Genomic DNA, 72,089 nt, shown 5'->3' with positions numbered 1-72,089 from the left:
TGCCATAATAGAGAGACTTCATTTTAGGAAGAATACTTCAAGGAGTGTCTTCTTTTGTAAAATTTTCAGTTATTTTCTTTTCCAAAGGTAAATGTGACAATCCATCAGCATTTCCATAATTAGTCATCCTCTTGAATTTGACCGTGTTGTTGTTCCCTCCAAGAAATAGCCCACCTCCACATTTGTGCTGCTGCTGTTAGTGGAATGTTCTTCTGTGGATTAAGAATGGGCACGAGTGGTTGATGATCAGTAAAGAGGGTAAATTCTCTCCCATACAAGTACTATTTGAGATGTTTTACACCCCAAACTACATCCGGACCCTCTCTGTCAATCTGTGCATAATTTTTCTCTACAGCAGTAAGGGAATTATGGGGCATTCACTTCCGTCACTCATAACATGTGACGTGACTGCACCTGTACCATAAGGCAAGGTCTCACAGGCAAGCTTCACTGGACAATGAGGAGCATAATGTGTGAGTACAGTGTCTGATGTCACCATTTCTTTTACCTTTTTCTAAGCCACCTCACATTGCTTTATCCATTGCCATTTTTCTCAATCAGTAGTAATGAGTTCAAGGGTGAGAGCACAGTAGCCATGTTCGGCAGGATCTTGTTATAGTAGTTGACAAATCCTAAAAAGGACCACAGCAGTGACACTTCCTTTGGTTTTGGGGCATCTACCACTGCTTGGATTTTCTCAGCACACCAGTGTAATGGTGTGACCACAGTAAGTGATGCTTTGTTTAAATAACTCACACTTGTCTCATTATGCTGTGAACCCATAATCTTCTAATCCTTTTAGCAATGTCTTGAGATTTTGGAGGAGTTCCCTATCATCCCTACTGATAACCATGATGTTATCCAGATAACACTGAGTGCTTGGACAACCTTGCAGCTTTCTACCAGGAACAGGTACAGATGCTACTCCGAAAACAAACCTATTGTAGTGATAAAGCCTTTGTGAGTGTTTATGATGAAAAACACTTTGACTCTTCTTCGTCTCCATCTGTAGGTAGGCCTCAGCTAATTCTACTTTGCTGAAGAGAATCTTCCAGAAAGGTTTGCAAAGATGTCCTCTATCCTGGGCAGAGGGTATTGATCTACTTTCAGTACTGGGGTGATGGTGACCTTAAAAGCACCACAGATCCTGGCAGACCCATTCTTCACGGCCACTGAGACCACTGTATTGCCCATGGGCTCCACTCAACCTCAGAAAAAATCCCTTCAGCCTCCAAGCGATCTGGCTCACCGGTTACGTTATCACAGATGGTATAAGGAACTGTACGGGCTTTGTAAAACTTGGGTGTGGCATTTTCATTTAACACTATTTTCCCCTTGATATGCTTGAGCGTTCCAGTGCCATCCTTGAACACTGCTGTGGCATCATCCAGTGCCTTTCTTAATTTGCTTTCAGTTGACTCTGTTGCAGGGGATGTGACAAGCAAATGGTGCATGAACGTCCAATCCAGTTGTACTTGTCTCAGCCACTCACATCCCCACAATGCTGGCCCTCCTATTTTTACCATATATCAGCCCATTGTGGCTTGTTGCTTGCTGTATTTCACTGTTACAAGTTTTATTTTCACAGGAGTTATCTTTTTCCACTTTCAGTTCTTAGTTGGCTATCTGCAGGCTTTAGTTCAGTATCTTTGAAATGCTATTCACACTCATTTTGCCTATGTCTAAATGCTGCAATTTTGTTTATGCTCATTTTCCTTCCTGACTGCCGCTCAATTGTGTCTCCGTATGCCTTTTTGAAAAACAGCAATCTGAACTGCTGTCTTAAATGTGAGTTGTGCTTCAGTTAGGAGCTGCTTTTGAATGCTTTCTTGTAATATTTCACAAACTAAATTATTTCTCAGTGCATCATGAAACTCATCACTGAACTGACAGTGCTCAGATAATTCTTTTCAATTCAGCCTCATATGCTGAAATGGACATCCCTTCCTTTTGATGCCACTTACGCAACCAAAAGCATTCTGCTATCAACAATTCTAAATATTCCTGTGTTATATTCACAATATCAGCAAAGCTCATTTGAAGAAGTTAAAACTCTAAGCAAACTGTATGCTTTTCCACCCAATGCACTTGGCAAAACTGGCACTCGCCAGTTCCATTTGCTTTAAAATACTGCTCAATTTGTTCAGTATACACCAACCAGTTGTCCTTGTACAATTGAATGTGTTTATCATTCTAACGTAGCCAGCCATTTCTGCTTTTTTTAATATATGATTATTATTACCTGGTACTCACGATTATGAGTGCATAAATTCATCCAACTTTTGCCTTTTTTAACTTGACTGCCTCTGTTCCTTCCCAAAGAAACATGTCACTGCTTTTTCCCCACTGTTTCTCACTGAGTTCTTTTTAATTATAACATCTTGCTGCACTTCAACATTTAGGTGGTCATCTCAAATTTGTTTAAAACTTCCTCATCACAACTGTTATATTTTGTTGCTCCAAAACATAAAACTAATTAAAGGAGTAATGCGTACTCTAGTTTCATTTTTAACTTTAGTGAGGTATATACTTAAGTCGTAGTGGTGAACTGACTTATGTCATTCATGTACTTTTGCATATAACCTGAAATAAATTACTTAAACAACAATGAATGCCTAATCAAACAATATATTTACAATGTTACTCAAATATTACTGAAATATTAAATACACAACACTGATGTATCATCATCTTCCATCAGCTCTACCATTGTGGTCTTGGATGGACTGCTCTTTGTCCAGAACCTGCCCCTTGACATTACCACCATGGGTGACCCTAACATGAGCAAAGCGCCAGATGCTGAAACTCCAAACAGCATCACTCTTGGCATCTCAGTGTAACGCCCTGGGAAAGGTTTCACTGCTAATGTAATCGTTTCTCTGTAGCCACAGTGTTTGGGTTATGACTAGAGATAACAGGGTCTTTGGAATGTGTGCCATCAAATGAGGGGATGTGTTGTTTCTTTCTTGTGTGTCTGAGAGGAGGTAGTTGCAGTCTTTTGTCGGCGAGAGATGAAGGGAGAAGACACGAGAGCAGCGAACTGGTAGACTGCAGGACGGAGTGGACTGGAAGTGCAGGTTCGGGAGTCAACGACAGTGGGAGGAAATCGATGGGGAATTCAGGGATATCTACATTGAGGGCTGGTGCAGGAAAGCAACATCCATCATCAAGGACCTCCACCATCCAGGCCATGCCCTCTTCTCACTGCTGAAGGTACAGGAGCCTCAGGACCCACATCACCAGGTTTAGGAAAAGTTATTACCCCTCAACCATCAGACTCTTGAACCAGAGGCAATAACTTCACTCACCCCATCACACAGCTGTTCCCACTGAACTGGACTCAATTTCAAGGACTCTTTATCACATGTTCTCAAAATTTATTGCTTATTTATTATCTTTTTCTCTTTCTGTTTGCATTTGAAAAGTTGGTTGTTTTTGTCTGCCCAGTTGGGTGCGGTCTTCCATTAATTTTATCATGCTTCTTGTATTTACTGTGATTGCCCAGAAGAAAATGAATCTCAAAGTTGTATATGGTGACATATATGTACTTGGATAATAAAATTACTTTGAATTTTAAACTTTGAAATAAAATGAGCTTCTCTTTACTTGAATATACTCTCGATTATTAAGATGTGTCCAAAAGGATTTATCCTTGGTCCTTTTCTGTTTCTCAGTTTTCTTAATACTGTTCTAGTTTACCATGCCCAGCACAGAGCACCACCTCTCTTAGCTTACAGCTACCTCCAAAGTCCTGCAGCTGAATACTGGAAATGGTGAATCGAATGCTTCCACCACGGGTTTCCCCTGCAAGCATCTGAACCAGGCTGTTTGCCACTGACCTTGACCTCTTGACCTAAGCTTTGAAACACATATTCACACTTTCAGTAAAACCACCACCTCCTTCCTCCTCATTAAAACCATCTTCCTCTAGACCTGATTACTCAAATGCGCAATCAGACATCCTCGCTTATTCTATGCTCCATTAACTTGAGCTTATGAAAAATCCCGCTGTGTGTCTTCTAATTCATAACAAGTTCTGTTCTCCATCATCCAAGAGTCGTAGAAAAGTACTGCATAGAAACAGGCCCTTTGGCCCTTCTAGTCCATGCTGAAACAATTTTAACAGCCTACTCCCATCAGTCTGCACTGGGACCATACCCCTCCATATCCCTACTATCCATGTGCCAATCCAAACTTCCCTTAAATGTTGAAACTGAGCTCGCATGCACCGCTTGTGCTAGCAGCCCATTCCACACTCTCATGACACTCTGAGGGAAGAGGTTTTCCCTCATGTGCCCCTTAAACATCTCAACTTTCACCCTTAAACCATGACCTCTGGTTGTAGTCCCACCCAACTACAGTGGAAAAAGCCTGCTTGCATTTACCCTGTCTAAACCCCACATAATTTTGTATACCTCAACAAAATTTCCTCTCAATCTTCTATGTTCTAAACTTTTCAATATTTCCTTATCAATATTTTCAATTTTTCCTTATTCGATAACCTTTTCAATATTTCCTTATAACTTAGGAGCTCCAAATCGGGTAATATCCTTGTAAATTTTCTCTGCACACTTTCAAACTTAGTTACCTCTTTCCTGAATGTAGGTGATCAAACCTGCACACAATACTCCAAATTAGTCCTCACCAACGTCTTATAAATCTTCAACATAACATCCCATCTGCTGTACTCAATACATTGATTTATGAAGGCCAAGTTATTTCTGTAAGAAATAAACTGCTGGGTAAACAATGCATAGTCTTTAAATTATCACCCTTATTTTCAAATCCATCCTAAATCTCTCACTTCCCCTCTAATTACTCAGGCCTGAAAACCCTCCAGTATTTTCTCTGACACTTCTCCACTTTTATATTGGTCATCCTGAAATTTAAAGACTCTTCCATTGACTAAATTAACACTGAACTATTTTCTCCTCTTTATCAGAATAAGATCATAAGATACAGGAGCAGAATGAAGCCATTCTGCTCATTGAGTCTACTCTGTCATTCAATCAAGACTGTTCGTTTTTTAATCCAATTCTCCCATCTTCTCCCAATAAACATTACCAATCAAAAACATATCAATCTCTGCCCTAAGTGTACCGATTGACTTGGTTTCTACAGCCATCTATGGCAATAAATTCCACAGATCCATTACCCCCTATCTGAAGATGTTCCTCCTCATCTCAGTTTTAAGAGGGCATTCCTTTATTCTCAATCCAGTAGGTTTCAATGGGATCCAGCCACATGCTCTGAACTCAATCAAGTATAGGCCCAGAGGCATCAAATGCTCCTCATGTGCTAAGCCTTTCATTGCTAAGGTCATTCCTTTGAATCTTCTCTGGGCCTTCTCCTTGCATGTCAGGATATTCCTTAAGTATATACCTATTACAGACAGACAGACAGACATACTTTATTGATCCCGAGGGAAATTGGGTTTCGTTACAGCCGCACCAAGAATAGTGAAGAAATATAGCAATATAAAACCATAAATAATTAAATAATGATAAGATAATCATGCCAAGTGGAAATAAGTCCAGGACCAGCCTATTGGCTCAGGGTGTCTGACACTCCGAGGGAGGAATTGTAAAGTTTAGTGGCCACAGGTTGGAATGACTTCCTATGACGCTCAGTGTTGCATCTCGGTGGAATGAGTCTCTGGCTGAATGTACTCTTGTGCCTAACCAGTACATTATGGAGTGGATGGGAGTCATTGTCCAAGATGGCATGCAACTCGGACAGCATCCAGGTTTGATCCGTGTGTTTGATCACCTGCCCAATTACCTGTATGAACACCCTACATGTAATCCCTGGAAAGGGTTATCTGTGACCTTTCAGGATAAAATTGAAAACTAGAATGACGAAGGGTTGAAATGTATTCATACACAGGCACACCACTGGTGGAAACCTTCATTGTTTAATGGAAGCCAAAGATCCCCCACTGTCTTCACATTGCTCCGGTTGGGCAGAGGGTATAAAAAACTGAAGTGCCACATCCTCAGGCTCAGGAACAGCTGCTTTTCTTCACCCATCACTTTGTTGAGGAATCAACCTGCGCAATTGTAAGCCTACCTCAGCTACTGCAGAACAGAACAGAAAGCATCGTTGTTTGTGTGGAGTTCTTCATGGAATCGATTGTGTTTATTTGTATTTGTTCTGAATGCCCATAAGAAAATTAAATTCAGGGTAGTATATACTGACATATATGTGCCTTGATAATAAAGTTGCTTTGAACTTTGAACATTAATGACCACCTCTTACACTACCATGGATTTTTCTCTGACTTAGAGTTTTGCATTAATGCCTTGATTTACACATTTTTTCACTGTCTTCTGTACTTTATTTTAAATTTACTGTATGTTTCTATGTGTCTGCGATGCTACTTCAGCAAATTTTTCACTGTAACTGTACCTCACCATATTTCCGCACATGACGATAGACTCGATTTGATTTGACTTGACATTGCTCACGATTGCTGCCCACAGTCACGTGCCATCTCAGTCTTCCAAGACGTAATTGTCTGGGCAATCTCCATGTGATGATCTGCACTATCCAAGGGCCCTGCGAAGGCAGTTTGGAACACAGACATAATATTCACAAAAGGCTGTTAAATCTTATAGATGATTTGGATGCAAATGTTCAAGGTGTGGCTAGTAAATTTGCAGATGATACTAAAATAGCCAGTGTTGTAAACAGCAGAGGAGGTTATGAAAAATTACAGGGGCAACTAGATCAGCTAGAACCCTGGGCTAATTGGCAATGGCTTTCAACCCAGATGAATGTAAGGTATTGTACTTTGGGAGATTAAACCAGGGTAGGACATGTACAAGAAATGGTAGAGCCCTGCAAGGTGTTATGGAACAGAGGGGCCCAGCAATGCAAGTACATTATTGAAAGCAGAGTCTCACGGAGAGAGGGCGATGAAGAAGAGTTTGGCACACTGGCCTCCATCAGTCAGAGAACTGAATATAAGAGCGGGGAAGCTATGTTGCATTTACAGTGCCTATAAAATGTATTCACCCCACTTGGAAGTTTTCATGTTTTATTGTCTTACAACATTGAATCACAATGGATTTAATTCATTTTTTTTTAACACCGATTAACAGAAAAAGACTCTTTTGTGTCAAAGTGGAAACAGATCCCTACAAAGTGATTTAAATTAATTACAAATATAAAGCACAAATCATCACTGGTGCAGCCAATTGGATTTAGAAGTCACATAATTAGTCAAATAGAGATCACTGTGTGTGGTCCAGGTAATTCAATTGATTGCAGTAAAAATACACCTGTATCTGGAAGGTGAGAGAGTATCCTGGCAAAGACTACACTATGAAGACCAAAGAACACTCCAATCAACTCCACCAAAAGGTTATTGAAAAGCATGTCAGCTGTAGATACAAGAAAATTTCCAAGTCGCTGAATATCTTTTAGAGTACAGTTAAGTTGATCATCAAGAAATAGAAAGAATATGGCACAGCTGTCAATCCTCAAAGAGCAGGCAGTCCTCAAAAACTGAATGACTGTGCAAGAAGAGGACTAGTGAGGGAGGCCACAAGGAAACTTTTGACAACTCTGGAGGAATTACAAGCTTCAGTAGCTGAGATGGGAGAAACTGCATATACAACAATTGTTGCCCGGGTGCTTCACCAGTCATAGCTTTCTGGGAGAGTGGCAAAGAGAAATCCACTGTTGAGAAAAAAAAACTCACATGGAATCTCAGCTAGAGTTTGCCGGAAGGCATGTGAGAGACTCTGATGTCAGCAGGAAGAAGGTTCTGTGGCCTGATGAAACCAAAATTGAGCTTTTTGGTCATCAGACTGAGCGCTATGTTTGGGGTAAACCAAACTCTACACATAATTTAAAACACACCATCCCTACCATAAAGGATGGTGGTGGGGGCATTGTGCTGTGGAGATGCTTTACTGCAGCAGGCCCTGGGAGGCTTTTGAAGGTAGAGGGTAAAATGAATGCAGCAAAATACAGGGAAATCCCAAGTGAAAACCTGATTTAGTCTACAGGAGAACTGTGACTTGGGAAAAAATCTGTTTTCCAGCAAGACAATGACCCCAAGCATAAAGCTAAAGCTACACAGGAATGGTTTTAAAACAATCATGTTATATATTTTAAAAAATAAATCAAATAGTACAAAAAGAGAGCAAAAATGGTGATGCAGTGCTCATGGTTCATTGTCCATTCAGAAGTCTGATGGCTGAGACGTAGAAGCTGTTCCTGAGATGTTGAGTCACAAACAAGAGAAAATCTGTGGATGCTGAAAATCCAAATGACAGACACAGAATGCTAGAGGAACTCACCAGGTAAGGCAGCATCTGTGGAAAAGAGTAAATAGTTGATGTTTCAGGCTGAAGCCATTCATCAGGACTGGAGAAAACAGGTGAAGTCAGCTTATGAAGGTGGGGAAGAGTGGAGGAAGAACTACAAGGTAGTAGGTGATAGTTGAAAGCAGGAGAGGGGGAGGGGTGAAGTGATGAGCTGACAAGTTGATTGGTGCAAGAGCTAAAGGACTGGGGAAAGGGGAATCTGATAAGAAAGGACAGAAGGCTGTGGAAGAAAAGGAAGGGGAGGAGCACCAGAGGGGATGTGATGGACAAGTAAGGAGATCTACGTCGACAACTGGATTGGTGCTGCTTCCTGCACCCATGCAGAGCTCATCGACTTCAACTTTGCCTCCTACTTCCACCCTGCCCTCAAATTTACTTGGTCCATTTCCAACACCTCCCTCCCCTTCCTTGATCTCTCTATCTCTGGAGACAGCTTATCCACTGATTTCTTTTGTAAACCCACTGATTCTATAGCTACCTGGACTGTAGCTTTTACCATTGTGTTGCTTGTAAAAATGCCATCCCATTCTCTCAATTCTTCCGTCTCCACCACATCTGCTCTCAGGATGAGGCCTTCCATTCTAGAACTAAGGAGATGTTGTTCCCCTTCTTCAAAGAAAGGAGCTTCCCTCCCTCTGCCATTAACATTCCCCCCATCTGCATCTCTCCCATTTTGCACACGTCTGGTTCCACCCCATCCCCATGTAATCCCACCAGGAATAGAGTTCCTCTTGTACTCACCGACCACCCCACCAGCCTCCGCAACCAGCACATAATTCTCTGTAACTTCCACGAACAGGATCCTACCACCAAGGGCATCTTTCCCTCCCCCCGCTTTCTGCTTTCCACAGGGATCACTCCCTAAGCAGCTCCCTTGTTCATTTGTCCCTCCCCACTCATCTCCCTCCTGACTCATCCTTGCAAGTGGAACAAGTGCTACATCTGTCCCTACACCTCCTCCCTCACTACCATTCAGGGCCCCAATCTGTCCTTCCAAGTAAGGCAACACTTCACCTGTGAGGCTGTTGGGGTCATTTACTGCATCCTTTATATCGGTGGCACCCAACGTAGATTGGAAGACTGCTTTGCCGAGCACCAGAAAAAACAGGATTTCCCAGTGGCCATCCATTTTAATTCTACTTCCCATTCCCATTCCAACATGTCAGTCCATGGCCTCCTCTACTGCTGCAATGAGCCCACAGTCAGGTTGGAGGAGCAGCAGCTCATATTCTATCTGAGTAGCCTCCAACCTGATGGAAGGAACATCAATTTCTTGAACTTCTAATAATGCACCCCCCCCCCCCACCACCACCACAATTCCCCATTCCCATTTCTCTCTCATCTTATCTCCTAACCTGCCCAACACCTCCTTCTGGTGTTTCACCCCCTTCCCTTTCTTCCATTGCCTTCTGTCCTCTCCTATCAGATTTTCCCCTTCCCCAGCCCTGTGTCTCTTTCAGCAATCAACTTCCCAGCTTTTTATTTCATCCCTACCCCTCTCCCGGCTTCAACTATCACCTACCATCTTGTATTTCTTCCTTCCCACCCCCAACCTTCCTCTGACTTCTCATCTTTTTGCTCCAGTCCTGATGAAGGGTCTCCGCCCAAAACATCGACTTTTTACTCATTTCCATAGATGCTGCCCGGCCTGCTGAGTTCCTCCAGTGTTTTGTGTGTTTCCTAAAATGTTCAAAGTGTGACTTCAGGCTCTTCTCTAATAGTAATAAAAAGAGAGCATGCCCTAGGTGATCAGGGTTCTTAATGATGGATACCACATTTTTGAAGGATCACCTTTTAAAGATGTCCTCATTGCTGGAGAGGATAGTGCCCATGATGGAGCTGACTGAGCTTTCAACCTTCAGTAGCTTTTTCTGATCTTGTGCAATAGCCCGACCATAGCAGACGTGATGCAACCAGTTAAAAGGCTTTCAAATTCTTGGAAGGATGCAATAAGAGAGACAGGTTGTACACCAGAGGTGACAGAAAATTCTGCTTACCATTGACGGATATTTTTTGTTTTCTTTTGACTTTGGCATATTTTTATTGTAACAGATCGAGGTGACAGGACAGAGTAAGTTTAACCAGTTAAACCACCGGGTGACGTGTGAGCCCATTGAGCCCTGTGGTTTGTATTTTCAGAGCATTTCTGGCTCTTGTCATGTATGTAGTTATTGGTTCTGCTAAAACTTGAGAAAACCACATCGAAAGAATTCGCATTTCCGGCAGATGCAGTATCTGTCACCGCTAACATTGCAGGTACCACAGCTGGGCTTTTGAAACAGCTGTTCTGGGAACTAAGCCTGGTTGAAAAACTCCCCAGCCAAACTCCAAACCCCTTTGCAGGCATGAATACCCTGACCGTAATTCAGTTCTCTACAGCACCACATTCCTCAGAATCTCAGCTCCTTAACCGTATGTGCAGATTACATTGAAATCTCGATATGGTTGGTATCCCATTTACGGGCAGTGATTATATCAGAACACAAAATGATTTTTTTAACTTTGCTGTGGAATGTCCCAAGCCCGGCTGTGAAAGGAGGAGGGCTAGCAAACCTATCCAGTAAGAAAACCCAGAGCTACTGAAATGCCAATAGAAGCTCCAAAGACCTCATTCATGAGAGAAAACGATCTTCGCCTAGATCCTGGGATTCACCCGTATTCCTTCCTTCCCTTCATATTAATGAAACCCCACCAAACTGCCTGCTTCCACTCATTATGATCATCATTATGTACCATGTCATATGATGTGGACAGTCATGGTCTATGACCCTGATTGTTCTTGGCAATTTTTTCTACACAAGTGGTTTTCCATTGCCGCCTCCTTAGCAGTGTCTATAAATCGGGTCATCCCAGCCATTATGAACACTGTTCAGAGATTGTCTGCCTGGCGTCAGTGGTTGCATAACCAGGACTTGTGCTATGCACCTGCTGCTCATATGACCATCCACCACCTGCTCCCACGGCTTCTCATGACCCTGATCAAAGGTGGGATGGGGAGGAGGCTAAGCAGGTACTACACCTTGCCCAAGGGTGACCTGCAGGCTAACAGAGACAAATCCTTTTGTGGTGAACTAGATATACCTGTCTGACTGCTCCTGTGGCTCCTCCCAAGACCCTGCTGACTACCCCTGTGGCTCCTCCCACAGACCCCTGTATAAAGGCGACTGTGGCCTGCTGCTCTCCCTCATTTTCCCCAGGATGTAGTGTTGTCCTTCAGTCAATAAAAGCCGATATCTCACTTCCTAAGTCTCGGCGTGAGTTATTGATGGTGCATCACCTTTGATGGAGATAAATCTCTACCCTGTCCACCCCACTTCCACTACTCCCCATATAAACCCATTCTAGGCATCTATTATTCTCTACGTGAAAAAAAATACTTGCCCTTAAGATCACCTCTCTAACTTTACAAGCAAGCCCTCTAATGTTACACATTGCTACTCTGCAGAAAAGATTCTGACTATACACACTATCTATATCTCTCATAGTTTTATAAAGCTCTATCAGATCTACCCTCAGCCTTCAATACTCCAGGGAGAACAACCCAAGTTTGTCCAACGTTTCCTTATTGCTCATTTACTCTAAATCAAGTAGCATCCTGATAAAACTCTTCTGCTTCCTTTCCACAGCCTCCTTTCCCTTCCTATAATGGGGAGACAAGTACAGTGCACAGTACTCGAAGTATAGCCTGACCAAAGTTTTAAATATTCAGTGTCTACTATGTTAGGTACAGGAGTGGAACCCAGTGGGGTCTTCTGCTGCTGTAGCCCATCCACTTCAAGGCTCAAAGTGTTGTGCTTTCAGAGATGCTCTTTTGTACACCACTGTTGCAATGTTTGGTAATTTCAGTTACTGTTGCCTTCCCGTCAGCTTGAAACAGTCTGGCCATTGTCCTTTGATCTCTCATTAGCAAGTCATGTTCGCCCACAGACCAGCTGCTCGCTGGATATTTTTGTTCATCATGCCATTCTTTGTAAAATTTAGAGACTGCTGGGCGTGAAATTGCCAGATCAGCAGTTTCTGAGATACTCAAGCCACCCAACCTGGCACCAATAATCATTCCACAATTAAAGTCATTTAGATCACATTTCTTCCCCATTCCGATGTCTGGTCTGACAACTGAATCTCTTGACCATATCTGCATGCTTTTTTACTGCCGCCACTTGATTGGCTGATTTAGATATTTGCATTAACAAGCAGATGTACAGATATAACTAATAAAGTGGCCACTGAGTGTAGAGCTGCAGCATGATTTCCTTTGTACTTAAATTGTTTTTGTAAATCTATTTTAAAAAAACTGGAAGCAATCCACTGTCATATTGATGTTACATGAAGATGGGAGTTTCTGTCATTTTAAATGACTACACAATGGGCGGTTAATATATTTGATCTACTGCCTAGATACAGCAATGATATCAGAATAAAAATCAAAATCAAAGCACTGCAGATACGGGAATTTTGAAATAAAACTGTAACCAGCATTGGGGCTGGTTTCCAACCTTCTTCACCCCATCCTCCCTCCTACCTTTTATCTGCCTCTCATTATTAAGGCAGATACAAAGTACGGTGGTTGTTGGAAGTATGAAATGAAAGTCCTTTATTGTTCCAAACCTTTATGAGCTCCCCTCTCTAACTCTAAACTCTTCTCAGCTGAGGTCTCAGCTTGTGTCTCTACTTCAGTGAATTTCATCGTAGTTTCCAGCTCCCCTCCTGCCAGCTTCAGCACGCATGGTGGCTTTTTACTCCTTTCTCCAGAAATGCTGCCCAGTCTGCTGAGCCTTTCTAGCATTATGCATTTGTGTTCCTGTACTTCAAAAGTTTACTTAATATCGTTCATGAAATCTGTCTACACTTCTCAGAGCCTTGGAGAAGCAGCCAGCCTGATCAAAGACTCCTCCCGCAGCAGGGGTTCTCTCTTCTCTCATCACACCTTCCATTAGGGAGACGTTATTAGAGATTGGGAGCATGCTCCACCATGCTCAATCACACTGTTATCAGACTCGCGAACAATCCACTTGTCTGATAAGATGGACTCTTCACCTCGTGATCTACCTCGTTATGATCTTGCACTTTATTGTTTACCTACCTTATCCTGGCCTTGTACCTTATTGTCTGCTTGCACTCTACTTTCTCTATAACTGTAACACTTAATTCTGTATCTGTTATTGTTTTTTCCTTGTACAACCTCAATGGACTGATCTGATGAAATGATTTGTACAGAAGTCAAGGTTTTCATTGTATCACAGTACATGTGACAATAATAAACTAATTTACTAATTTAATTTATTTTTATCACTATGCATATAATATACTTAACTCTATGGAATTTTAAGCCAAGAAATAAACATTTTAATCAGCTCACCGCCTGTGAAAAATTTTAAAAGCATATATCTTTATAAGTTGCGACTAGCAATTATTAACTTTTTTGGCATACAGTCAATAGACAAAGTCAGTTAGAAAAATTACTATCAATGTCTGTTAAGCAGTAGTTCTTCTTCACTCACATCTATGGATTTACCAACCTATGTACTAGCTGTTATTTAAAGGCTGAAATGCTCACCAGAATTAGAATCAGGCTTGTAATAATTGACTTCTTGTAATTCGTTGTTTTGTAGCAACAGTATAGTGCAAGATATAAAAAAATTACTTTGTTGAAAAAATAAATAAATAGCCAAAAAGACAAATAATGAGGTAGTGTTCATAGGTTTATGGACTGTTTAGAAATCTGATGGTGGAAGGGAAGAAATTGTTCTCAAAACACTAAATATGGGTATTCAGGCTCCTTTACCTCCTCCTTGATGGTAGCAATGAGAAGAGGGTCCTTAATGATAGATGCTACCTTCTTGAGGAACTATCTCCTGAAGATGTCCTCAGTGGAGGAGAGGGTTGTGCCCGTGATGGAGCTGGTTGAGTCTACGAACCAGTGCAGCCTCATACAATCCTGTGCATTGGAGCGTCCATACCCAGCTGTGCCGCAGTCGGTCAGAATGCCCTCCACCATACAGTCATAGAAATTTGCAATTTAGCCTGTATTCTTTGGCATTGCTAGAGTCTGTGAATTCTTAGGATTTTAAATAGAGGTTCGCGTCTACATTGACTGATTTCTCATGAAGATCAGGGGCACTGCATCCTAGCCTGAGAGTCTTTGCAGTCCACTGCTGATATTCCCCATCTCAGAGCCTGCTGCCCATTACTGCTCTTCCAGGGTCAATTAAACTCCATAATTAAGGAGAGGGGGTATTTTCTTCTTTCCCTTCCGCCTACACGAGTAAGTAAAGTGGATCCAGGCGCAATAGCACAGTTTTAGACTCGCCGTCTCACAACTGCCATCACATGGGCTTGATCCTGATCTCCGGTGTTGACTGTGTGGAGTTTGTTCACTCTCCCTATGACAATGTGGGTTTCCTCTGGTCAAACTGGCTTCCTCTCGTCAAACTGGCTTCCTCTCCTGATACAAAGTCATGCAGGTTGATGGGTTATTTGGCAGCTGTAAGTTGCATCTTGTGTGTGGATGAACGTAGAATCTAGGTAGTGTTGAAACATAGAACAGTACAGCCCCTTCAGTCTACAATGTTGAGCTGACCTTTTAACCTGTCTACCCCTTTCCTTCCCCCATAGTGCTCCACTTTTCTTCCATCCATGCGCCTATCTAAAAGTGTCTTAAATGTTCCAGAAGTATCTGCCTCTGGCAGTACGCTCCACACACCTACCACTCACTACTCTCTGTGTAAAAAAACAAACAAGCCTACCTCTGACTTACCCCCTATCCTTTCCTCCCAAAATCTTAAAGTTTTGCCCTCTCATATTAGCCACTTCCTTCCTGAGAAGAAGACACTGACTGTCCACTCGATCTATGCCTCATCATCTTTTACATCTTTATTAAGTCACCTCTCTTCCTCTTTCTCTCCAAAGAGAAAAGCTCTAGTCCTTTCAACCTGTTCTTATAGATAATTTAGGGATCATCCTGGTCAGTCTCCTTCGCATCATCTCTAAAGCTTCCACATCCTTCCTATAATGAGGCAACAAGAAATGAGCACGATACTCTGCCTGTCATTTGACCAGGGTTTTATAGAGTTGCAGCATTACTGTGCGGCTTTTGAATCTAATCCTCAGACTAATAGAGGCCAACGCACCATATACCTTTATAGAGTCAGAGAGTCATAGATCACTACAGTACAGAAATAGAGCCTTCAGCCTATCTACTCTGTGGCAGACTTATTCTGCCTAGTTCCATCAAATGCAGCCAAAACATAGTCCTCCATACACCTCTCATCCATGTACCTATTCAAACTGTACCCCATGTGTACCCCACATCCTCCACGTCAACTGGCAATTTGTTCCATGCTCTCACCACCCTAGGAGTAGAGAAGCTTCCCGTCATGTTCCCTTTAAACGTGTCACCTTTTATCCTTAACCCATGACCTCTAGTTCCAGTCTCAATATTTTGATGGAAAGATGGAGAGATCAGGTTACATTGCAAATTGGTGGGAGAATGGATTTGCTCTGTGAGCTGGCAGAGACCTAAGGGGCTGAACAGACCTTTTTCCATTGGTGGAGTTTTTCAATGGGTACAGCAGGCTATAGATCAGGTTCTGTTATGGCCTGAACAATGAGAATCAGAGTTTAATCTGGGCATGTGTGAGGAGTTCCATTTTGGCAGATTAAATGTAAGGTGAAAGTACACAGTTAATGGCAGGACCCTTCAAGGCACTAATATAGAGAGGGGACTTGGGGTCCAAGCCCACAGCTCCCTGAAAGTGGCAACACAAGTAGATAAGGGTGGTAAAGAAGATGCATGGCATACTTGCTTTTCAGTCAGGACTTTGAGTATAAGAGTCATAAATTATCTGCAGCTGTAAAAAACTTTGGAGTAATTTTGCACTTCACGTCACCCCATTACAGGAAGGATGTGGAGGATTAGCCAATTTAATCCTCACCTAATTATGGGACAATTTACAATGACCAAATAACCTACCAACTGGTACGTCTTTGGACCGTGGGAGGAAACAAGAGCACCCACAGAAAACCCATACAGTCACAGAGAGAATGAGAAAACTTCTCACAGGCAGCGGCGGGAATTGAACCCTGGCCCCTTGTACTATAAAGTGTTGTGCTAACCACTACACTACCCTGCAGACCTGTTAGAAGTTCACAAAATTCTGGTTGTTTAGCGTATGCGAGAGTTATGATTAGTGTCCTGACGGATAAAGGCAAGCTTGACCAATAGCTTCTTCACCACCTCTTTACTTGTGTTGCTTCATTGATCGTGGCATCAATGTTGTTGGACCAGTGCAGTATATGGCAGGTGATGTTCACAGCTAGGAAATTGAAGCTCTCAACCTCAGCACTGTTGATGTAGACAGGAGCATGTACATCTGCCTCCTTCCCTTTCTGAAGTAGGGCCAAAAATGGAGGGACAAAGAAGTCTTAGAAGGCTGTAGAACCGAAGGACCTCATGGAATAATGGTGGAAAGAAAATAATTCCAAAATGAAAAGCTATTGCTTTGAGGTGAGATGGGAAAGGTTTAAAATGGGCCTGAGAGGCTTCATCACCTAGGAGGTAGTATATATATATAGAATAAGCTTTCTGAAGAATCTCTAGGGACAACTACAAAAGCAACAACTAAAAGACACTTGGGAGAAATAAATGACTTGGAACAGTTTAGAAAGGATATGGGTCAAACACAGCAAAATGGGACTCACTTTGATGGACACCATGACTGTCATGGCTGAATTGGGCCACAGGCCTTGCTTCTGTGGTATAGTATTGTATGGTTCTAATTTTAAAACTGAGGTGATGTTTCATTATGTTTGAATTACATGGTTGGGAGCATGTGTATATTTCCTATTCCTTGATCTCCATATAGCAGCCCACCAAAGATTTCAGGTATTTATGAAGGGCTTGAAAAGGTAAAGGCAAGCAGGCTTTTTCCACTGAGATTGAGTGAGACTAGAACAAGAGGTCATAGGTTATGGATGAAAGTTGAAATATTGAAGAATAACATGAGAGATAACTTCTTACAGAATGTGGTGAGAATATGGAATGAACTGCCAGTGGAAATGATTGGTTCAATTTCAAAATTTAAGAGAAACTTGGATAGGCACATAGATGGGAAGTGTATAAGAGCTATGGTCTAGGTGCAGGTCAATGGGACGAGGCAGATTAATCATTTGGCAGGGACTAGATGGACCAAAGAGCCTCTTTCTATGCTATAGCTCTCTATGACTCTATTAGGAGACCTGGATGATTATTGTTTACTAATTCCAAGATAAGAAAGAGGGATACTTGGAGTCACCTAACTCAATCACAGTTAGGGTCGCTACTTCAGCTTTTACCAACGAAGTCAATGAGGGAAATTTAGAGGCAACACGAGTGAATCTGCAGATGCTGGAAATAAATAAAAAACACAAAATGCTGGCAGAACTCAGCAGGCCAGACAGCATCTATGGAAGGAGGTAATAACGACGTTTCGGCCCGAAACGTTTCTGCCAGCATTTTGTGTTTTTTAGGGAAATTTAGTAACTGTTTTACCAAATAGGTCAAGGGCTATTCTTTTGTCTCAAAAGTGTGCAGCTAGAAAGGGGTGGAAGATTGCTAGCCACTTGACAGTGTTTGGAGTTGGATGTAATGTGAACCCTCATCTTGCTGATAATATGAACTTGGTGACCTGCTTAAATCTTTGTTGAAAACACTCGAGAGTTTGTTATCAATTGACCCAATTGTTAAACTTAAATCAAACAGAAGTTGGAGGTGAAACCTTTGTGCTGAATTATCAGATTAGCTTAATCAGTACTTGCAAAGAGATAGGGACATCTAAATTTATCTCCCAATCTCACCTTCTCATGGGTTTTAATGAGTCTTACAGGGCTGAACAATTATTTAAAAAAAAACCAGAGGAACAAGTACAGAATATTTCAGGAAATCAGCAGATCAGGCAGTATCTATGTAAAAGAATGAAGAATTGAAGTTTCAGGCTGAAACCCTTCATCAGGAGTCATGAAGGGACCTGGTGAAGTGTTATGCCCAAACAGTTGTCTCTTCATTCCTCTCCATAGACACTGCCTATCCTCCTGATTTCCTTCAGCACTCTGTTATTTGAAAAGAAACTTCAATCAGTTAATTGAGACAGAATGAGATTTATACCACTGACATATTTTGGGAAATTTGTGGAGGTAAGACTAGAACTCAAATGCAACAGTAAAGCTAAATCAGCAAAATGGAGAGTGGGTTATTGTAAAAATAAATATTGAATATCCTATTGGATTCATCAGGTATTTTTTAACTAAATGAATGGAATTGGAATAATATTTGCTCAGGTCCATGGAAAGGACTGGTTCAGAGGGATGGGCCATATGCAGGTAAATGAATCTGTGGTGAGGAAGGCAAATGCAATGTAAGCATTTATTTGAAGAAGGCTAAAATATAAAAGTAAGGATGTGATGTTGAGACTTTATAAAGCACTGGGGAGGCCTAACTTGAAGTATTGTCAGAAGCTTTGGGCCCTCATCTAAAGGATGTGCTGACATTAAGATGGTTGAAAGGAGGTTCGCAAAAATTATTCTGGGATTGAAAGGGTTGTCATATGAGGAATGCTTATTGGCTCTGGGCTTGTATTCACTGGAATTCAGAAGAATGAGGGTGACCTCATTGAAACTGATTGAATGATGAAAGGCTTTGATTGAGTGGATATGGAGAGGATGTTTCCTATGATGGTAGAGGCTAAGACCAGAGGACATAGCCTCGTAATAGAGGGGCATCCTTTTAGAATGGAGATGAGGAGGAATTTCTTTAACTAAAGAGTGATGAATCTGTGGAATTCTTTGCCACAGGCATCTGTGGAGGCCAAGTCTTCATGTATATTTAAGTCAGAGTTTAATAGATTCTTGATTGGTCAGGGCATGAAGTGATACAGGAAGAAGGCAGGCGACTGGGGCTGAGAGGATCTACCTAGTCCCATGACTTCACGTAACCCTGATCAAAGGGGCTGAGCAAGTGCTACACTTTGCCCAAGGGTGACTTGCAGGCTTCCAGAGAGAAGGAGCACCTTACACCTCCTTTGGTAGAGACGAATCTCCACCTCACAACCTGATGTTGGAGAAGCAACTTCATAAATGGGTGGTGAGTTGGTGACTGGGGTTTCAAGGATCAAGCTATGGAAAGATCAGAAAGACGGGTGGGAACTATAGAGTATTGGATACTCAGAGTCTCAGGAGACCAGAGGTACAGGGTAGTCAGTATAGATTTGAGGGAAAGAAATGGGTGTTTAAAGGTAAGTGAGGAACTCATCTTAGAGCTGTTGCAATCCAGTTTGCATTATTAAAGTAATGTCAACCTGGGAGCGCTCAATATGTATCACTCCTGGGCTAATTCTGTGCCTGATGGTATTGGAATGCACAGATGACTCACACCCTGGTCAATTGCCTATACAATTTCTAGAATGTCACAAAACTGGCTGGGATTCACTTTGGATCAAGTGTATTTTCACTCGGAGAAATAATAGTGCAGTTGGATTTCTTGGTGTATATATTTTTTGTTGTGTTGAATATCTTTTTCATACTGTCAATGAGGAATTGCATTTGCCTAGACAATAACAAATACAATTTTGAGATCGATCAGCTTTATTCACCACATGTAGATCAAAAGGTACAATGAAAGTCGTCATTAACGTCAAATCAAGTCAGTGAGGATTGTGCTGGGCAAGTGTCACCGTGCTCACATGCCCACAACTCACTAGCAGTAACTCTTACAGCACATCTTTGGAATGTGGGTGCAAATCGGACCTCAGAGAGGAAACCCGCATGCTCACAGAGAGAAGGTACAAACTCCTTACAGTGGCATGAATTGAACCCTGATCTTACAGTGGTGCTGTAAAGTGCTGCACTGACTGCTACACTGCTCACCCGCTACCACAGCCACGTATCCTTCCTGGGAGCTTGGCTGCACCATCATCTTGTTCTGCCTGGCTTCCAGATCTGTTTTCAGGTCTCTTAGCTTGGACCCACTGAGGATCCTAGGTACCTGTGTTCTATTGACTGCTTCTCCTATTGCTTCAAGTTGAGATCACCATCAAGGTGGAGGAGCCACACACTATATTCCATCTAGGCTGTCTCTATGCTGATGGCATGTATATTGATTACACCTTCTAGTATAAAAATTCTCCACCCTCCCTCCTTTTCCTCTATTACCCACTCTGACCTTTTTATCTCCTATCACTCCCCCCACCCAGGTCTCCTCCTCCAACCCTTTCTCCTATGGTCCACTCTCCTCTCCTATCAGATTCCTCCTATTCCAGTCCTTGACCTTTCCCACCAACCCGGCTTCACCTATCACCTTCCAGCGATCTTCATTCCCCTCCCCCCCCACCCACCTTTTTATTCTGGCATCTTCTTCCTTCCTTCTCAGTCCCAAAGAAGGGTCTCGGCCTGAAATGTCAACTGTTTATTCATTTCTATAGATGCTGCCTGACCTGTTGAGTTTCTCCAGCATTTTGTGTGTGTTTCCTTGGATGAAACCTGCTTTTATAGTTTATTCAGTGTCATAAGAGAAAAAGAGGATTGTTAGAAGAACTTGGGCACAGAATTGGAGATCAGAGGGGCAACACAAAGTTGAGAAAATGAAGGATTTAGACCATTGCATTTTGAACTATGTGATGTAGCAAAGCTTTGATCCAACCCTGGTGCCGTTGTGTTATTTCAAAAGAAGCGATTGACTGTGAAGTCAGTTTTCAATATGTCAGTCATTTCTCAATCATCTTCATAAACCAGTTGAGAAAAATCACAGCAGTCTGGATAATAGTCATCAATTTGTTGAGTGCATTTGCAACGTCTAAAGAGTTGGCCTCACTTAGTTTCAAAGTGACTCATTCTGGAGTTCCCCTTTGTGGAGAACACTGAAGGAAGCCACAGATAAGAATATATGGGGTCAGGTACGAATTGTTGCAAACCTATTACATCTTGCCTTCCACAAATTATACATCAGATTTAAGACTGTCATTAAAAGATTATTTTTATTTGTCATGTGTGCATCAAAACATTAGTGAAATAAGTCTGCAGGATTGAGGGTCCATGGCCAAGAACTGGAGGCCCAGCGGTGGCCTATCTTGTCGTTGGAGGCCTGAGTGTATGTGAGGGGATAAGAGGCTGGGAAAGGGGCCCATTTTGCTGTTATTACTGTTTGTTGCTCTGCTGAACCCTGTAAACATACTATGTCCACACTTCTCCATGGATTGTCACCTTGTCGTGGCGGAGAAGCTTGTGTGGTCCTGAGATCCCGAGAGCAATGCCGTCTGGAGCTATGCTCCTGGTAGGGTCACCCATGGCGGTAAGGTCAAGGGTGATGTCCCTGACAAAGAACAATCCAACCAAGACCTCAACGGTGGAACAGGCGGACTAAGTTCCTTCAAACTCGACTGTGAAGGCGGATGAAGTCTGCAACAAATCCATCAGCTCCCAATCGTCGTGGTTTCCATGCGATTGGAATCAGTTGGTTGATTTGTGAAGTATCATGTGCATCTTGGAGTGCAACATCAAGTACACGTTAAATAAATACACGCACAGGCATCTTTGCTCTGTGATCAACGGAACGAAGACCATCATCCTCGACCTCGAGGGATAGCCACGACAACGACGAGTATGTCCACAACACAGAATATGTGGCAACACTTGCAGGCACTTGTGCTGCTCTAGATCGCCAGTGACTACAGAATCCCTTATGTTACAATGTCCTGTATTCTGTTATTGATTGTTTCTAGTCCTATCTTGATGTATTCATGTACAGAATGATGTCTGTGGAAACAAAAGCTCTTCACAGCATCTCAGAACATGTGACAATCATAAATTAATTGCCAATCACAAACAAGAGAAAATCTGCAGATGCTGGAAATCCAAACAACACACACAAGTTGCTGGAGGGACTTAGCAGACCAGGCAGCATCTACAGAAATGAGCAAGCAGTCGAAGTTTCAGACCAAGACCCTTCATCAGATCTCCAGCATTTTGTGTGTTTTACTAATCACATTACTAACAACTATCCCTGGATATACTTAAGACTAATTTAAGTAAGACACATGTACCACATAAGAAAAAAGATGGTTGTGCCATTCCAATTTATCTTTGTTTATTTAATTTCATTGTCTCTAGAACTTCCTGCAGCCCTATGAATGTCGAAGGAATGGCTTGAGATTTGAGAGCCAAAATCCAATCAAATAGAAGAAGTAAACTTATGAGTATGTGAGAAAGAAGCTGTCTAATGTAATAATCCCAGAGTAAAATACACTTGGAAGTAATTTCTCCATGCTGAAGTTTTATTCAAATGCACAATCGGAAGTGTATGATTACACTCACTATAGACAGAAGTCAAGCATCACAATATTTCAATGAAATTGAAAGAGTGAAGAGAAAAATTCCAAGGATTTTGCCTAGACTTAAGAATCTGAGTTATAGAGGAAGGACAAATAGGTTAGTACTTCATTCCCTGGAGCATGGGAGATTGAGGAGAGATTAGATGGAGGTATACAGAATTGTAAGGAAAATAGACAGGTAAAAAAGATCTAGTGCTTTCCTGCCGCATAGAATAAACTCTTCTCGGGCTACCAGCCGGGTACAGGTGTCGATTTTAACCAACTTTTCAATGACTAACCCTGCCATCTTCATCACAAATGATGCCCAGGCGCTTCTAGTCTGGTGGTATATATGCCCCCTTCATCCGTCCCTCCTGATTGGTTAGTCCTCAACCAATTAGGTTTCCGCTGTCCTAACTTGTTTACAATCAAATTTCCGTTCTTACTTAAAGCAAGACCTTCACCTTTGTTAAAATTCGTTTTCTCTAGTTTTATTTCAATGGCTTCCTTCACCAGGCAGTCCCAAAAGCCACTGGTGAGGCACAATAGTTTTGTGCCGTCAAAGTCAATCCTCCTCCACTGCGAATGCAATGTTTTGCTCACACCAGTTTCCCCGGGTAACCCAAACAGATATATCTCCTATGCTCCTTGATGCGGGTTCCCACCATGCACTGGCTGGCCAATGTATGCTGATCTGCATTCACAGGGAATCCTGTAAACACCAGTCATCCTGAGTCCCAGGTCATCTTTGACCTGCATCCGCTGAGATTTGAGTGTCGTTACGGGTTTGTGGATGGTATTCATCCAGTATTTCTTGAGGGTCCTGGCAATCCTTCCTTAATGGTTAATTTTAATGTGCTGTCCCTGTTCACAAGACTTCCCATTAAGGACAATTTGGTCCTTTTGTTATGGTTTGATAAGGGTACCATTGATCTTTTTGAACACACCCTTACATAAACCTCCTCTGTAAAAGGAACTACTATAAACAAATGGACAGAGTCGCCATAGGATCGCATTTGTCACTGGCTATTGACATATGGAGGACTTTGAGGAGAGGGCGCTGAGCGCATCGCCCTTACACCCCAAATGCTTCTTCAGATACATCGATGACACCTTCGTAGAGTAGACTCATGGACTCCAGGACTCCAACATTTCCATGACCTTCTGAACAGCATACGTCCAAGTATTCAATTTACAATGGAGATGGAGAAGAATGGTTGCCTCCTGCTCCTGGACATTCTAATACAACAGAAACTGGACGGTAGCCTCGGGCATAGCGTCTATCAGAAACTCATGCACAAGGACTTGTACCTCAATAATAAGAGTTACCATCACACTCTCGATGTAGAACGGTCTTTTCTATTTTGATTAACCCTTCAAAACTATTTCAGAACTGGATAGTCTCCATGAGGAAATAAGATACTTGATGTTCCTACAGAATGGCTGCAAGGCAAAGGAAATTAATCGAGCTCTTAAAAGGACCGACGGGAAAACTAGAAAACCTAACAACGAGGAGAAACCAGTCACTAGCACCTGTCTACGTACACAAAATGCTGGAGGAGCTCAGCAGGCCAGGCAGCATCTATGGAAAAGAGTAAACAGTCAACATTTTGAGCCAAAACCCTTCATCAGGAATGATGAAGGCCTCAGCCCGAAATGTCAACTGCTTACTCTTTTCCATAGATGCTGCCTGGCCTGCTGAGCTCCTCCAGTATTCTGTGTGTGCTGCTCGGATTTCCAGAATCTGCAGAACTTCCCTTGTTTGTGATTTGGCTACCGCCTGTCTTCCCTATATTTCCACTGTTTCTGGAAGGATCGTCAGGGTCCTCATGATTAATGCCATCCGCAAGCCCGTAGGGAAGCTCAAATCACAGCTTATGTGAGTCAAAGATGATCTGGGACTCAGGACAGCTGGTATTAACAGGAATCCCTGTGAATGCGGATCAACGTATATCGAACAGATGGAGTGCGCGGTGGAAACCCGCATCAAGCAGCATAGACAATATATCCGTTTGGCTTACCTGGAGAAATCAGCGACAACAGGTCATTGCATTCGCAACGGCCGTAGGATTGACTTCGACGGCACAAAGCCATTGAGCCACACCAATAGCTTTGAGATCACCTGGTGAAGGAAGCCTTTGAAATAAAACTAGAGAAAAAAGAATATTAACAAAGGTAAAGGTCTCACTCTAAGTAAGAACTGGAATTTGATTGTAAACAAGATAGGACAGTGGAAACCTGATTGGTTGAGGACTAACCAATCAGGAGAGACAAACAACGGAACCAGATGTGCCTAGGCATCATCCCTGATGAAGATAGCAGTTTGTCATCAAAACGTCAATTAAATTGACACCTGAAATAGGCAGAATAACATTTTGGCACAGACTAGATGGGCTGAAAAGCTTGTTTCAGTCCTGCAGTGCTCTCTGACTTTATGAGTGACCTCATCAAATATGTAAGAAAGAAACAATCTGATTTAATAATTATAGAGTTGAACACATTTGGAAATAATTTCTCAATGCAGAAATTTTACCCAAATGCACGATTGGAAGTGTATGGTTGTGCTCACTATAGACACAAAGTCAACAATAAAATCTATCAATATATGTAGTTAACAGATTTTAAACATCAATGAATCCTTCGTGCCTGCCACCTTCACCATAATGGTTAAAACCCCTTGACAAGACTACATTTCTTCCCCTACCATCATCCCCTCCTTCGAAAGCTCCACCATAATGTTCTTCAGCTGAGTAATATCCAGGGAAAATCAAAATGGAAATAGGAAAGTACCAGAGATATGGAACGGGAGGCAGGAGATTATCCTGAAGAATTTCCCTCCAAACTCCTGAAATAATGCTCAAAATGTATCTGTGAGGTCTCCCCTTCCACATAGTGCAACCTTGGCCCAAACTAAAGAAAGTCACACTGATCAACATTTTTGATCTTTGACAACAGAATGCCAACACTATGAAGAAATCTACATCACTATTTTTTTTGCACTGTTTGCATCAAGGTCTCCTAAGTCATAAATTGCATGAAGTCACCACAAAATAAATTATCCTCTACTATCAATGTGAAAGGAACATCAGAGTGAATCTCTTTATTTGCCACTTCATGCACAAATCATTATTGTACTCAAAGTAAAGGGAGTGCTCCGTTGATTTAACAGCACCAGACAGAGTGTCACACATGAGAGATGTCGAATGTCTTCATCTTTCTGAACAGCAATGTCACAACCACTCAAAGAAAGGCTTGCTTAAGCTTTAATGTCAGAAGCAAGTCTCGTCGATTAAAGGAGTTCTCATGGATTAGACACCACAATGCCTTCTACTGAACTGTTTCCTTTACAGTTTTTCAAAAAGAAAGCTTACATATTAAAGACATTTTGTTTTATAAAACTTATTATTGTAGGGAACTAAGGCTCAAATGTAAGTCAACTTGCATTGATTAGATAGGCCAAAGGGCCTGTTTCTGTGCTGTAGTGCTCTATGACTATGGAAGTAAGGGATTTAAAGTAATTAAAATTGGTACATATAAATTATTGAACTGACAGCCAACAATTTCCAAGTGCCTTAATGTCTCTGTCTCAGGTTTTAAAGCAGGAATCTGGAGTTACAGGGGATGCAGGAAATAAATTGCTGGAGGACCTCAGCAGATTGAGTAGCATGTGAGGTTGTGGGGGGGGTGGCAGGGAGAGGTGTGGAGATGGAATAGTCAACAGTCTGGGTGGAGACCCTGCATTGAGAAGGGTGAAGAAGGAAAGATAGTTCCAGAAGTTGACAAGGATGAGACCGGAAGAGAAATGGATGTTCAGAGCCGTCAGCCTGAGTTTGAACAGACATCCTCTCCCTCGCATTAGCTGCTGTCGGAGGAAAGTGAAGGAATCTTGGATTCCACATTGCAAGGAACGATTAGCGAGACTGTGGACACATTTGAGGGGACTTTGAGGTTCAAGCTGCACATGTTCCTGGATTCCGGTTTCTCTTTCTTTTGCTGCTTTTTGAGTGGTTTGATCAGTCTGGAGTGCCTCAGCGAAGCTCTGTGGCCTGCAGTGTGCTAGCAGTGCACTGCTCAACGAAATGCCACTGGGCCCCGGGTTTGACGCTCGATATTCTATGTGTTGTCCGCTTGCTCATTGCCATTTGTACAATTAGTTCTTTTCTCGTGCACTGGATGCTTGATGTTTCCTTGATCAGGTTCCATGGTGCTCCAGTGTTTCTTTGATTCCTCTCCGCATGGAGGAGGACAAATCGCAGAGCTGTGTTCTGTATACATACTTTGCCCTTGTAAATGTCCTCCCCATCTTTTGAGTCTTTACAACAAGGAGAAGGGAAGGGAAGAAACAGGTGCCAGTAGGTGCTAGGTGGACCAATGTGATGAGGGTGAGTGCCAGATGACAGGCAGAGGGAACCTGTTGGGGGTAGGGTAATGGTGGATTTGGGGGACAGACACAACACGACAGGTGGAAGCTGACAAAAGGAAAAACAAGGCTGATGAACCCCAGCAGAAGGAGGAGAGGGTAATCAGGAAAGGATACAAAGACCACCAGTGTTGGAATCTGTTATAGAGTGGCATGCAAAAGTTTGGACATTCCTGGTCAAAATTTCTGTTACTGTGAATAGTTAAGTGAATAGAAGATGAGCTGATCTCCAAAAGTCATAAAGTTAAAGAAGAAACATTCTTTTCAACATTTTAAGCAAGATTAGTGTATTATTTTTGTTTTGTACAATTTTAGAGTGCAAGAAGGAAAGGCGCACCATGCAAAAGTTTGGGAACCCCATGAGATTTGAGCTCTCAGATGTCTTTTACCAAGATCTCAGACCTTAATTATCTTGTTAGAGCTATGGCTTGTTCATAGTCATCGTTAGGGAAGGCCAGGTGATGCAAATTTCAAAGCTTTATAAATATCCTGACTACTCACACCTTGTCCCAACAATCAGCAGCCATGGACTCCTCTAAGCATCTGTCTAGCACTCTGAAAATTAAAATGAATGATACTCACAAAGCAGGAGAAAGCTAGCAAAGCTAGGAGAAAGATAGCAAAGTGTTTTCAGGTAGCCGTTTCCTCAGTTCGTAATGTAATTAAGAAATGGCAGTTAACAGAAGTGGTGGAAGTCAAGTTCAGGTCCAGAAGTCAAAGAAAACTTTCCAAGAGAACTGCTCATAGGATTGCTAGAAAGGCAAATCAAAACCCCTGTTTTATTGCAAAAGACCTTCAGGAAGATTTAGCAGACTCTGGAGTGGTGATGCACTGTTCTACTGTATAGCGACACCTGCACAAATATGACCTTCATAGAAGAGTCATCAGAAGGAAATCGTTCCTGCATTCTTGCCACAAAATTCAGCATCAGAAGTTTGCAAAGGAACATCTAAGCAAGCTTGATGCATTTTAGAAACAAGTCCTGTGGACTGATGAAATTAAAATAGAGCTTTTTGGTTGCAATGAGCAAAGGTATGCTTGGAGAAAAAGGGGTGCAGAATTTCATGAAAAGAACACCTCTCCAACTGTTAAGCACGGGGGTGGATTGATCATGCTTTGGGTTTGTGTTGCAGTCAGTGGCACGGGGAACATTTCACTGGTAGAGGGAAGAATGAATTCAATTAAATACCAGCAAATTCTGGAAGCAAACATCACACCGTCTGTAAAAAAGCTGAAGATGAAAAGAGGTGGCTTCTACAACAGAATAATGATCATAAACTCACCTCAAAATTCGCCTCAAGACGCACAAGCTGAAGGTTTTGCCATGGCCCTCACAGTCCCCCGACCTAAACATCATCGAAAATCTGTGGATAGACCTCAAAAGGGCAGTGCATGCAAGACAGCCCAAGAATCTCATAGAACTAGAAACCTTTTGCAAAGAAGAATAGGCAAAAATCCCCCAAACAAGAATTGAAAGACTCTAAGCTGGCTACAGAAAGCATTTACAAGCTGTGATACTTGCCAAAGGGGGTGTTATTAAGTACTGACCATGCAGAGTGCCCAAACTTTTGCTTTGGAACCGTTTCCTTTTTTGTTATTTTGAAACTCTAAAAGATGGAAATAAAAAAGTAATCTTGCTTAAATTATTAAAGAAATATATCATCTTTAACTTTATGCCTTTTGGCAATCAGGTCATCTTTTACTCGCTTAGCTATTCACAGTAAAATAAATTTTGATCAAGGTGCCCAAACTTTTGCATACCACTGTATAAGGAAGGCAGGAACCATTAATTGAGTGATACATTAAAGGGCAGATGGAACCAAATGGGGAGTTCAGGGCATCCAATAGATCACAGGGGATGCATTGGGTTTTTATCTTCCATAATTCCTAGATTCTTGCAGTATTAAGGAATGGGAAGGAAGAAAACATTCAAAGAATGGAGAGAAAAAAAGAGGCAGACCAGCTGCTTTGACAACAGAGATAGCTAAAATACAAGATAGCATAGCTGAAAGTGTGGTAGAAGGCATTGCAGAATCACAACATGATTAAGCAGACCTAAAACGTTTTTAAGAAAAGGAAATCGTTAAGGTTCTATTAAGGATTTCTGAGTGTGTAGGATAACAAAAGACCAAGGAGATGTAGCCTATTAATTCAGATAGAGGATTAGCTAATGGGTATGAGATAGAGAGAGGAAATGAATCAGTCATTAGCAGGCAAGGAGGGTGTAACTGTTGTGTTGTCATGAGGATCAGTGCTAAAGCATCAGCCTCTTACAATCTCTAACACAAATGTGAGCAAATCTGCAGATACTGTAAATCCAAAGCAACCCATACAAAATGCTGGAGGAACTCAGCAGGTCAGGCAGCATCCATGGAAAAGAATAGGTAGTCGACGTTTTGTGCTGAGCCCCTTCTTCAGGGCTGAGAAGGAAGAGTGACGATGCCAGAATATAAAGGTGGAGGTGGGGGAAGGAAGCTAGCTGGAAGGTTATAGGTGAAGCCAATAGGTGGGAAAGGTCAAGGCTGGAGAAGAAGGAATCTGATAGGAGTGGAGAGTGGACTATAGGAGAAAGAGAAGGAGGAAGGGACCCAAGCGGAAGCCACAGGCATCTGAGAAGAGGAAAAAAGGTCAAAGGTAAATCAATATTCATGCCATCAAGTTGGAGGCAATGTAAACAGAATATAAGGTGTTGATCCTCCACTCCGAGAGTAGCCTCAGCTTGGCACAAGAGGAGGTCATAGACCAGTGCATGTCAGAAGAGGAATGGGAATTAAGATATTTGGCCAACGGGAAGTCCCTCTTGTAGCAGATGGTGCGGAGGCACACGTCAAAGTGGTCCCCATTTTATGTCAGGTCTCACCAGACACACCAGATGACACCAGCAGATTCTTACTGTACTATCTCTATGTGTTGATGTAAACAATAAAAAGGCTGAGTGGGATATGCTCACATTCATTGAAGATTCAATGTCAGGTGTGAAAACACCCTGCCAGGAAATTCACCAGCGATAGGTCATGATGAACACAATTGTGTGCTGACAGTATTTTCTAATAATTTCCTGAATTTTGGGCCACTGAAGTCAACAAAACTGGGTTTCAGAAAAGCAGCAGAACTCACAGCCACTTCTATATGACATGTCTGGGGATGAATTTCGAGGAAACAAACTGATTCATTGAGTGGGTGAGATGGTGATGCATCAAATATGTGAGGAAGTGTTAAATAATTCAATGTTGTAAAAAATATGTAGTGCTGAACACCTTTGAAAGATGAAGGCAGAGGAAATCACATGTCCTTGCATGCAAATCAAGGACAGTCAGCTTGCATGTTCAGCAAGAAACTAAAAAGACAAATGGTATTTTTGCACGGATGCTCTAAGAATAAGGAAGTCTATGTACAAAATGCAGGGCTTTACGAGTGTACACCTACAGTGTAAACTTTTGCTCTTACTTGCCCTTGGAGGAGTGCAATAAAGATTCAATGGATTGATCCTGGGATTAGCGGACTCACCTGATCAGAAATTTGAATAGAATATACCTTTATTCTCTGGACTTTGGAAAAGTGTATGTAATCCAGTTGTCTGATGGACACCGTAAAGCCAATTATATGGCCTGATGGGTCTAACACCAAGGAGTTTTCTAAGGATAATGGGTCCGCCTTAGAGGAATGAGATGAAAAATTGCTTCCTCCAAAAGGTTGTCAGTCTTTTGAAATCTCTACCCTGAATACACTGTTGAATCACTGAGTATACTCAAAATTCAGTTTATGTATTTACAAACATCACAGGAATGAAGTGAAAAGGGGATCAGATAAGAGAATAGAAATGTTGTAAATTTGGACATGATGCTACAAAATGTTCATTCATGCATGATTTCACCATATGATTGCCTTAACGAGTAAATTTGTCTGTGATTGAACCTATCATCTGTAACACAAGGTGCAGCAGAGCACCATCTAATGCAATAAAACACTTGTTAGAGTCACTCCAGCAATACTTTGCCAACCTGAACGATGAGTGAAGCAAGGCTATAAATTCAGGCCAGAAACGGATGGAAGCATTTTCTTGGAAGACATTGGAAAGTCTGTTCTATGGCGGTGAGGGACAGAGAGGAAGGAAGAAGATTTTTGAGTTCATCAAAATATTAAGGGAAGGGTTCACTGTGGCTTGGGAAGTACAGGGGCCATTGGAAATATGTAAGATTAAAGTCTCACACTTTAGTTCTTTTGTCAAAGTATGACAGTGAGGAACATAACAGCATAACACCACTACCACCTCCCCACAGCCTCAAATTCACAGCTGCAGTAATCAACCAAATCTAGGTCAAAACGTGAAATAACAATTTTCTAAATTATCCTGTCAGTCTACAATTTTTGAATGTTCGAAGTTTAAAGTTCAATGGAACTTTATTATCAAAGTCAATATAGGTCACCTGAGATTCATTTTCTTGTAGGCATTTACAGTAGACATGATGCTTGAGAGGCAGTAATAGGGGGGCAACAAAGTGGCAAGTGAACTTGATATGTATTTGGCATTAGTCTTCACCAGCAGTATGCCAGAAATGTGGCGGTTTCAGGAGGCAGAAGTGAGTGTAGTCGCTATTATTAAATAAATGGTGCTTGGGGAGCTGAAAGGTTTGAAGGGACTGTAAATAAGTTAACCGGGTCAGATGAAATGCACCCCAAGGATCTAAAAGAGGAGCTGAAGAGATTAAGGAGGCATTAGTAATGATATTTCAAGAATCTCTAGATTCTAGAATGTTTCCGGAGGACCGGAAAATTGCAAATGTCACTCCACTCTTTCAGAAGAGATGGAGGCAGAAGAATGGAACTTATAGGCCAGTTCAGGGGACCTCAGTGGCTGGGAAGATGTTGGAGACCATTATTAAGGATGAGGTTTCTGAGTACTTGGATAAAGTAGGCCTAAGTTAGCATGGTTTCTTAAGAGAAAATCTTGCCTGACAAATCTGTCGGAATTCGTTTAGCAAATAACAGGCAGGATAGACAAAGGAGAGTCAGTGGATGTTGATTACTTGAATTTTCAGAAGGTTTTTGACAATGTACCACACACGTGGTTACTAAACAAGGTAAGAATCAATAGTATGAAAGGAAAGATACTAGAATTCACAACGAGTGGGAGTAAAGGGGGTGTAGTTTGGTTAGCTGCCAGTGACTAGTGGTATTCCGCAGGGGTTGGTATTGGGACCGCTTCTTTTCACATTATATGTCAGCAATTTGGATGACAAAATTGATGGCTTTGTGGCTCAGTTTGCAGACAATACAAACACAAGTGGAGGGGTTGGTAGTGTTGCGAACACAGAGAGTATGCAGACGGACTTGGACAAATTAGGATAGTGGGCAAAGGAGCAGCAGATGGAATATACTCTGGCGAAATATGGTCATGCAATTTGGTAGAAGAAATAAAGGTCTATAACTTTTCCTCTGCAAACAGGGAAAAAATTCAAAGATCAGAAATATATCATACTTATTAACCATTTACTAACCCATTTATCTTTGGAAGGCGCAAGGAAACTGGAGCACACAGAAAAGGCCACACTGTTACAAAGAGAGCATACAAGCTCCTTGCAGACACAGACAGGAACTGCTGCCACTGCAAAGCATTGTACTACCCATTATATCACTGTACCAAACAATGTTGCAAGATTTATCTTACAGACTGATCGTGAGAAAGCTAGTCATAATTGTCACCGTAGTGGGAACTATAGTCAGAATTTTAGAAAGGGTGTGTTTCCACTGAAGAAAATGTTGAGGAGATTCTTTGGGATGTTTCAGTTATGAGGGAGACTAGAATGGTGATGAAAGCCAAAGATCACAAGATCAGGGAATCTAGGTTGGTAAGAAACGAAAATTTGTCAAGGATCAGCAATTGGGATTGAAGGAGCCTCATGGGAAAATTAAAGAATGTAGGAAATTACATGAGAAAGAAACTAGGAGGACAAAAAAGAGGCTATCAAATATCTTTGGCAGGTCATAGAATTCCAAAACTTACTTTATATATCAGAAGCATGATGGAGGCAGGGTTTAAGGGTCGGCACAACATTGTGGGCCAAATGGCCTGTACTGTGCTGTATTGTTCTTTGTTCTTTCTTTGTACATTGGGTCCCTAGTAAAAGAGTGTCGTCTCTTTGTAGAGTTAAGAGTAAAGAACTCTAGGCCATGGACTAAATTTATTTATTTGTTTATTTAGAGCTACAACATGGAAAAGGCACTTCTGGCCAAGCAAGCCCCACTACCCAGCAGTCCGCCTATTGAACCAACCCCAGCCTAACCATGGGACAAGAAGACCACAACCCCATCGTGGTTTGGAGGCTTGTATGCCTCAATGACAACCAGAGCAATGTTGGCTGGAGTCAGGGCTTTATGCTTTGTGTCGTGGTAGGGTAATCCATGCCAAACAGGTCAAAGGGCAGAGGACAGACTAAGAGTGGTTTACTGGTCCTCCAGGTTCATGGGTTCAGCTCAGGGCTAACAACCCTGACTGATAAATCAAAACTGTTACAGAAATAGCAATGAAGAAGGACATCTGAGTGTGAAGGTTTTCCTGAGTCTCAATGTGGAACTTGCATGATGGGCAATCATGAAAACCAGGCTACTGCCACAGTGAAGGAAGTCCTGAATGGCCTTCAGAAGTGGAGGACCTTCATTGCTGCTCTAAACTCCAGTGGTGTAATGGGCAGTAGGGAATCATGGAACAAATTACAATGACCAATTAACCTACTAAACAGTATGTCTTTGTGGGGAGAAACCAGAGCACGTGCTCACGAGAAGGACATACAAACTTCTTACAGAGGGTGTCAGAATGGAACTCTGAACTCTGAGGCCCTGAGCTGTAATTGTGTCACACTAGCTGTTACACTACTATGGCAACCCCAAATAATAATGCTATCAAAGAGCAGGTGTAGGCAAGTTCAGGTAAATGGCCTTGATCTCTGCTGTTGAGAAGATTGCCAAAAGATATGATCAGATATAGATCAGTTACAAAATCGAGTGTAGAAATGGCAGATGGAGTTTAATCTGGCCAGATGTTGCATTTTGCGATATCAACTGTAAAGGAACAGTATGACCATAAGACAAAAGAGCTGAACTAGGCCATTCGGCCCATGAACTTTTCTCTGCCACTCCATCATGGCTGAAAAATTATCTCTTGCAACCTCATTCTCCTGCTTTCTCCCCATAATCTATAATCTGGTGTCTAATCAAGAACCTATCAACCTCCGCTTTAAATATACTAAATGATTTGACCTCCACGGCAATCCATGCCAATGAATTCCACAGATTTATCACCCCCGGCTGAAGAAATTCCTCCTCATCTCCATTCTAAATGGACGTCCCTCTATTCTGAGGCTGTGACCTCTGGCCCTAGACTCACCCACTATCTTCTCCACATCCACTCACTCTGGGCCTTTCAATATTCAATGGGTTTCAATGAGATTCCCCGCCCCCCCCCCCCCATTCTTCTAAACTCCAGAGAACACAGGCACAAAATTATCAAACCCACCTCAAACTTTAACCCTTTCATTCCTGGAATCATTCTCGTGCACTTCCTCTGGAGCTTGTCCAGCAGCTTTTAACAGTACTGTTAAAGGCCTCCATTACTGTGACTCCAAGTCGTAGGTTCCTGAAAGTGAGTACACAGGTCGATTAGGTGTTAAAGAAGACGCAAGATGTTCTTGCCTTTATTAGTTGAGGTATTTACTATAAGAGTCAGGTTATGTTGAGCTTCATAAAACTCTAGTTAGGCTGTATTTGGCCTATTGCATTCATTTCTGGTCACTTATTCTAGGAAGAATGTATAGGTTTAGGACAGGGCACAAAAGAGGTTTATCAGGATGCTGCCTGGATTATAGGACAAGTGCTGTAAGGAGAGGTCGGACAAACTTTGGTTGTTTTGTCTGGAGACAGGAGACCTGATAGACATTTATGAGATAATAAGAGGTATAGCTAATGTGGTGTGTGCCTGGAATGTGCTGCCAGGGATGGTGGTGGAGGCAAACACAAAACAGTTATGCAAGAGGCTCTTAGATGTATGACTGTGCAGGGAATGGAGGGATATGGATCTTGTGTAGCTAGAAAGGATTAGTTTAGCTTAGTATTTCATTATTGGTTTAATTAGTTCGGCACTATATTGTAGGTCAAAGGACCTATTCCTGTGCTGTACTGTTCTATGTTATGTTCCACATCTTTTAATCATTCATATAGAGATATATAATAATCACACTATAACACAAAATGTCACAAGCCCTCAATGATCCATGTATTCTTCAAATACTTACCAAAGGGGAATTTTTGGCACTCTCACCCCTGAGTTTATTAAGTTGTGAGTTCAAATCCCACTCCAGTGATTTGATTTTAAAGTCTAAGCTGACATTCTAGTGGAGCAGTGAAGAAGTGCTGTATTGATGAAGTTGATGCATTTCTAAATGAGACATTACTTGAAGTTCCCGTCTGCTCTCTCAAGTAGATTGTAAAAAAAAATCCTCAACAATATTTCAAGGAAAGGAAGGACGTTATCCTTCTTTAAGCCCTCACTCAACCACAATAAAATGAACAAGTCACTATCAGATCATAACTTGAAATCGTACACATTGTCCACCGTACTTCCGACAGTACATTGGTTACACTTCGAAAACAATATCAATAGTTGTAATAATCCTTTGTGATATCCTGGAAGGGATATGAAACATGCCACATAAATGCATCTCTTTGCTTCCTGAATAATTATGAACATCAGTAATTGTGCTATAAATGATTTGTCCCCTTCTTTATAGGGGCACTGAGGGCATTTAGCCAACGATTGCCTACCTAGTTTAAAAGAACAAACTTTGTGATGGCCTTTTGAGAGGTTAGCTTCATTCATCTCTACACTGAACTGATTGCACAACCTATAAACTCACTTTCAAGGACTCCACAATTCAAGTGCTCAGTATCATTTAATTACTGTTTTAAGTATTTTCACAGTTTTTCTTCTTTTGCGCATTGATTGTCAGTTTTTCCACATATTTTTTCTTCGATTCTGTTGTATTTCTTTGTTCTACTGTGAATATTTGCCAAAAAAAAAGGAATCTCTGGGTAGTATATAGCGACACGTACAATACTATGCAAAAGTCTTAGGCACATATAAGACTTTTGCACAGCACTGTAGTACTTTCATGTATTGCACTGTACTGTTGCCACAAAAAAAAAACAAATTTCATGACATGTGGGAGTGATGATAGATCTGATTCTAATATGGGTCTCTATTGTGGGCTGAGTGGAAGGGGACTGGTGAGGGGAATCATAGTTGGGAAGAGGGGAAGGAAGAGAGGAGGGAGCAGGAAGCAGCATAGAAACATTCTTTAATTATCAATAAACTAGTTGTTCAGAATCAAATGACCTTGCCTGACGTTTCAGAGCTGGGCGTGTCTTCACCTGCACCAGCCCCGGCCCCTGACACTCCTTCTCTGCCACCTGTCCCACACCCCCCCTACAGCTCCCCACTCTCACCATTCCCAACATCCTTTGCCCCCACCAGATTTACAAACTCGTTTTCCACTTCACTTCGACAAGTACAGTAGTGTGCAAAAGTCTTAGGCACTCTAGCTACCTATATGTGTCTAAGACTATTGCATAGTACTGTATGTACTTTGACAATACATTTTCTTTGAACATTGAACTTTTTGAAATCTTTAAGTCAATGTGGTTAGAATATTTCCACTTGGAAGGAACCCAAAGGGATACTTATTAATAAATTGTGTGGGAGAAATGAGGAGAAAACTGAATGGCTTGAAGGAAGAATTTGTTTTTTTGGGAAGTGTGAAAGTAGATGAATGGATGAAAGAGAAGAGAGCAGAAAGAAATGATGAAAATTTGAGGTGAGGCTTACAACGCGAAAGAATATCAGTTGTAGGCTGTGTGTTGTGATCCCTGTATTTTATGTAAATATCTGCATGCAACCAGACTGCTGTATCTAGAAACTGAGACCACTTTATTAGCTACACCTGTACTCCTGCTCATTAATGCAATATCTAATCAGCCAATCATGTGGCAGCAACTCAATGCATAAAAGCACGCATACATGGTCAAGAGGTTCAATTATTGTTCAGGTCAAACCTCAGAATGGGGAAGAAATGTGATCTAAGAGACTTTGACTTTGACTGTTGTTGCCAGACGATTGATCTCCTGGGGTTTTCATGCACAACCATCTTCAGAGGTTACAGAGATTGGCGCGGAGCACACAAAACGTCCAGTGAGCGGCAGTTCTGTGAGTGAAAATGCCTTGTTAATGAGGGATGTCAGAGGAGAATGGCCAGACTGGTTTGAGCTAACAGTAACTTACATAACCACGTGTTACAACAGTGCTGAACAGAAAAGCGTCTTTCAATTCACAACATGTCTACACTTGAAGCTGATGGGCTACAGCTGAAGAAGACCACAAATATTCACTCAGTGGCCACTTTATTAAGTACAGGAGATACCTAATAAAGTGGCAGATTTGAGACTAATCCAGAATTTTAATGGTATGTACAATTAGTGCCAAACTCAGCTGTAGAAGAATTTCCTTCCGCCCTTCTTTTCTTTGTTGATTAGAATCTGATGAAAAGAATAATGATTACCAGCAAGACACATCTGTATTCAGGACTGACGCCAAGATGTGGATGAGATTAATATTTCCATGTCTCAAAATGACTATGAGGTATGGATCAACCAATAACCAACAATCTCTGCTGATGGCTTCACATTTAGTCAACTTTTCCAGTGATGGCCTATCAGTGAGTGAACCTCAATCCTCTGTCAGGCTATCCTCTGTATTGCAGAGACAATAACAAGAAACGAATGGAACTCACACAGAGAAGAATGGTCTTGATGGGAAAAAAAACATTAGTTATATCCAATTTCTGGTTTTGTTTGTTTTTAGTCAGGGTAGGAGTGTGTCTGCCACAGTGTTGGATTGTTTAATTTTATTGAAATATTTGGCACTCTGTAGGCAATTGGAAGACTTCAGAAACATAATGAATTCCATTCCTCTTCTCCCCTGGGTGAGCTGAAAATGAATTTCAGCCTCTCCAGCATCAATGCAATCTGCCAACAGGGTGCTGTCTGTTGTAAATTCAAAATAGCCAACTAGAAATCAGGTGCTCTTGTCCAGGACAATGTGATATCTGGCAGCCATTCTTCAAACAGCGCCATGGAAGATTAAGTATCTGCATCAACAATAACTTGCATTTATATAGCACCATTAGTGCAGTAAAACATCAGAAGCACTTCACGGGAGAGTTATCAGGCAAAGATTGACACCAAGCCACACGATGGAGCATGAGGGCAGATGTGAGAGGCAGGTTTAACAAAGGGCCTTAAAGGAGGAAAGAGCGGTGGAGAGGTGGAGAGAAGAAATTCCAGATCTTAGGGTTTCAATGATTGATGACATTATTCCAAACAAGCCGATGTGCCCTTGGTCTAATAATTCACATTGAAGGATGGCTTGTTGAATATTGCAGCACAAGAATGATTGTGCAGGTTACACACAGAAACCCCTGATTCACAGCTGAAGAACACAATAAAATAACTTTATTTTGTCACTCCTATTGCGGTTTTGTTTTGGCCAGTAAGCAATTTGGAGACAAAGACATTACAGAGGACATCGTTATATCAGAATATTAATGATCTAAATTTTAAAAAAACTTCTTCATATTGTAAACTTAAGAAAGACAAGTAGTACGTGGCCTCTCCACATGTAAACATCACTGCTTTTTGATGCTATTTTTGATGATGGTGAAGTAGCTGCTATAGAAAGTACAGGATCTTGATGATTGCACCTCTGCCTGGTATGCCAACTGCTCTGCTGTGACAAGCACATCTTCAGAGAGTAATATACAGCACCTAGTCCATCAGAATCAGAATCAGGTTTATTATCACTGGCATGTGATGTGAAATTTCTTAACTTAGCAGCAGCAGTTCAATGCGATACATAATTTAGCAGAGAGAGAAAAAAATAATAGTACATAAAATAAAACATAATAGATAAAGTAAATCAATTGCCTATGTTGAATAGATTATTAAAAATGTGCCAAAAACAGAAATACTGTATATTTTTTTAAAATGAGGTAGTGTCCAAAGCTTCAATGTCCATTTAGGAATCAGATGGCAGAGAGGAAGAAGCTGTTCCTGAATCGCTAAGTGTGTGTCTTCAGTCTTCTGTACCTCCTACCTGATGTTAACAGTGAGAAAAGGGCATGCCCTGGGTGCTGGACGTCTTTAATAATGAACACTGCCTTTCTGAGACACCGCTCCCTAAAGATGTCCTGGGTACTTTGTAGGCTAGTACCCAAGATGGAGCTGACTAGATTTACAACCTTCTGCAGCTTCTTTCGGTCCTGTGCAGTAGCCTCTCCATACCAGACAGTGTTGCAGCCTGTCAGAATGCTCTCCATGGTGCAACTGCAGAAGTTTCCGAGTGTATTTGTTGGCATGCCAAATCGCGTCAAACTCCTATTAAAGTATAGCCACTGTCTTGCCTTCTTTAATACTACATCAATATGTTGGGACCAGGTTAGATCCTCAGAGATTTTGACACCCAGGAACCTGAAGCTGCTCACTCTCTCCACTTCTGATCCCTAATGATCACAGATTCATTACTTCCTTCCATCCAGCCCACTGAAGAAATAAAGGCATAAACTACTTTCTAAATAGAGAGAAATTTCAAAACTCAGAAATGCAAAGGAACTTGGGAGTCCTTGTGCGGGATTCGCTAAAGGTTAACTTGCAGGTTGCGTCAGTGGTAGGGAAGGTAAATGCAACGTCAGCATTCATTTCAAGACAGCTAGAATGTAAGAACAAGGATGGGATGCTAAGGCTTTAAAAGGCATTGGTCAGACCACACCTGGAGTATTTTGAGCAGATTTGGACCCTTTATCTAAGAAAAGAGCTGGCATTGGAGAGGGTCTAGAGGAGGTTCACAAGAATGTCTCTTGGAATGAAAGAGTTAACATATGAGGAACATTTGATGTCTCTGGATCTGCACTCGCTGGACTTTAGAAGAATGTAAGGGAATATCATTGAAACCTATCGAACATTGATAGGTCTAGATAGAGTGAATATTGAGAGGATGTTTCCTGTAGTGGGGGAGTCTAGGACCAGAGGGCACAACCTCAGAACAGAGAGACACCCATTTAGAACAGAAGTGTGAAGGAATTTCTTTAACCAGATGGTATTGAATCTGTGGAATTCATTACCATGGATGGCTGTGCAGGCCAGGTCTTTTAGTGTGGTTAAAGCAGGGATTGATGGATAGTCAGGACATCACAGGTTATGGTACGAAGGCAGGAGAAAGGAGTTGAGAGGGTTAATAAGTCAGCATTGATGAAGTGGTGGAGCATACCCGATGGGCTGAGTGGCCTAATTCTGCTCCTATGTCTTATGTTCTTATCTTCATGGTACATACTTCAAGAAGGCTAATAATTCACTGCAGATCACCTCATTATAGGAAGGATGTGGAAGCTCTAGAGAGAATGCCGAGGAGTTTTGCCAGGATGATGCCGAGATTAGAGAGCATTTCTTATGAAGATCGGTTGATGGATCTTGGACATCTTTCCTTGCAGAGTCGGAGGATCAGAGGTGACTTGGTAAGAGTGTACAAGATGATAAGGGGCAAAAATTGAATGAAAAGCCAGAGACTTTTTCCCCAGGGTAGAAACGGACTAATACAAGGGGGCATAATTTTACGGTGATTGAAGGAACATACAGAAAAGGTGGAAAGTCAGAGGCAAGTTCTTTCCATGTGAAATTCCCTACCATGTGTAGTAGTAGAAGCTGATAGTTTAGGGACATTTAAAGAACTCTTACATAGGCACATAGATGATAGAAAAATGGTCTATGTAGGGGGAAGGGCTAGATTGATTTTAGAGTAGATAAGAGGTCAGCCTAACATCATGGGCTGAAGGGCCTGTACCGTGCTGAACTGTTCTATAGCATTGTCAAGGATGCATGGGAGCAGCTGTTGCTTATCACGTCCTGGTTACACGGTCACTGACGCCAGGCCATCTCTGAAGAGTATTGATAATCACTGGGACATCTATCTTGTAAAGGCACTGCCCCCAGAAGAAGGCAAAGGCAAATGACTTCTGTAGAAAAATTTGCCAAGTACAATCATGGTCATGGAAAGACCACGATCGTCTATGTCATACAACACGGCACATAATGAAAGAACCAGCTGTATGTAACTCCCTACCTGATCACATGCTTTGTCTTAAAAAATAACAGGGATTACATTTTAAAAACTGAACATACACTGTTGCAAGTATCTTTAAGTTTTAAATAAACTCAGAAATGCCTGAGAGTTCTGATGGAAGTTTCTGTGGCCAATTTTCATTGTGAGGACTTTGAAGATCATATGATAGCAACTCTGAGAATTGTTTTCTGGTCTAAATCAGTATGATTACCAGAGTAGAGCAATGCCAGATCTGTTGTGAATAACTTCCTAGCATTGTAGCTCATCCATGGCATTTTTGATTTAGGAAGGAATGGGAAAACAGAAAAGAAAGGTTGTGGTGTTGCTTGCATTGAGGAAATCTATATAACAGTGAGGAAAGATATTAGATTGGAAAAGCATGAAGTGGAAACTCTATGAGTGAATCTTGGAAATCCCAATGAGCTAGTCTGTAAGCCCACAGGATGTAGACATGATGTAGAAATAGAATTTGCAAGAAATCTGAGCTGCATGCAAGAAGCCAACTACATTCATCATCACTTTAATCTACAAGCAGATTGATCAAACCAAATTAACTGAAAGACTGACAAAGATGAGAGATCAAGTTGAAAGCGCAGTTCGAGCTTTGTGGGTTTTGACCTTTGAAGGTAGATAATCTGGGGATTGGGTTACCTCAGAGCAAAGGCATTTTGCCTTCCTCACTATTGAGTACATCTACAAAGAGCACCATCACAAGAAAGCAGCCGCCATCATCAAGGACCCTCACCATACAGGCTATGCTCTCTTTTCACTGCTACCATTGGGAAGGAGGTACAGGAGTTTTAGGCCCCACATCGGTTATTACCTTAAACCATCAGACTCCTGAACATGTGTGAATAACTTCACTCACCTCAGAATGAGCTGATCTATTTATAAGATTCTCACTAATTTCTATGGATGTACATAGTGCGGAGAGCATTCTGATTGGTTAGATAGATAGATAGATAGATACTTTATTCATCCCCATGGGGAAATTCAACTTTTTTTCCAATGTCCCATACACTTGTTGTAGCAAAACTAATTACATACAATACTTAACTCAGTAAAAAATATGATATGCATCTAAATCACTATCTCAAAAAGCATTACTAATAGCTTTTAAAAAGTTCTTAAGTCCTGGCGGTAGAATTGTAAAGCCTAATGGCATTGGGGAGTATTGACCTCTTCATCCTGTCTGAGGAGCATTGCATCGATAGTAACCTGTCGCTGAAACTGCTTCTCTGTCTCTGGATGGTGCTATGTAGAGGATGTTCAGAGTTATCCATAATTGACCGTAGCCTACTCAGCGCCCTTCGCTCAGCTACCGATGTTAAACTCTCGAGTACTTTGCCCACGACAGAGCCCGCCTTCCTTACCAGCTTATTAAGACGTGAGGCGTTCCTCTTCTTAATGCTTCCTCCCCAACACGCCACCACAAAGAAGAGGGCGCTCTCCACAACTGACCTATAGAACATCTTCAGCATCTCACTACAGACATTGAATGACGCCAACCTTCTTAGGAAGTACAGTCGACTCTGTGCCTTCCTGCACAAGGCATCTGTGTTGGCAGTCCAGTCTAGCTTCTCATCTAACTGTACTCCCAGATACTTGTAGGTCTTAACCTGCTCCACACATTCTCCATTAATGATCACTGGCTCCATATGAGGCCTAGATCTCCTAAAGTCCACCACCATCTCCTTGCATCACCGTGTTGCATGAAGGCTCCAATGCACAGAGTCACAAGAGGCCACAGATGATCGTAGATTCAGCCAGCTCCATTACAGACACAGCCTTGCCCACCATCAAGTATGTGTCCGTGAGGTGGAGCTGCTAGAAGGTAGAATTCATTAATAATGACCTTCGCCATGTGGGACATGAATTCTTCTCATTTTGACCATCAGGGGAGAAGGTACAGGACCCTAAAGACCTCCACTCAGTGATTCAGAAGCACTTTCTTTCCTGCTCCCTGTCTGATTTCTGATTAGTCTATGAACCCACAAACACCACTTCATTATTCCTGTTTTTTTACACTCTCTATTTATTTTTATGATTAACATTAATTTTAGGAGCTGCTTCTTCCCCTCTGCATTCCAGTTTCTAAATGGTCATTAAACCCATGAATACTACCTCACTATTTTTTTAAATTTCTGTTTTTGCACTACATAATTTTGATTTAACTGTTTAATATACATATATACTTATTATAGTCCAGTTTTTTTCTGTATTTATCATGTATTGCGTTGTACTGCTGCCACAAAGTTAATAAATTTCATGACACATGTTGGTGATATTAAACCTGATTCTGACTCTAATTTTATGCCTTTGCACTGTACTGTATGGGTGGTGGGGTGGAGATACGTCTCTACCAAAGGAGGTGTAAGGCGCTCCTTCCCTCTACTAACCAACGGATCACTCTTGGGCCAGGTGAAGCACCTGATTAGCAACACCTCCCTCCCGATCATTGTCACGTGAAGCCATATGACACGACACATAACGAGGGATTCTACTACTGCCACAAAGCACAAATTTCGCGTCATGTAAGTCAGTGATGATAAATCTGATTCTCCATTAGTCACAGGGACAGAGAATTGAAAAAATGTGCAAAGGAAACCCTGGATGGAGATTTCATTAGATGCATATGCCAAATTGTGGAACCAGTCAAAGCCTCGCCGTCAGAAGGAAATGCATGCATCAAAGAACAAAACAGTAGAGAATAGACGTCTAAAGTAGGATAGCTGTTGCAAATGTTGTGGATGGAAAACTGGCATCTGAACCAGTGAGCTCTGTGCATGATGAAGAGCTTAAGCATGAAAAAATCACTTGTAAAAAAATAATTCTTACAAGTGGTTCAAAATGAAAAGTCCATGGAATTCATGTGATGAGTTAAAATGAGCCGTGGAAAAATAACTATCTGGTCAAACATGCAGCACCTGTTGAACACAGTGTACTTGGTGCAAAACAAGTTTATTTCTTTGGAAGGAATCCTCATCTACTCCAAAATTTAGTGCAAAACCAGTCAGTGATATTTCAGTAAGATGCAAGAGCAATGTGTAATGCCCTTCCAAGCAAAGTATCATTTTCAAGGTAGTGCAATTGATGCCAACGGGTCAAGTGTTATCCATGTGCAACATGGCTTTGCTGCAGACATTGTCTGAAGGTGGTGAATCCAAAAAATCAAGGAGCACTGATGCAAGTGTAGAGTAATGTAATATCTAGACTTGGAAGTGGGATTGATGGAATCACTCCAGATCCTGGAGGAGGCCAGGAGAGGCCAGGCAAACTAATACAACAGGGATGCCAAAGAGCTGTCACCAATAAGATCCAGAGACACAATGAGAAGGAAACATTGGAAAACAAGCAGTCCGTGTTTGCTTTGGACATTTGTTTTTTTGCCTTTCATGATTAGAGAAGGGATGTAACATAATCATAATCAGAATTAACTCATCAATTATGTTCTAGTACCTTAGAGCCTTGTGGAGATATAGTTTCAGACATGGGCAGGGTGAACTGGAGCTGGGTCATGGTCAGACATGTGAGTGTGACCAGTTGTGAAAGAAGTTGGAAAAACCCGCATTAGATCATTTCTTTCTCGGAATTTGACAGAAATGTCGAATTTTGGATTCTTTAGTGATGGCCCTGGTTTGGTGATGCCCCTTTAAGTAATGCTGAAGGAAGCCTCATCTCCCTTACTTATAATTGCTTCAGTGCGAATGACTTGCACAATTTTTGCAGAGGTGACATCAAGATATGCCGGGCAAACCATTTGAAGACACTGGCCAGCTAAGGCACCCTCACTGTGTGTGAGTTTGACCTAAAACATGGAGGAAGACAGAACTAATTTGAAAACTGCAATTGTTCAATAAAGTCCCAATTGTATTTAGTGAGTGGGTTTTAAATTAAAATGCTATGATGTGCAAAAGAATTTCAGCTCCTTGAATTATACAATCTGATCTGGAATTAAAGATTTAATGTGAAACTTGACAATGGCTGAAAAGATGCCTAGTGATTTGGAACTTTAAAAAACTACTTGCCCATAAGATCAAAAATTTATTCATTAAATTTAGTAGATGCTAATGGAAAGAAAGTCTGTACATGATTTTAAATTGCCTTTTAAAGGGCAATGTTTTGCAAAACAAGATGTTTCGCTGTAGAATAGTGAGTAATAATATAGAAAACACGGCAAATCCGTTATCAGAAACTGCCTCAATTTGGTTCTTATTATTTTAAGTTCCTAATCATAGTCAAATCTAAGATAAGGGTCAAGTAGATAATGTCTTAAAGAGAGCTTTTGCAACATTGACTTTCAGAAGTCAAAGTATTAAGTACAGGAGTTGGGATGTGTTATTGAAGTTGTTTCCGATGTTGGTAAGGCCTGAATTGAAATATTGTATCCAGCTCTGGTGGATCTATAGGAAATACATCAATAAGATTGAAAGAGTGCAGAGAAAATTTACAAGAACATTGCTAGGACTTAATGACTTGAGTTATAGGAAAATGTTGAATAGGTTAGGACTTTATCCACTAGAGCATTGGAGAGTAAGGGGAGATTTGATAGAGGCATACAAAATTATGAGGGGTATAGATAGGGTAAATACAGAGCAGGCATTTTTCACTGAGTTTGTGTGAGACTAGAACTAGAGGTTGTGGTTTAAGGGTGAAAGGTAAAATGTTTAAGGGGAACATGAGAGGGATCGTCTTCACTCAGAGGGTGGTGAAAGTGTGGAACGAGCTGCCAGTGGAATGATGGATGTAGGTTCAACTCCAACATTGAAGAGAAGTTTGGATAGGTACATGGATGGGGAGGGTGTAATGGAGAGCTAAAGTCCAGGTGCAGGTAGAATAATAATTCAGCATGATATAGATGGGGTGCAAGGCCATTTTCTGTGCCATAATGTTCTATGACTCTATATATGTTCAGCTACTATTCCAGGAGTTGTCCTTGATCTGAACACCCTGATCATTCCTTCAAATGAAACTTTCACAAATGATAAATGTAATTTGAATGTAATTTTCTTCTGGTCACTTTGTGCAGCGCTGCAGAGTAGTGAGTGGAGCTGCTGCTCCATGAATCAATGACTTGGGTTCATCCTGATCACGGGTACCATTTGCTTTTCCTCTTTTTCCCTGTGGCTGAAGGGGTGTCCTACTGATGCTCCAGTTCCATCCACATCCCTAAAACGTACACATCTGTAGGTTAATTGGCTTCTAATGTGTAAGTTGCTTCTAACGTGTAGGTGAGTGGTTGAATCTAGGAAGAGTTGAGAAGACTCTAGGGAGAATAAAACAGGATTACTTTAGGATTATTGTGGGTGGGTGGATGATGGTTAGCATGTTTGATGGGCTGAACGGCCTGTTTCCGCACTGACTCTGTAACTTCCATTGCTGAGAATCTGACATCTGATTCTCATAGTTTTATTTTCTATTTTAAAAAATTGAGATACAGCACGGAATAGGTCCTCCCAGATGTTCGACCTGTACTGCCCAGCGATCCCCGATATCACCCATGGTGACAATTTATAATAACCAATTACCTACTTTGGACTGTGGGAGGAAACTGGAGCACCAAGAGGAAACCCACACGACCATGGGGAGCACAAACTCCTGACAGGAGGTGACAGGAGGTGGCAGGAATTGAACCCAGGTCGCTAGTACTGTAAGCTGTTATGCTAACCACTGCGCTACCATACTGGCTGTTGCTATCAGACTTCTGAGTCAATCCACCTACTTCAAAAGGCGCTGGTGCATTTTTGAAAACTAACTTTACCTCTCTCGGTTTCTCCATTATTGGTAATGGAATTGGTTTATTCTTGTCGCATGTTCAGTGAAGAGCTTGACTTGCGTACTGTTCATACAGATCAATTCATTACACAGTGCATTGAAGTAGAACAAGATAAAACAACAACAGAATGCAGAATAAAGTCTAGCAGCCACAGGGGAAGTGCAGTGAAGGTAGACATTAAGGTCATAACGAGGTAGATTGTTACATCAAGAGCCCTACCTATCGTACTAGGGAACCATTCAATAGTCTTAGCCTTCACTCAGTGCAGTTTGAGATGGATATTTTAGCTCATAGGATAATACATTTACCTTTTGATGAAGGGACTCGGCCCGAGACGTCAACTCTTTATTCCCCTCCAGAGATTCTGTCTAAATTACTGAGTTTCTCCAGCATTTTATGTACAGTGCTCAACACTCCCAGCATCTGCAGAATTGCTTGTGTTTATTGTTTATTGTTTACCTCTTAGTTTTCTCTGTAACTCATTCTTTCCATATACCCATCAAGTCCCCCCAGTTCATAGCGCTTATCCACACAGCAGGGGTAATTTACAGTGGCCAATACAGCAGCAGAACGCAGTGTTACAATGCAGCCTGTTTCCTATTTACTATTTTGATAGCATCTTCTGTCGGATGGCCTGTAAACAAAAAAAAATCACTGTATCTTGAAAAAATGATACAGCGCAGAGTATCAGCCCCAGCAACCCCACAACCTCAATTAACCCTAACCTAATCAAGGGACAGTTTACAATGACCAATTAACCCACCTACCGCTCTGCCTTTGAACACCTGGTGAAAGCCCACACGTTCCACAGGAAGGATGTACAGAGACTCCATACGGAATGGCACTGGAGTGGAACTCTGAACTCTGGAATGCCCCAATATGTAATAGCATTGGGCTAACCGCTACACTACCGTGGCACCCCAATACACCAATTCCAATACCGAACAACGCAATCTGGATGTACGAGAAACTAGGATATCCACAGTCACAGGACTATGTGCACTTTCTGCACTGACAGCAGTGGAGATAAGGGCTGAATCCAGGTTTCCGAAGCAGCGAGGTTGCAGCTCTGCTTGCTGTGCCAATGTACTATGCTCTAGTGATGTGGGATACCATTCGTATAAAATCGGACACAGTGGAATCTCATTACAACTGAAATTGTCATGACAATGAAGATTTTAAGATATAAGCATCAGTGTTAAGATGAGAAAATTTGCTGATGCTGGAAATCCAAGCAACACACATAAAGTGCAGGAAAAACACAAAAGGCCAGGAAACATCTATGGAAAAAAGTAAACAGGAGTAGATGAATGGTCTCGGCCTGAAATGTTGACTATTACTCTTTTCCATAGATGCTGCTTGGCCTGCTGAGTTCCTCCAGCATTTTGTTGTGTTCCCTAAACGTCAGCCTTATTTGTCACATATACATCAAATGTGTCATTTTTGTCAAATCAAATCAGCAAGGGGCATGCTGTGGCTGCCCATAAGGGTCACATGCTACTGGCACCAACCTGCAACTCACTAACTTTAACCTGTACGTCTTTGGAATGGGAGAGGAAACCGGAGCATCTGGAAGAAACCGGGGAGAATGTTCAGACATCTTACAGGCGGGAATCGAACCCTAATCAGTCATTGCTGGCATTGTAAGGCAATTGAACTAACTGCTATGCTACCATGCCACCTTTAGAACAAGGCCTAGGTTCTGGGGATACAAGAAGTCGTAACGTAAATATAATACAGGGAACTGTATATCCACTTCTTTCCAGCACAAGTTCCCTGTTCTTCGTGGCTGTTATATGCAGGGAGTTAGGAGAGGAGGGAATTTCACTATGTCATTTATCAAAACATTTATCTCGTGAAAAGAGATGAAGTATCACAGACATTTGATGCAATGAAGATTATTTGAAAAAATAATCTAATGTAACATGTGGAAGTGAGATCGTGTTGTCACCCTTTTCCTCTGCCATCACTGCCATGATTGAAGATGGATCAGCAGGCAGAGGAGGGAGCATCATTCTTAATCCCAGATAGCAATCTTAAATGCCTCAAATAGTCCGGATGTCAACAATCAAGCGGAATCATTTTTTCATCCATGCTGCAATCTTAACAGAAGCCACATATTTATTATCCTCCATGTCAGGAGATACAGTCATTTTTATGAATTACCAGCAGTGTCCAGAACCAGTTGCACCAGCACGTAAGCTGGTGGACAACCAGTCCACTGACATGAGTAATGAAGGGTTCCAGTCTTAGAAGTGATGATTTACACTCTGACTGACCCTTGTTTCTGGATATGAACAAAAAAACTACTTACTTAAGTAAGGCAATATAAAAAAGAACTGGATTACAAGTCAATGCTATTGGGACTCAGTTTTATTGAACATGGGTCCGGTGCTAGAACCAGTTAGGATACCCAAAACCAGGGGTTTCCAACCTGGGGTCCATGGATCTCTTGGTTAATGGTAAGTGTTCATGACATTAAAAAGCTTGAGAATACCTTGCGCTATATATTAGTAGGAGAGATTATACATAAATGTGCAATAAACATTTAATTCATCTGTTCGGCATTACAAAAATATCTATAACAAGACGTTTTTGTGATACACATCCCTTTTCTAACTTTAGGAATGTCTGTGTATGAAACGGACAAGGAGTTGTTATTCACTGGAGTGGAGAAATCAACTTGTTAGCTAATAGATAACAGTTGTAATGAAGCAATCTAATCATGAGGACAAGATGGGCTCATTCAGGTTAATCATGAGCTAAAGTCCAAATCCAGAGCATTCACATTCTTCTGCTGTTTTTCCAGACTCGTTATTATAGAGTTGGTAGCATGATTTGATTCCATTTTGGCTTCTTAATCATTGCCAATTGAGTGTGCATCATGCTGGACGCCAACAGGGTGGATGTGTAATGATGCTTACAGTGAGGGATTAATGATTGTAAACCAACCATTGCAAATTTATCAAGTGATAATCAATAACTTATTAAGGTGAAATATTGCAGCATAATGTACAACAAATTAACAATCTGTAAATGGTGTGTTTAACAGAAGAGAAAGCACAGATGCTTGATTTGGAGGCAGCCACCATGAAATAAAGTGATCAATTGAAGATACCCATATATCTGTGAAGTGAGGAAAATCTATCCTTCAATACGGTTCAAAGGTTGACTATTCAGAGTGACTCCAAATCTTTGTCTCCTCAATCTTCCTAATCTGCCTATCTCAAATAGATTAGGCACATAGTGAATCTAATCATTTCGTAAATATGTGCAAAAACTCAAATGAATCACCTAAAGCATTGTTTCATTGGAATAGCAGTCTTCGATATGATTTCCTTTTCAACATTAATGTAACCAGAGCAAAACTGGGACTATTTTCTTTGAAGAAGAGAATGCTGAAGGGAGATGTGATAGGATTACATTCAATAAAGAGGAGACCACAGAATAGATGGTGGGAGGTTGTTCTCTTTCCTGGAGTGTTCAAGATTAAAGGTCACTACTATAGTTAAAGGAGAAGGTAATCAAAAGTGATACATATCTCAATGCTGAACTGACCATGCAACCTATAGACTCATTTTTAAGGATTCTACAACTCATGTTCTCAGCATTATTTATTTACCATTTTATTATTACTTTTTGTGTGATGTTTCCTATGGTGGGAGAGTCTAAGGCCAGAGGACACTACCTCAGAATAGAGGGGTGTACTTTTAAAATGGAGATGAGGAGGAATTTCTTCAGCCAGAGAGTAGTAAATCTGTAGAATTCTTTGCAACTGGCAGCTGTGGAGGCCAGGTCTTTGTGTATATTTAAGGCAGAGGTTGATAGATTCTTGATTGTTCTGGGCACGAAGGGATACGGACAGATGGCAGGAGATTGGAACTGAGAGGAAAGTTGGATCAGCCATGATGAAATGGTGGAGCTGACTTGAAGGGTCAAATGGCCTAATTCTGCTCCTATATCTTACAGTCTTCCCAGCTATTTACCTTTCCCACTCACCTGGGTTCAACTATCACCTTCCAGTAGTCCTCCTTCCCTTCCCCACCTTTATGTTCTGGTGTCTGCACCCTTCTTTTCCAGAGCTGAAGAAGGGTCTCGACCTGAAACATCAGCTGTTTATTCATTTCTATTGATGCTGCCTGACCAGCTAACCTCTTTCTTTCTCTCTTTTTTTAATACTTCATTTTCAAAATTTTCAAAAAACAATAAAATCAACAAGAACATATAAGCTCAGACATGTGTGAAAATAAAATGAGCAAAAGTACAAGCATCCCTCTAATGTTATGTCCTTTTTTAATCTCTTTTTAAAATATAATTTGGAAGTTCTATGCCTTTCCTGTTCATTAATACCAGACAATTAAAAGACAGTGGATAATACTGAAGAAAAAGTCTTTTCTGGTGATAATTCCATTTTCAGCGATATGGATCAAACTGTGGTTGTTACCAATTTTAAGCATATTAGGGAATGTATTTTAAAGTTTATCATTTTTTTAATAAGTTACATGTCAGAGCATCGCCAACTTGCATCGACTTATGGCAGGTTTCACACTTTGCGGTGAAGGATTCAGTTTGAATGGAAATTAAAACTGCCACCATTGGGCAGGTAGTGCAGGAACCTTGGTTCCATGCCACCCGGTTCAAGAGAAGTTGTTGCTCTACAACTGTTAGCCTCCTGGACCAGCTTCACTTGCCTTAGTGCTGGACTGGCTCTGTAGCTGTGGACTCACTTTTGGTGACTATGCAGTTCATGTTCTGTGAATTATTTAATAGCTTTTTTATTGCTTGCACGATTCGCTTTCACACAAATGGGTGTTTGTCTGTCTTTGTCGTGTGGGGTTTGTCGTAAACACTAATGTGCTTCTTTGTGGCTGCCTGCAAGAAGGTTAATCCCAAGGCTGCATGTGGTATACGTACTTTGATAATAAATTTACCTTGAACTTTGAAATCATAACAGAGACGATTTTCAGACCTCGCTAATTTGGATGATTGATATCACCTGACAAAGATACAAGTTCTGGATGCTCTCCAAGTCTGTGATGACATGGAGAAATCACAGTAAAGTAAGAATCAATCTACAGCCTTTCATCTGGATTATTTTCACGGTAACAGGAGAGAATTCAGTATCTAAAAAAAGAGCTAAGCAAGTCCTCACAACAAAAACATTGCCACACTATTGGAAGGACATGTTGCACTGGTAAGAGCACAGAGGAAATTCAGCAGGAGTGTTTCCGTCATGAGAAGAATCTGAGGAAAGACCGGATAAATATATTCAAAATACTGAAGGGAGGTAAGAGATAGGGTAGATATGAAGAAACTTTACCCACTAAGACATAGGAGCAGAATTAGGTCATTCAGCCATTAGGCCATTAGACCTCTCTGCCATTCGATCAAGGCTGATTTATTATCTCTCTCAAACCCATCCTCCTGCCTTCCCTCTGTAAGCTTTGATCTCCTTATTAATCAAGAACCTATCAACCTCTGTTTTAAGTATACCCAACTGCTTGGACTCCACAACCATCTGTGGTAATGAATTCCACAGATTCACCACCCTCTGGCTAAAGAAATTCCTCTTCATCTCTGTTCTAAAAGGATGTCCTTCTGTTCCGAAGCTGTGCCCTCTGATCCTAGATTCACCCGGTCTCATACCAGAGGTGTCTAAAGCTTCTGAGTATATATTTAGTTTAAAGAGTAAGAACTTTAGAGGGAACCTGAGGCAGGACTTTTCCCACCCAGGTCATGCCCTCTTCTCATTGCTACTGCCAGGCTGGAGGTACAGAAGTCTGACCTCACATGCCACCAGGTTCAGGAACAATTACGTTTCCACAGGCATCAGTTTCTTGTGCCAACAAGTACAACCTTAATTCTACATCAGCACAGAAACTATGGACCAACTCTTACTCTACCCTGGACTTGGCTCTTTGTCTTTTTTGTGCTAATGTCTTGTTTTTGCTGTCTGCTTCCCTTTTTCTTCACTAGCATCACCCAGGAAATGCTCTCTTCTCATTACTACAATCAGAGGGGCAGGACGGGAGCCCGAAGGCTTACACTCAGCACTTTAGGAACAGCTTCTTCCCCTACACCAACAGATTTCTGAATGGACAATGAACTATTCCATGATCACTACTTCACTCTTTTTGCTATATTTTTGCACTATTTGTTTAATTTACTTTTTAAATATACATATATATCTTATTGTAATTTATAGCTTTATGCAAAATAACAAATTTCATGACATGTGTCAGTGATATTAAACCTGATTCTGATTCTGATTGGTCTAAAAGGCAGTGGACCATACAAGGAGCAGAGTAGGAACGGAGGATGTAGTATCCGAGACATCTTCAAAGTGCAGTGCCTCAGAAAGGTGGTGTCCATTATTAAGGACCCCCACCACCCAGGACATTCTCTCTTCTCATTGTTACCGTCAGGAAGGAGTTACAGCAGCCTGAAGGTACACAGTCTGTGCTTCAGGAGCAGCTTCTTCCCCTCTGCCATCTGATTTCTGAATGGACATTGAACCCATGAACACTACCTCACATTTTAAGAATTATTTCTGTTTTCGCACTATTTTTAATCTATTAATTATACATATATATCATCACTATAATTCATTTCTTTAATTTTTCCTATACTTATCATGTATTGCATTGTACTGCTGCCATTAAATTAACAAATTGCATGACATATTCCAGTGATATTAAACCTGATTCTGATTCCGAATTGGGCCGTTCAGCCGAGCGAGACTGCTCCTGGCCAATCTATTTCCCTCTCAACCCCACTCTCCTGCCTTCTCACTGTATCATTTCATGCCCTGACTTATCAAGAATCTATCAACGTCTGCCTTAATATACCCAATGACTAGGTCTTCACAGCTGCCTGTAGCAATGAATTCCATAGATTCATCATACTCTGGCTGAAGAAATTTCTCCTCATCTCCATTTCTAAATGGATGTCCCTTTATTCTAAGGCTGTGTCCTCTGGCCCTAGCTTTTCCAACACTACAGGAAACATCCACTCTATCAAGGCCTTTCAACATTTGATAGATCACAAAGAGATTCACCCCCTCATTCTTCTAAATTCCAGTGAGTAGAGGCCTACAGCCATCAAATGCTCCTCGTATGATGACCTCTTCATTCCTGGAGTCATTTTCATGACCCTCCTTTGAAACACCTCCAATGTCGGTGCATCCTTTCTTAGAAAAGGGACCCAAAACAGTTCACTCCAAGTGAGGCCAAGTGAAGTATTTGCCTTCCTCACCACTGACTCAACCTGCAATTTAACCTGCACAAGGACTCCCATGTCCCTTTGAACTTTGGAATCTGAAATCGGGCACTGTGTTCTATCTGCCACTTCTTTGACCATTTTCCCTAATCTGTCTAAATCCTTTTGAGCTTCCCTGCTTCCTCAACATTATCTTCCCCTCCACCTATCTTTGTATCATCCATAACCTTGACCACAAAGCCATCAATTCTGTCATCAAAATCATTAACATACAATGGAAAAAGAAGAGGTCCCAACATCAACCCCTGCGGAACACCACTTATCGTCGGCAGCCGATCAGAAAAGGCCCCTTTATTTCTAGTCTCTATCTTCTGCACATGTGCGACACCTTTTCAAAGGCCTGCTGAAATGCAAGTACACAAACATTCACCAATTCTCCTTTGTCTTTCCTGTTTGTTACTTTCCCAAAGAATTCCAACAGTTTTGTCAGGCAAGCAGGTTTTTCCTTGTACCTGTACTCAATGAGCTTCAGAATCAGAATCAGGTTTATTATCACCAGCATGTACTGTGAAATTTGTTAACTTAGCAGCAGCAGTTCAATGCAATACATGATAATATAGAAAGAATAAATAAATAACAAGAAGTATATACGGGGTATGTGTATGTACTTGACTTGAACTTTAACTATTTAATGATCATGGTGGGCTGAAAGTTTTCTCTACTGTATGACTGTCTCTGTAACATTAGGATGCATTTTGTTTTACTGAAGATCCATTGGCTCATTAAGGTGGCAGCTGCCATTTGATAAAGCTACATGGTCTATAAGCAGTCAAGTAAAACAGACTACACTCTGAGAAATGCAAGATATTCTACAGCATACAAAATGCTGGAAGAACGCCGCAGATCAGGCAGCATCCATGGAAAGGAATAAACAGATTACATTTCGGGCCGAGACCCTTTAATAGGACTACGTTGGTGAGATCTGATGTAGATTAGGGGATCTCTTTTTTGAGCACCTTTGCTCCATCTGCAGTGAGCAGGATTTTCCAATGACCAACCATTTTAATTCCAATCCCCGCTCCCTTTCCAACATGTCGGTTCACGGCCTCCTTCACTGCCACCCAAAAAGACCAGCTGATCCCACCTAATACAGTTTCCCTCCAGTAATCTGATAGTCCAGCATTCCCTTTTTGATCCAATTTATGAAATCAAGAGTGCCAAAAATATAAACTACGATAGTCAAGATCAGTGAGACACAAGACACTGCAGGTGTTGGAATCTGGAGCAGGAAACAAACATGTTACAGGAACTATGAAGGAAAAGGTACAAACAGTGTTTTGTGTGTGGACAAGGATAAAAGATTGTGACCCAAGACATCAACTGACACATCCCTTCACAGTTGCTGCCTTACCCACTGAGCTCCTTTGGCAGTTTGTTTTTTAGCAGTGAAAGAAACTTAATTCCTGCAGTACTCTCTTAAGCAATGCAAGCAATATAAGTTTGAATCCCGGTGCCAGACAAATAACCTCTTCCTCGATGTCAATAAGACAAAGGAGATGGTTATCGACTTCAGGAGAGCGTGCACCACTCATACTTCCCTTTATATCAGCAGCACAGCAGTAGAAGCCGCGAGCAGTTTCAAACGTGGGAGTGCAGATCACACACAATCTCTCCTGGTTCCAGAAAAAATACCTTACACAATCAAGAAAGCTCTACTTTCTGAGGAGGCTGAAGAGAGCTGGACCTTGCACATCATTTTACAGATGCGCAGAAGGGAACATCCTGACAAGCTGTATTACTCCATGGAAAATGAACTGCATTGGACAGGAACGGGTAGTAAAAAATGCCAACACATCACTGGCACCAGTTTACCCGCCATCAAGCACAAATATATAGAAAGGCAGCAGAATGGGTGAGTAATATCCTATCCACCCTTAACATGGACTGCATGTACCCACTGCAATCAGGGAGGAGGCTACATAGCATCCACACCAGGACCACCAGACTCAAAAGCAGTTACTTTTCCCAAGCCCATAAGGCTGAACAACACCTCCACCTGCTAACTCCACTGCTATTTTATGATTTTTTTCAAGTCAAGTCAAGTTTATTGTCATTTCGACCATAGACTGCTGGTACAGTACACAGTAAAAACGAAACTACGTTCCTCCAGGACCCTGGTGCTACATGAAACAACACAAAACTACACTAGACTATGTGAGACAGCACAAGGTTACACTAGACTACGTAAAACAACATAAAAACTGTGCTAGACTACAGACCTGCACAGGACTACATAAAGGGCACAAAACAGTGCAGGGCAGTACAATAATTAATAAACAATAGGCACAGTAGAGGACAAATTTCAATATAATAATAAATGATGTAGATGTCAGTCTAGACTCTGGGTATTGAGGAGTCTGATAGCTTGGGGGAAGAAACTGTTGCAGTCTGGTCGTGAGAGCCTGAATGCTTTGGTACCTTTTGCCAGATGGCAGGAGGGAGAAGAGTTTGTGTGAGGGGTGTGTAGGGTCCCTCACTATGATGTTAGCTGTGCGGGTGCAGCGTGTGGTGTAAATGTCTGTAATAGCGGGAAGAGAGACCCCGATGATCTTCTCAGCTGAACTCACTATCCGCTGCAGGGTCTTGCGATCCGAGACGGTGCAATTCCCAAACCAGCCAGTGATGCAGCTGCTCAGGATGCTCTCGATACATCCTCTGTAGAATGTGGTGAGGATGGGGGTTTAGGAGATGGACTTTTCTCAGTCTTCGCAGATAGTAGAGACACTGCTGGGCTTTCTTTGCTATGGAGCTGGTGTTGACGGACCAGGTGAGATTCTCCGCCAGGTGAACACCAAGAAATTTGGTGCTCTTAACAATCTCTACGGAGAAGCCATTGATGTTGAGCAGAGAGTGGTCGCTCCGTCAGTCATCATATATACAGTCTCGTGTCTCTTTATGGATGTACAAATTATGTATATAAGCTATCTTATGTATTTATATTTATTATGTTACTTTTTATTATTATGTTCTTTACCTTTAGTGGTTTTTATGCTGCATTGGATCCAGAGCAACAATTATTTTGTTCTCCTTTGCACTTGTGCACAGGAACTGACATTAAATAATCTTGAATCTTAATGGCTCTAATTTGTGCAACTAGCTGGGAAATCGGTTGAACTTGCTACATGTAGTGGAGATAGTAAGGGTGGTCTGCTCCTCGCGGGAAGCAGGTTACAGTTGTCAGAGACCCACTTCATGCTTGACCCCTGCCCCCAGCTCTCAGTGTCTTTCTTCACAGCTATCAAGGAGAGGTGGTATCTGACATTATTCCTTCTGCTGAGGTGAATTCGACCTTAGGTCAGCATAGATAAGATTTAATATTTTACAGTAGAACTGCTTTACAATCTTGTCCCTTGTCTGAAAGAGTCACACGTTGCCTGATAACCAAGTGTTTGCAGTTAAAGAATAAAATTTCAGGCATCTTGTGATCAATGGGACACTTAAGAGGAAGAATCTGTTCACACCATGATATTCTTAGTCTTTCTATTTTTTTTTAGCTATTTAGCTAAAGTTCACACCATCCATTAAATAAAGCAGACTCTTTTAAATTCTCCACATGGATCCTAATCTTCATAGGGAAAAAACTGTATTAATTTCCAGCAATTTGCTAATGTGACATTTGAAGAATTGAAACTCTAACTGCTTTTAATACTGATAAAAATTACTCTTTTATAAAGGAAGTCATCTACCAATTAAAACCGCCCATGCATGAAACAACTCATTTTGTTTCATTGTATGTTTGAGTGCATGTGGTCTGTGACTGGTCTTTGTGAGAAATTCGATATCAGCAATTAGTCACACCATTTCTTTTTTCCTTTCCTCTTGTTGTTTTTGGTTGCAAGAAGCCGCAGGCAATATCACCCCAATTCTTTAGGTGAGGGAAGTCTGTAATCTTCAGCTTTCAGTGGGTAACTTCAATCATGCCGAATCTTCCTTTAGGAAGGGTTACGGACCTGAATTGGTAGCATTTTCTCTTACTCTCTCTACAGATGCTGCCTAACCAGTTGAGTATTCATGGTCACAAACATGAGAAAATCTGCAGATGCCGGAAATCGAAAGTAGCACTCACAACATGCTGGAGGAACTCAGCAGGCCAGACAGCATCTACAGAAAAGAGCAAACGGTTGACGTTTCAGCCTGTTCATCAGTCCTAATGAAGGATCTTGCCCCCCAAAAAACGACTTGTTTATTCCTTTCTGCTGCCTGGCCTGCTGAGTTCCTTCCACATTTTGTATGAGTATTTATTTTATAACCATATAACCATATAACAATCACAGCATAGAAACAGGCCATCTCAGCCCTTCTAGTCTGTGCTGAATGCTTACTCTCACCTAGTCCCACTGGCCCGCACTCAGCCCATAACCCTCCATTCCTTTCTTGTCCTATTTTACTATCCTAAAATACTTGTCCTAAAATTGTCCTATCCAATTTTACTTTAAATGACAATACTGAACCTGCCTCTACCACTTCTACTGGAAGCTGGTTCCACACAGCTACCACTCTCTGAGTAAAGAAATTCCCCCTCGTGTTACCCTTAAACTTTTGCCCCCAACTCTCAACTCATGTCCTCTTGTTTCAGTCTCGCCTACTCTCAATGAAAAAAGCCTATCCACGTCAACTCTGTCTATCCTCCTCATAATTTTAAATACCTCTATCAAGTCCTCCCTCAACCTTCTACGCTCCAAAGAATAAAGACCTAACTTGTTCAACCTTTCCCTGTAACTTAGGTGCTGAAACCCAGGTAAATCTAGTAAATCTTCTCTGTACTTTCTCTATTTTGTTGACATCTTTCCTATAATTCTGTGACCAGAACTGTACACAATACTCCAAATTCGGCCTTATCAATGCCTTGTACAATGTTAACATTACATCCCAACTCCTATACTCAATGCTCTGATTTATAAAAGCCAGCATACCAAAAGCTTTCTTCACCACTCTATCCACCTGAGATTCCACCTTAAGGGAACTATGCACTATTATTCCTAGATCACTCTGTTCTACTGCATTCTTCAATGCCCTACCATTTACCATGTATGTCCTATTTGGATTATTCCTACCAAAATGTAGCACCTCACACTTATCAGCATTAAACTCCATCTGCCATCATTCAGCCCACTCTTCTAACTGGCCTAAATCTCTCTGCAAGCTTTGAAAACCTACTTCATTATCCACAACACCACCTACCTTAGTATCATCTGCATACTTACTAATCCAATTTACCACCCCATCATCCAGATCATTAATGTATATGACAAACAACATTGGACCCAGTACAGATCCCTGAGGCACACCACTAGTCACTGGCCTCCAACCTGACAGTTATCCACCACTACCCTCTGGCATTTCCCATCCAGCCTCTGTTGAATCCATTTTATTACTTCAATATTAATACCTAACGATTGAACCTTCCTAACTAACCTTCCGTGCGGAACCTTGTCAAAGGCCTTACTGAAGTCCATATAGACTACATCCACTGCTTTCCCCTCGTCAACTTTCCTCGTAATCTCTTCAAAAAATTCAATAAGATTTGTCAAACATGACCTTCCACGCACAAGTCCATGCTGACTGTTCCTAATCAGACCCTGTCTATCCAGATAATTATACATACCATCTCTAAGAATACTTTCCATTAATTTACCCACCACTGACGTCAAACTGACAGGCCTATAATCGCTAGGTTTACTCTTAGAACCCTTTTTAAACAATGGAACCACATGAGCAATATGCCAATCATCCGGCACCATCCCCATTTCTAATGACATTTGAAATATTTCTGTCAGAGTCCCTGCTGTTTCTACAATAACTTCCCTCAAGGTCCGAGGGAATATCCTGTCAGGACCCGAATATTTATTCACTTTTATATTCCTTAAAAGCACCAGTACTTCCTCCTCTTTAATCGTCATAGTTTCCATAATTTCCCTACTTGTTTCCCTTACCTTACACAATTCCATATCCTTCTTCTTAGTGAATACCGAAGAAAAGAAATTGTTCAAAATCTCCCCCATCTCTTTCGGCTCCACACATAGCTGTCCACACTGATTCTCTAAGGGACCAATTTTATCCCTCACTATCCTTTTGCTATTAATATAACTGTAGAAACCTGTTGGATTTATTTTCTTCTTACTTGCCAAAGCAACCTCGTATCTTCTTTCAGCTTTTCTAATTTCTTTCTTAAGATTCTTTTTACATTCTTTATATTCCTTGAGCACCTCATTTACTCCATGCTGCCTATATTTATTGTAGATATCTCTCTTTTTCCTAACCAAGTTTCCAATATCCCTTGAAAACCATGGTTCTCTCAAACTTTTAACCTTTCCTTTCAACCTAACAGGAACATAAAGATTCTGTACCCTCAAAATTTCACCTTTAAATGACCTCCATTTCTCTATTACATCTTTCCCATAAGACAAATTGTCCCAATCCACTCTTTCTAAATCCTTTCGCATCTCCTCAAAGTTAGCCTTTCTCCAATCAAAAATCTCAACCCCGGGTCCAGTCCTATCCTTCTCCATAATTATATTGAAACTAATGGCATTGTGATCATTGGACCGGAAGTGCTCCCCAACACATACCTCCGTCACCTGACATATTTCATTCCCTTACAGAAGATCCAACACTGCCTCGTCTCTAGTCGGTACCTCTATGCATTGCTGCAAAAAACTATCCTGCACATATTTTACAAACTCCAAACCATCCATCCCTTTTACAGTATGGGCTTCCCAGTCTATGTGTGGGAAATTAAAATCTCCCACAATCACAACCCTGTGCTTACTACAAATATCTGCTATCTCCTTGCAAATTTGCTCCTCCAATTCTTGCTCCCTATTAGGTAGTTTATAATACACCCCTATAAGTGTTATTACACCTTTCCCATTCCTCAATTCCACCCAAATAGCCTCCCTAGACGAGCCCTCTAATCTATCCTGCCAGAGCACCGCTGTAATATTTTCCCTGACAAGCAACGCAACACCTCCCCCCGTTGTCCCTCCAATTCTATCTCACCTGAAGCAATGAAATCCAGGAATATTTAGTTGCCAATCATACCCCTCCTGCAACCATGTTTCACTAATAGCTACAACATCATATTTCCAGGTATCAATCCATGGTCTAAGCTCATCCACCTTTCTTACAATGCTCCTAGCATTAAAATAAATACATTTAAGAAATTCTCCGCCTCTTCCTTTCTGTTTATCTCTAACAGTACAAAGAACTTTACTGTCTTCTTTTTCTTCCTTCTCCCATACATCTGTTCCTACACTCTGGTTCCCCTCCCCCCTTGTATCTAGTTTAAATCCACTGGAGCCTCTCTAGCAATCCTACCTGCAAGAATATTTCTTCCCCTCCAGTTCAGATGTAAACCGTTCCGCCGGAACAGGTTCCACCTTCCCTGGAAAACTGCCCAATTATCTATAAATCTGAAGCCCTCCCTCCTGCACCATGTCTTCAGCCACATGTTGATCTGCACTATCTTACTATTTCTAAACCCACCTGCACGTGGCACTGGTAGCAATCCTGAGATTACTATCCTGGAGGTCCTGTCCTTTAACTTGGCACCTAGCTCCCTAAACTCACCTTTTAGGACCTCCTCACTCTTCCTACCCACGTCATTGGTCCCTACATGGACCACAACATCTGGCTGCTCACCCTCCCTCTTGAGAATACTGAGAACTCGATCCGAGATAGCGCGGAACCTGGCACCAGGGAGACAACAGTCCATCCGGGATTCTCGATCTCTTCCACAGAACTTCCTATCTGTCCCCCTAACTATCAAATCCCCTATCACTACTGCTCTCCTCTTTTCCCTCCTTCGCTTCTGAGCTGAGGGTCCAGTCTCAGTGCCAGAGACGCAACCACTGCAACTTGTCCCTGGTAGGTCGTCCCCACCAATAGTATCCAAAACGGTATACTTATTGTTGATGGGAACGGCCACAGGGGTGCTCTGCTCTTCCTGTCTATTCCCCTTCCCCCTCCTGACAGTCACCCAACTACCTGTCTCCTGACTCCTGGGTGTGACGATCTCCCTGAAACTCCTGTCTATTTCTGCCTCTGCCTCCCGAATGATCCGAAGTTCATCCAGCTCCAGCTCCAGTTCCCTGACACGGTTTGTCAGGAGCTGCAGCTGGATGCACCTTTTGCAGGTGTAGTCATCAGGGACAACTGTGCTCGCCCTGACTTCCCACATACTGCGAACGGAGCACTCAACTGCCCTAACTGCTGCCTCCATTACCTACTCCTAAGCTAATTAGATTAATTAAAGGAGCTTACCCGGCCTTACCTCACCTGGAGTGAAGCTCGTACTCAGCCTCTGCTCGCTTTTTAAATTTCCCCGCTGATCTCAGAGGCCAACCTTCACGCGCTTGCTCAGTCGTGCCCCGTTCAACCTCGCCTCTGCCTGTTCTCGCCGAAGCCTGATTGAGCCAAAGCTCAGTCCACTTCGACAATGGCCGCTACGACGATGGCTGCTGTATAAGGCGGTCTTTCCTTCAAATCCTTGGTGCGCTACGTCACGCGCCTGCGCAGTCTAGCCTCTTTGCCCCGATCAGTTAAAAAAGCTTCTCTCCGAGCTTCTTTTACCTCTTCCCTCTCTGCCTCTTGCTTTGATTTAAATGGATTTAAATATTTTGCCTGAGAGATTGTCTATAAACTGTTGAATAAATGTCATCAATTAACTTGTTACTGGTATTGGTTTGTTGTTGTCATCTGTAATTGAAATGCTTTTGTTTTTTTGCAATCCAGGCATATAATGCCAATAGTCGTAGAATCATAGAACAGAGGAGAAAACCCTTTAGCCCATCTAGTCTGTGTCAAAACATTTATCTGTCTCATCAACATGGATCACAGCCTCCATACCCCTCCCATCCATATACCTATTCAAATTGCCTTAAACTTCTGATTTAAGATGGCACAGGTGAATCTCAGCGACTTCTGGGTGGCGGTTAATGAAACAAGGAAAGCAACTAAATACTTTGTCAACCACATTTTTTCTGGCAAATGATCCTCGTTAGTAACAGTCTGTAAATTTCCTTTGAACTTGGAGGCAATTCGTTGTGGCAGGACTGAGGCAAGGTGAGGTGGAGGCCCATCGCCAAGAGTGTGAAAGGTCAAGCACAGGCTGAATCGAAGCCACAGGCTCCAGCCTCCAGAACATATTTTGTGACTGAACACGATGCTCAGACGGAGACTTACAGATTGAATCGAGGCTGCAAAGTTCGACGTATCCAAGTGGCAGAACCCATTGTTCAGGCGGAGATTTAAGCGTCAGGCCAGTTTGAAAAGGTCAGGGTGGTGAGGCCTGAGGCGTGGTAAGGGCCAGTTAACATTGCGGCTACATGAAATGTCTGCTCGGCTCCGCACTGAACTATGGGGCTCTCTTTGCAGACTTCAGTTCAAAAATGCTATTTGCTAACGGGTGCTGTTTGCATGATGGTTTTCTTTTCATTGCACTTTCTGTGTTTGACAGTCTTTTTTATGAGTTATTTTATTCTTTATGGGCATGTTGTGCTTTTTATTCTCTGCACAATGGGTGTTAGACAGTCTTTATATATATATATATATATATGGTTTTTTTTGGGTGACTTTGTTTTGTGGCTGCCTGTTAGGAGACAAATCTCAAAGTTGTATAATGTATATGTACTTTGATAATAAAATAATAAATACACTTTGACTTTGACAAATGTACTTGTAAAATGTTAAATCTTCAATCAACCCTGCATCCACCACCTGCACTAATAGCTCGTTCCACACTCCCACTGCCCTCTGAATGGTTCCCCTTAGACATTTCACCTTTTACCCTTAACCTGTGACCTCTACTTCTGGTCCCACCCAACCTCAGTGGGGAAAGCCTGCTTGCATTTACCCCATCTAGACCCCTCATAATTTTGTATACCTCTATCAAATCTCCCCTCGCTGCTCTAGGGAATAAAGTCCTAACCTAGTCAAAATTTCATTTTAACTAAGGTCCTGAAGACCTGGCAACATCCTTCAATATTTTCTCTGTGCTCTTTCAACCTTACTTACACCTTTCCTGCAAGTACAGTAGGTAACCAAAACTGCACACAATAGTCGAAATTAGGCCTCATCAACATCTTATACAATTTCAATATAACATTCCAATTCCTTTATCAGTACAATTGATTTTTGAAGGCCAGTGTGCCAAAAGATTTCTGTACGACCGTATCTTCCTGTGACAACACTTTCAAGAAATTATAGATCTGTATTCCTGGATCTCTTTGTTCTATAGCACTCAGTGCCCTACCGTTCACCATATAAGACCTACCCTGGTTGGTCCTCCCAAAGTGAAACACTTCACACTTGTTTCACACTTAAATTCCATCTGCTGTTTCTCAGTTCTTTTCACCAGCAGGCCCAGATCCCACTGCAAGCTTTGACAGACTTCCTCATTGTCCACTGCATCCCTAATCTTGGTGTCATCCACAAATTGCTGACCCAGTTTACCACATTTTCTTCCAGATCTTTGATATCGATGGCAAGCAAAATAATGGGCCCAGTATCAATCGCTGTGACACTCCACTAGTTACAGGTCTTCAGTCAGAGAAACAACCATCTACAATCACTCTCTAGTTTCTTCTGCAAAGCTAATTTACTACCTCATACTGATGCCAAGCTACTGAACCATCCTGATCAACGTTCCATGCGGGACCTTGGCAAAGGCATTGCTAAAGTGCATGTAGACAATATCCACTGCCTTGCCTTCAGTAACTTTCCTGATAACTTCCTCAAAAAACACTATAAGATTATTTAGATGTGGCTTACGTCGCACAAAACTATGTTGACTATCCTTAATCAGTCCCTGTCTATCCAAATGCTTATATATCCAGTCCTTTGGCATACCTTCCAATAACTTAACCAGTACAGATGTCAGGGTCACAGGACTATAATCTAGCTTATTCTTAGAGCCTTTTTTAAACAATAGAATGACAGCTATCCACCAATCCTCTGGCACCTCACGCATAGCTAAGGATATTTTAAATATGTCTGCTATGGCCCCTGCTATTTCTGTACTAACATCGCACAGAATCTGAGGGAACATAATGCCAGGCCTTGGGAATTTATCCACCCTAATTTCCCTCAAGACAGCAAACGTCTCCTCCTCTGTAACCTGTATAGGATCCATGGCCTCTCTGCTGCATTGCCTCACATCTGTAGACTCCTGAATAAATACAGATTTTAAAAATATATCCATTTAAGACATCCTCCATCTCTTTTAGCTCCACACATAGATTACCACTCTGATCTTCCAGAGGACCAATTTTGCCTTTTGCTATCCTTTTGCTCTTAACATATCTGTAGAAGCCCTTAGGATTCTCCTTCACCTTGTCTGCTCGAGCAACCTCTTGTTTTCTTTTAGCCCTCCTGATTTCCTTCTTTAAGTGTTCTCTTGCATTTCTTATACAATATTTATTATTATATATGACAATATTTACATTTCTTATAGTAAAATGTAAATGCAGAGTATAGTGGTGCAGCTACAGACAAAGCGGAGGGCAGGTAAACAAACAACATGCAACTCTACGACGAGGTAGACTGGGAGATCAAGAATTTATCTTTAGTGTTTGAGAGGTACATTTAAGAGTCTAACAACAGTGGGATAAAAGCTACTCTTGAGACTGATGGGCAAAATAAAAAGGACAAAATTAAATCCAAGCTATTGTCCCAGAAGTGAAACTACTGCTGTATAAACTTATTTGGTTCACTGATGTCCTTTGTCAAGAAGATCTGTTGTCCTTACTTGGGTGGCACAGAGGCATAATGAGTTAGACCAGCTGCCTCAAAGCTCCAGTGAACAGTGATCTTGCTTGACCTCCACTCCTACCCATGTGGAGATTTCACATCCTGCAGTGAAATGAGTGGTAAGCTCTGGTGAAAATTGATGGAAATGGGAACTGATGGGAAAACAGAATGTGGTTAATGTAGGTTTAATGTAAATGGGTGCATCATGATTGACATTGGTCTGGTTGGCTGAAGGACCTGTTTCCACGATGCATAACTATGACTCTAATATATGACTATAGACCCAACCCAGTATGGCTAACTCAACATTCTCTGGAATGACATAACAAGCTATCTAGTTATACCAAATTCTCCTGTGGTTCAAGAATTGGTAATTGGTTTAATATTTCCACAAGGGGCGGCCAGGTAGTGTAGAGGCTAGCACAACACTTCACAGTACTAGTAATCTGGGTTCAATTCCCACCACTGTTTGTAAGTAATTGTACGTTCTCACCACGACTGCATGGGTTTCCTCCAGGTGCTCCAGTTTCCTCCTGCAGTCCAAAGACATACCAGTTGATAGGTCAATTGGTCATTGTAAATTATCCTGAGATTAGGCTAGGGTTAATTCAAGGTTTGCTGGGCAGTGTGGCTCAAAGGGCCAGAAGGGCCAGCTCTGCACTGTATCTCAATAAATAAACAAACATGTACTAAGATGCCAGGAAAGGCACTGTTTGTATGCCATCTAAACAGAAAAATTTACACATAACTACAAAGTATTCAGAAAGAAGCCAATAACCAAATACAGAATATAGGGTGACTGTTACAGAGAAAGTTCAGTACAGGCAAACAATTAAGCTACAAGGTCTATGGTGAGGTATATTGAAAGACTAGGAGTTCATCTCTTTTGAGTAAGAGTTCCATTCCCGAGACTTACAATAGCATGACAGAAGCTATCCTAATGCCTTTCCTTCATCCTCTTAAATGGACTAAGTTTGAAGTTCTAAATTCAAAGTATATTTATTCTCAAAGTATGTATAGTTTATACAACCTTGAGATTCATCTCCTTACACAAAACAAAGAAACTCAATAGAACCCATTAAAAGAAAAGAAGACAGTCGAACACCCAACGTGCAGAGAAAATAAATGACAAATCATGCTAACAATAAAAATAAGCAAATAGCTTTCCAAACTGAAGCTAACAGAAAGGGGTGGGCATTAAGTGCCGACTCTACCAACAACATCTACACTTCAGTTAATAATGAAAGGGCACGCTTAAAAGAGTAAGTAAAATGAATCTGCATTTACTTCATCAGGTCACAATGTTTCATAGCCTATAATTATCTGTTGTGATTATTGCAACCCTTAGAAGTTAGGAAGGTGACCAGCACACAGCAAGTCCCTGCACTAGAAATGATAAAATGATAAGGTCACTTGTCGCATTGGTATTCATGCTGGCCTGGAATAAATGAAGGAGGTCCAGGGGAACTTCTGGGCAGGGGTAGATTGGACTGTGACTTAATGGCAAATCTAACGGTCCAGCACTCTCTGGAAAGTCATCAGCTGGGACTTTGATTTTAGAACGAGGCAATCCCTGCAACATTCGGACCTAGATGTGAGCATCCCGCGAATGGATTGATCTGTTGAGAACATTATAACATTATTCTTGCACGAACAAGGAACAGATTCAGGTTTAACATGCGTTTACTGCCAGGAAATCTCACAATAGGAAAGGGGGAGGAGATAACAGGAAACCTGAAATAGCTACACAAAGAAATATCGCAGGTTTCATAAAAGCAATGCAGCATTTTTGTATGTTGGAGCACATCAGAGGTAGCATATTAATTGCTGAATAGCAACTTGTTTATCCCACAGCAGAGATCTAGACATAAGACACAGAACCAAATATTGCTGAAAGCTTGAAATGCTTGAAATACTCAGCAAATCAGGCATCACTTTGGAGGGAGAAAGAGTCAAGGCTTCAGGTACTTCCCACTGATTCAAACTGATGTGGTGATACTCATTGTTCTGAAACATTACCTCTGTACCTCTCTCAATTCATTATGGCTAAACTGATAAATACTTCAAGTACTGCCAGTATTTTGTTTTATTTTTTTTTAAAAAAGGAAAAAGTAAACAGTAAACCATTGACATAAAAATAGATTTTCATTCCGATTTCCTAAATTATTTTAGCTTATGAGAAAACAAGGTACTGCAGGTGTCAAGATCTAGTATGAAAAAAGATACAAGGTTTTGACACGAAACACCGACAGTCACTTTGATTCCACAGATGCTGACGAACACATTGAGTTCTTCCAGCTCTTTGCTGATAGGCTTATGTACCTTTTCCCCTTAATGTCTTTAAAAATAAACTTGTGGGAGTGGTGATTCCAAAAGCCAGTATTGAAAGGATAATATTATGAGTTTTTCATTCACAAAAGGTCATGCAACTATCTGAAAATGTGACGGAGATCCACATTCAGCACAATGTAAGTTCAGCTGAAAAATCAGGTTATGCTCAGAAGGTATTTAAGAACTTTGAAATCAAATTAATCTATTTCCATCTAACATTGGTATATTTACAGTGCATTACTTAGTTAAGACATGTCAATAGTCTCCTCTAAAAGTTCTGGCCTCAGTTTCAAATTTTACAAAGAGAGAAAGAGAGATTAGGTTTATTTGTCACATGTACATCGAAACATACAGTGAAATGGTCAAATCAAATCAGCCAGGATTGTACTGGGCAGCCTGCAAGTGTCACCATACTTCTGGCGCCAACATGGCATGACGCGGTAGTGTAGCAATGTTTTACAGTTCCAGCTGTAAGATTAGGGTTCAATTCTCGCTGCTGTTCGTATCATCCCCCGTGACCGGGTGGGTTTAGGCTGAGTGCTTCATTTTCCCTTCACATTCCGAAGCTGTACCGTTATCTCTGAGTTTCTATGATGATGTAAAACAGGTCAGCTAGTTATCTTCAAGTGCATTATACCTTTTCATTTGAAGGGTGCACCTGCCTTCTGAGGGCACAATTGGTTAATGCCTCAAAAAGTGGTGAATTAGCTGAAGTCACTGCAGTGCTGAAAAGAGGGATTCCAAGGAGCACTGAACATGGCAACGGGATTAGACTGCAGTGCCACAGGGTTAAACAGCAAGGAAACAGACCTTCAGTCCATATGCCAACCCACAAGCACCTTTATACATTCAGCCAACACTAATGCCATTTTGTACTCACCATGCTTCTAGCTATTCCCCATCAATTCTACAACTCAACTTAGGACAATTTAATGTGACCAGATCATCTGCATGCCTGCGCATTTTAGAAGCCAGGGCATCGTGGGAGAAGCCCGTATGGCGACAGGAAGAGTGTGCGAACTCTACATAGACTTCCCAGAGATCAGCTTGAACCTGTGAGGCAGCAGCTCTACTAGTGACTCCATTGTCCCATCCCAAGCATTGCATCACATTATCTCATTGTCATATATACTAGGATACAATGAAATTTGTGTGAAGCTCACAGGGTAAACAATATACAGAGTAATAATAAACAAATCCATTAATAATATGACGAGTGAAAAACGTCGTCATCTCGTCATCTGATCCCTTAGTGCCCAGATGGCACATGGAGCCTCCACAAGGGTCTTCCACTTCTGCTGGTCTTTCGCTCTGCTGCTCACCGTTACCCAGTTCATGCCTGCTTCCTTCAGTTCTGATGCACCATCAATAACTCACGCCGAGACTTAGGAAGTGAGATATCGGCTTTTATTGACTGAAGAACAACACTACATCCTGGGGAAAATGAGGGAGAGCAGCAGGCCACAGTCGCCTTTATACAGGGGTCTGTGGGAGGAGCCACAGGGGTAGTCAGCAGGGTCTTGGGAGGAGCCACAGGAGCAGTCAGACAGGTATATCTAGTTCACCACAAGTTCTGCTTCCACAGATCTTCACCATGTCACTTTGGGCCTGTCCCTACTTCACTTTCCCAGTGAGGTCCACCTTACTGCTACTTTTGCTAGTTGATCATTTGGCTTTCTCATTACACGGCCCAGCCATCTCCATCGTCTTCTTTTCACACAAACTGAGACTGATTCCATTTTGCAAGATGTAAGCAAGTTTTGGTTTCTGATTCTCAGGCTAGAAGATCTTCTTGATACATCGTAGACATCTTGTCTGGAACGTGTCAAGTTTCTTGCAGATGTCTTTCGTCATCTTCCAACATTCACTTCCATAAAGTAGCATGCTTAGGACGTCGCTTTCAAAAATTCTGATTTTGGTGTTGAGTTGTGTGGATTTCCAAACTGCATTGAGGCTGCCAAAAGCTTGATTTGCTTTAGATAGTCTTGCTAATACGTCCTTACCACTATCTCCATCAGTGCTGACTTTATTCCCAAGGTACGTGAACTCATCTACCTCTTCCATGAGTGAAAAACAGCAGTGATAAAATGGATTCTTGATCTCACAATCCACCTGGTTATGATCTTGCACTTTATTGTACTTTCTCTGTTGCTTTTACATTTTATTCTACAAAGTGGACATTGTTATAGTTGCATTTTGTTCTACCTCAATGTAATGATCTGATCTGCATGCAAGACAAGCCCTTCACCGTATCTCTGTACATGTGACAATAATAAAACAATTCCAGTTTCCTCATTGACAAATTTACTGATTTTATTTATTCTGTAATAGGATATAAACATTGCCGGTAGGACTGGCATTTGTTGCCCATCATTAATTGCCCTTGATCTAAGGAGGTAAGTACAATTCAACCAGTTTACACTCAAGGATCAAGTTTATTCACCATATATATTTCCATGTTTTAGGAGTTTGCTCTGGTGTGCTGTCATGCTACAAAATAAACAACACTCAACAGAGGTACATGGATGGCAGGGGTATGGAGGGCTATGGCCGGGTGCAGGCCAATGGGAGTAGGCAGTTTAAATGGTTCAGCGTGGGCTAGATAGGCCAAAAGGACTGTTGCTATATTGTACTTTTCTATGACTCAAACAATTATAAAGAATATCAAAATATAATTAGAGATTAAAGAATGGATAAGAAATAAAATTTACATAACTAGCTCCTTTATTTACAATGTAAACAGAATTATAAAAAGTGCTTTATAGTATTTACAGTGCAGTTCAGTGATGTGGGTTTAGATAGAGGTGGGGTGTGCAGGGTGTAACTAAGATGGTTGATCAGATTAACTGCCAGGGGGAGAAACTTTCAAGATGGCGTGAAATTTTTGTTTTAATAGCCCTATAGTGCTTTCCAGAAGGAAGCTGTCTGAAAAGACAGTCTGCAGGGTGGGTAAAAGTCCTACAGTCATGGTAGACTTTTCACTTTCTACCAAGTAGCATTTTCAGTGGAATGTGTTGTTAGAACATGATCAGTATACTATTGTCCCCTCATTCCACAATTGCTCCTTGTTGCCACACTCCAGTCATCACACAAGCATCAGCTCTTTAGCCCATCATGTCTAAGCCAAACATTAAGTACCAATATCTACTGATCCCGTTTATCACTATTTGGTACATAGCCTTCTATAGTCATTCATGTGTTTGTCCAGAGGCTTCAGAGGGCTGATGCTAACCCTACACAGTGCAGTTAAGATCCCAACCACCCTCTGGGGTGAAAGCATTCTTCCTCAAAAAAAACTCATCCCCTACCCCTTACCATAACCATTACTCTTCTGGCCATAAACATTTCTGTCATGCAGCAAATTCTTTATAATCTGCACTATTTAAGTCCCTCATTGTCTGCTATTCTGGGGTAAAGATACATCTCCACCAAAGGAGGTGAAAGGTGGTCCCTTCCCTCTGCGAGCCTGCAGATCACCCTTGGACAAGATGGAACACCGGCTTAGCCACACCCCTCCCCGCACCTGATCAGGGCCACATGAAGCCATGGGCGAAGGTGGCGGACAGTCATATGAGCAGCTGGTGCAGATCACCAAGTCCTGGCTATGTAACCGTTGACTCCAGACTGACAATCTCTGAAGAGTACT

The sequence above is a fragment of the Hemitrygon akajei genome, chromosome 17, assembly GCF_048418815.1.
Source record: "Hemitrygon akajei chromosome 17, sHemAka1.3, whole genome shotgun sequence".
Lineage (NCBI taxonomy): Eukaryota > Metazoa > Chordata > Chondrichthyes > Myliobatiformes > Dasyatidae > Hemitrygon > Hemitrygon akajei.
The sequence above is the reverse complement of the archived record's forward strand: the minus strand, read 5'-3'. Positions refer to the sequence as shown.